This window comes from Rissa tridactyla, chromosome 3 (assembly GCF_028500815.1).
Source record: "Rissa tridactyla isolate bRisTri1 chromosome 3, bRisTri1.patW.cur.20221130, whole genome shotgun sequence".
Taxonomy (NCBI): domain Eukaryota; kingdom Metazoa; phylum Chordata; class Aves; order Charadriiformes; family Laridae; genus Rissa; species Rissa tridactyla.
In genome coordinates, this window is record NC_071468.1 from 100,354,497 (window position 1) to 100,426,585 (window position 72,089).

A 72,089-nucleotide genomic window follows, 5' to 3' on the forward strand; every position below is an offset into this window, starting at 1 on the left:
TGAAAATAAATACAGCTGGATGGTATTTCGAATGCATCCAAAAATTTGGATCTTTCTGGAGTAAAAGGCCCTAGTACTGGCAAAAACCCCACCACTACTTTACACAGGTAGTCAACAGGTTTTTAAATGCCTGTGAAGTTTTTCTGATGAAATGGTCCCCGAAAACTTAACTCAGCTAAAGAAGAAAATATCTAGGTATTTCTCAAATTTTGTAAAAATGAAGAAATAAATATATATGAATATTTGCATCAAAATATTAAAAAATTTTTTTGAATGAAAAATCTTTTATTTCCAGATAACCAAATCTTTATATTGATAACCATATTTAACTAACCTGCAGCTTGATTACCATACTCTCTGGCAAGAATTAGTTAACACTTTCTACCTATCCTTAGAATTTCAAGTCTTAGATAAGCTCTGATTGTATCATTTGTGTCTGAAAAATATGCTATTTACTCAACAAAGATCTGGCCAGAGAAAAACCCATTCATTTGTCTACGAATGTCTCATATTTTATTTATATTCTCCACACAAAAAGTACTATTAAGTTAAAGTTATGCCTAAAAAAGAAATTCCTAGGAACAGTAGACTATTTTAATTTTGGAGATCTAAATGAAAATAAGAAGAACAAAGAGAACAGCAGAGACCTTTCCTCTTACAAAAGAGAAAATTAAGACCAGAACCTCCATGTCTAACATGACACAGGAGACCTGCAGGAGCCAAAAACTGCCAATGACCTTTAGTGCTGTTCTTATCTCAGATTAGGTAACACAATTTATCCCACTGGCATTAAGGTAGCAGCAAAAGGAAGACAATTTGTGTTGGCAGGTGGTATTTAACCCCCCTTTGGAAAGATGCTACTTATGTTTTTTCCATGAGCATCACTAACATTGCTATTTTAGTTCTTTATTAGCTGTCCTAAGTTAGAAATACTGTATTCTTTTCCTCCCCGTTCATCTCACAGGGATCTGGGCAATACACCAGACAAGGCATGATAATTTTACTGGTCTTCCGCAGTCACCTGGGACCTTTTATGTTTGAAAAGTACACATACTCCCCTTTTATATTGACAACGTTTTCTTAGGTAACCATTTACTTTCTACATTCTTGCTCTCTCTTCAAGGAAAAGCTAAAAATACATTTTCTGAAATGAAAGTATAGGTTTGCAAAATTTTGACATAATTGACATTTTTCAGTGATGGGTTGAGGCAGAATTTTATGGCACAACTAAATGGTTACTGATAATTATTTTGCAGCTAGATTACTATACTAGTTTTTATTTTTTTTACTTTTTATTTACTTAGAATTGTCTAGGCTGGAAGGGACCTTTAAATCATTGAGGCCAACCATTAACCTAACACTGCCAAAACCACCACTGAACCATGTCCCGAAGCATCACGTCTACCTGTCTTTTAAATACCTCCAGGGATGCTGACTCCACCACTTCCCTGGGCAGCCTGTTCCAATGCTTGATAACCCTTTCCGAGAAGAAATTTTTCCTAATATCCATCCTAAACCTCCTCTGGCAGAACTTGAGGCCATTTCCTCTTGTCCTATCGCCTGTTGCTTGGGAGAAGAAACCAACATCTACCTCTCTACAACCTCCTTTCAGGTAGTTGTAGAGACCGACAACGTCTCCCCTCAGCCTCCTTTTATCACGACACAAGAAAAAATTAGAAGACTTTTTGAATTCTGTTCTCCCATTTCTGCAATGTTTTAATTCATCAGCTGTTGGTCCAATCATTTCAAATGATATAGAAAAATTATCTCTTGTTCCACACAGTTTAAGAATGCTATATTTTCCGTGGTTGCAGAGCAAAAATAGCCTGCTAATGGCAAACGAATTGCAATAGCTATGAAATCAAATCCTGCTGTACTTTCCAAAATTATTTGAGTTTTCTTTTCTTAGAAGAGACACAGTAAAATAATTTCTTGAAATAACAATGACATAATAGCTATACTAAAAAATTAAGCTTACACATAGGAATATAGGAATTCCTATGATTTTATTTGATATTTAAACATTCTTTCCATTTAAGTATTTCTCTTTATTCTTTTTTAATAGAAAAAGAATATTCTCCTTTTTTTCTTTTAATAGAAAAAGTAAACTTTAATATACAAACAAATGCATTTTTTTTCTCTCACTTTACATCAGTGTAAACTAGGAGTAATTGCGACAATGTCAAGTAAAACAGCTGTTGGGGAAGGCTAAAGCATAAAGTGATTAAGCACTTTGCACTTCATTAAACTATAGCTGTCACGATAGACAGTACATTGTGTGATATTGGGTCAAAGTAAAACCTAGAAAACATATTTACATGACTTAATCAAGTAACACCTTGTCTATGTATAATTGGTATTTCAGAAATATTTGAATATGTGAGAATGCCTTCTTTCTATGTCAAATGCCTTTTCTTCCCTCCCATCTTACCCTTCCTTTTGAAAAATCTGAACTGAAATGCAAAAATAACACCACGGGGAGATTGTAGCTCAGGGTCTTGTAGATTAGCTTCTTTCTAACCAATAGGCCACATTCCCCTAGTAGACTAAGTCTCCAGTGATGCACCATCTTCATTCTTTAAGAAGAAAAGTTACAATGCATGGTAGGAAGCCCCAGGCCAGGGAGCTTGTCCCATAAACTGGAAGTGGATAAGTGAGTAATTGATCTACCGATCCAATGAGATATCCCTTCTATAATTTCTAGAGAGAAACATTTTAATTGTTGAAAAGTCAACATTTTCTTGGCATATAAATCTGTTAATTGTTTGTATTAAATGGCATCTGAGAGAGAAATCATGAAAGCAAGATAACCAATGTTTTCTATTTTAAAGATCCTCACAGATCTTCTGGAGCAACACTTGCAGACATTATGGACTAAAATGAGCTACCAAAGTTAAAATGTCCTGTCCTTCAGGGGTGCTGACACTTGTTATTCCTATTGGCCTGAGTAGGAATTTTGAGCTTATAGCACCTTTGAGCGTCACATAAGTTTTATTTAAGTAGTTACTTTTTAGGCACTCGAGTCTGAAGCAAAAAAATAATTGGCTATTTAGTGTAATCTTATGAAAACATATGTGACTTGCAGCACTCTGTGTTCACGTCTTAGAAGCATGTCTGTGCTTAGAAAAGTAACCCGGAATCTCCCCAAATCAATCTGAAGTGAAAGTTCCATAATGAATGTAGAATTTACTACAAGTGAATTAGCAGAAAAAGAAGCGAAAATGAATTCCAGAATATCACTAGTGCATAAGTAAACATTCCTTGTAAATAAGTCACTCATTTATAGAAACAAGATATAAATAAATGATGGTTGAGACTTCTTTCAAATACTTAGAATTCTTTATATGATACATTTTAGAACATTCCACAGCATCTAAAATATATAAAAATAAATATCTACAGTATTTACAAAGTATGATACAATCCAATCTTTAAAAAGACTTGTAAAGACATGTTCTTTAGCTCATACTGAGGTAAGTAGGTTTCTGTAAGACTGAGAAGATATAGAAGAGGCAGTTGTTTTGAAGGAATCCCTTTGTCCAGTTGTAGTCTGTAACACAGCTCAACGCATGTGCCATTCTCTAGTGGTCTTACATGTATTGAGCCAAAGTCATCCTTGCTGTAACTCCATCGAGGTAAGTTTAGTTATGCTAGGGATGAATTTGTCCCACTCTGCATTCTCTGTGTTGCCAGTGTCTTCTTCAGAAACCCTCACAGCTTCATCTAAGTTTGAAGTCATGTTCATCCCTGGTATGTGGCGATGCAGTTCCACTGATTTCAATGGGCTGAGTGTAGCTGGGATACCTGTAAGATAGAATAAGGATTTTAAGATGATTTTACCGTTTGTATCAGGTAGCTGACTGGCTCACCCTGTAATTGCCACTCTCTGAACACTATGCAGGTGACGATCTATTAACAAAATGGTCTGCCAGAAAAAAAATCCAAATTGCGCTTGCAAATTTTAAGTGAAGACTTCCTGGGGGAAGTCTAAGGGGATTTCTGATGCATAAATCTTGATTTACTTACTGTTAAACATTTTTAATATGATCTACTACTTATTTAATATGCATTATCTGGCAAATTGCCCTTTGGTTCCTTATCCAGATGCCACTGTGACCAGCAGAGCACTACAGCTTCCTGTGTACAAGTCAATCATAGAATCATAGAACGGTTTGGGTTGGAAGAGACCTTTAAAGATCATTTAGAGCAACCCCCTTGCCATGAGAGAAGGACAGGCAGGGAGAAGAGAATGATGACAAATAATTGATATAGAGTTGAACATCATCTACAGCCACACTGTCATCTGGGTCTCACGGCTGTAACCTTGCTTGTGCCATACATACAAGAATGGCAACGTTACTGGAGAAGATCAAGCTGAATTCAGGAAAAAACCCAACATTCCTTCTATAGTAAGTGAAAAGGACAGACTTCTTCAGAATTTATTTATTTCATTTTAGATATATATTTTAGGAACAGATTATCTGTCCTTGCAGTTAGCAGTTTCTCTGTTATCAATACATGGCTTATCTAGTCCTACCCTATAGTGTCTGAGATAGATAACTTCTAGACAACCAACGTTCACATCCCTAGGACAGGAGGAATGAATCCTGTACTTGCAGTCCCTTGCAAAGTCCTGCTGGGATATAACATACAATGTAATGAGAAATATCAAATAATAAATTATATGTCATTTTCCATCTATTCACAAAGCTAGGGAATTACACAATCATTTCAGTGTTTACCTAGAACTGGGAAAGCTTGAATAACTTCTGCCTTTCATTTCAGACTGTGTTTATTTATTTATGAACCTGTTTTGGAGAAAAATCAAGAGTGGCTTCCCAGCTTCTCCTGACTACACGCAGTAAATCACCCAAGAGCAAAAAGAACAGAAAATGCGAGGAAAGAAATTTCATCGGCCCAACTCACACCAGAATGCATGGTAAGTAGATAATTTGAAATAGTCAAGGACATTCACGTACCTAGAATCATAGAATCATTTAGGTTGGAAAAGACCCTTGGGATCATCGAGTCCAACCATCAACCCCACTCTACAAAGTTCTCCCCTACACCGTATCCCTTAACACCACATCTAAATGAGTCTTAAACACATTCAGGGATTGTGACTCCACCACCTCCCTGGGCAGCCTATTCCAGTGTCTAACCACTCTTTCTGTGAAGCATTTTTTCCTAATGTCTAGCCTAAACCTACCCTGCTGCAGCTTGAACCCATTCCCTCTTGTTCTATCACTAATTACCTGTGAGAAGAGACCAGCACCAACCTCTCAACAACTTCAATCTGTACACCCAATTTTGGTTATTATATTTGTTATAAAATAGACCACAACTTCAGAGAATTAGCTTTGAGTAGAATGTAGATGTTTATAAACACATTGCAACTCCAGGGAAAATTATTTTCATACTTTCAGGTACCTGTTCCTTAATTACTTAGGAGTCTAAAGGAAGCAGGGATCCAAAGAAAATATTTATATAAAATATACCTTACACCCTCCCCAACTGCAACCGAACTTTTGAAATAAATACTCGTTTCATCAATATATAACCAAAGTTGCAGCATATTCTATAAAATATTTCTTTTAAGTTACTTTTCTTACAGTCAGTTCTTAACTGTAAACCACCTTCTCTCATTGCATTGTGCTCAGATTCAAATATTGTTGTATGCACAATTGAATTTTACTTCCACAGCATCAAAAGACATAGGGACAAGTATACTACCAGTGGGTAACAGGAGCAGTACCATTTGCTGGAATTGTGTTTATGTTGGTCAATACAACATGTTCTGAAAGTTTTGAAACATTATCAAAATTGCTGATCTGGGTGGTCAAGGATTTCCGACTCTCTGTACTGGCACGACCTCTGGTGAGCCGTTCATCATGCTGACTGTGAATGCCAAAGATGCAACAAGAAAATGCTGCTTTAAATTCTTCTCTAAATTTCCCTGTCAACCACAAAAAAAAGACTAATGAAAAAAATTGCACTATAAACCATGTTTCAACAAACTTTATAGATTAGAAAAAAAGCATCTATCTAAAGCAAAATTAACCCGAAACACCCAGATGTTCTTCTAATGCAGAAGCAGGAAATCACAATTTCAACATCTTGGAGAAAGATAGAAAAAATATAACCTTTGTAAGAAGATATGTGAGGTATGGTATGAAACCTAAATTATTCTTGGCTAGACAGAATGGACAACATAGAATGATTTATGAAATCATGTCATGGATAGTCTATTGATTAATAACCTATCCAATAAAAATAAGTAGTTGACCAATTGTAGGCTTAAATGACTGAATCGTTACTTGACGTGTGAAATGAGAGGGCATGGGTAATTCGTATTTCATCTTGAATACATTTTAAAAGATTCAAAGTGTTCAACAGCCCATTAGTCCGCTTTTGGGGCTCTGAGTAAATTGTTCAAATCATCCTCACGCTACACACCACCAAAGAACTACAGCAGGGAAATGTATAGTGAGGATCAATAGACTTTTGCTTTCCCAAATTTAGCTGTCATACCACCAGTTTAGGTCCTGATTCTGCTGTTCACAACCAAATAAGACAAATACAAACTAAGACAGATCTGTACTAGGAATTGAACAGCATCCTGGCTGGTTCTTTGGCCTTGAACCTAGTTGGCACTGTCTGGTCATGTAAGTATTATTAAAGACTCACAGCCTCCAAAGCCCAATACCTACATATAAAATGCCAACTGGGGACAGCGCCTGACCTGTGCTACCTCCCAGACAGTATCCGGGGAGTGTTTAGGGGAATGGTAATGTTTCAGATCAAAGTCATGCCAGGGACGTCTCTACCAAATTAATGGTATGGACAAATGCAAGCATTTGGACTCGGGCCCTGGCACTCTTTAGTTTAGTTACAGGTAGATAGCCTGAAGGTAATGGGATACATCAGGCATCTTGTTCCAAGAAGAGGATCTAGCTCCCACTGGAGGAGCTGGGCTGATGTTAGACAGTCATTAATCTTATTTGCTATGGCTCATTACATTCAAACTATACATTAAACTTGAATTCTAGGTAACTGTAACTTACCACTGAGGAAGTTATAAATAATAGGATTGGCTGCACTGTTTGCATATACAAGCCAATGTGAGAATGTGAACCAGGCGTATACAGTTTCTCTGTCATCAGCATGATTAAACATTCCAAAAACCCTACGGAGAAAGAGAAGCAAACCTGAAAGATGGCAAAATTAGAAATCATATAAAAAGATTTAGCAACTTCCAGCCTAATTTTATCTCTGATGACCTATTTGCAGTATCACAGAAAAGCTGATTCAACAGTGCTTGCTTTCTTGGGCAAATAAAGTCTTCTCCCCATCCCTCATTCTCCTGTCTTGGTCGTTTAGCACAGCAGAGACCATCAGTACTTTACTTTGCAATGGTGCAGATGCATAACTTTTCTCTAAGTAACTGAAGTCAGCTGGCGTCAGATAAGACAAAAAAAGATGGGAAAAGCTGCTTTTGATCTATTCAAGACATTGAGGTTCCCAGCTCTAGGCTCACTCTTCAATAAACAGGGGGTTTGGAGTTAGAAAGGCACGGACCTGGCTGAAAACCTGAGGCCACAGTAGCAGCTTCTGTCCTCCAGAGAAATCTGCTTTGCCCAGATTCCTTACACCTAACTTGTGCCATTTAAATGAAAATCTAACTACAGGCCTACTCTGCTACTGTAGCTGAGGCAGCCTGTGTAGTTCCTCTGTGGTTCAGACCATAGGTGGCCTGAACTGCCTTCTGGAAATATTATTTTCTCTCCTCATTGCCTACCAAGGGACCTGAAGATGGAAAATACTTAAATTAGGCCTCAGCAAAGTGCCAGAATTGAGTGGGATGTATTTGAGCCTTCATATTCAACTTGAAAACATTCCTTACAACCTGACATGTTCCTCAAGCACCAATAAAAGTCTGTTTATTTTTTGAGGATATTCAAATCTTCTGTAATATGTCATTATTTATTGATTTTTCCAGAGGTCTCATGAGAAAAGACTGTATCAAAGCCTTAGCCTGTCAGGCATCATGTGAACAATTATGTCTCAAATGAAGAGGAGAGAAAAGGGTAGAAAAGCAAAACAGAGCTTCATAAGCAAACCAAAGGGTTAGCCTAAGGTCTCAAAATGGGGCTGGGGTTTGAACCCACCATTTCACAGTCCTGGGGAACAAGCCACAACACGACACTGTCCAACTAGCCTTCAGCTGCTGCTTTACGTAAATGCACTTCCATGGGTGCATCTACAGCAAACTGTAATCCTATGTAATTGTCAGGTTTTAATGAGGGGACAGGCTAGATAATTTTCATGAGGAAGAGCTTGCTAATAAGGGTTCTACAATCTGGCCTTCATTTTCAGTACGAAGGATAGATTAGATATATTTTTTCTTGCAACCTTATTCTTATTTTCCATTTCTTTATCACAAAATAAGTAAGCTTATCCTTCAAAAGTATTTGCCAGAATAAGAGGAATCTCGTAACAGAGGATCGTTTTTAGACAGAAAGCTTTATCAAGTGTTTATGTTTTGGGATAAACTTTACCTTTTCAAGACATTGAGGATGCTAATTGGTAGATAGCAAAGTGCAAAAACCAGGAGGACGACCATTAGCATACGTGCTGTTTTCCTTCTTGCACGAATCTGTTTTATTTCAGCTGCCACAGCACTAATCTTTGACTTTGTTGATTGTCCCAGCCCTCGGGGCTGTGCTGAGGACTGCAGAGGCTTCCAGTTTTTCTGAACAACAGAAGAAGTTCCTGGGATCTAAAATAGACAAAATAAGGGGTACTTTGAAAAACTAGCACTGTGGGTAGCTATAACAAGAAAAATAGACATGTTGACATACACAATGTAAGCTTGCAAGGAGAAGAAGGTTTTTTTATTAAATTAATTGATGTAGCAGCAAGAAACAAACCCGATTTCAGGCACACTTGAAGCACTGCATAAAAATTTGTCTTTTATCCAAATATATCAACCGATGTATTACAATTGTCTTTACTTCCCATATATCTTGCCTTGCTTGTCTCTTCAGACTATCACGCTTACCAACCCTACTACTGCAATAGTAGTTTTTCACTATAAAAGTTCTACATTAGATGTTTTATTGCATGGCAGAGTAGTTTATCCCATTCATATGCTGCTAATTTAAGATACTAAAGAGCTTTTCAGCATTGGAAAACAAGGATTTAAAGCCTACATACTTTTAAATGCCATAAATCTTCCAAATATGCAATCTAGATGACAATAAAGCAGCTAAAGAAATCACAGCTGAAGTGTGGATCTCCCTGCAAAGCTCTTCAAAACTGAATCACACCTTGATGAATGGAGGGGAATCAGGGAAGAGTGCCAAGACAAAGGAAGAGTTAGGTTAGGCAAAGACACTTTGCAATAGATAGATGTAGCACCATGCTATTAAAAAAAAACAATCTCGGTTTTCGTTTTCTGTGCCCTCACATAAGCCAAGCCAAATAAAGCAATTTTGCTTCAGTTCTTCAAAATTATTTCCTGCCTGCAGACAAAAGTGAAAGACTACGGATAGAACGGACTTTCTCAGAGAACTCCATTACAATGACATTTATAATATTTTCAGTGTTATACATCGTGAAAACCTTTCGGGTAGAATTATAGTTTTATTCATGCATAGTGCAATTGTCTGCAGGGTGACTAGTCTCATGAGTGCAAAATAAATCATGATTAAAAGTATCTGCAAAATTCAGATTGTCTATTGTAACATTTTAAAAATTAGGGCTTACCCACACAAACTGAGAAGAAGAGAATGAAATTTTGGATATTGATTTCAGAAAAAAGTAAGATAAAATGGAAACACTTGTTCTAAAATAAAAGCATGCACATGCAGAATTGTTCTAGAATAGCTATTATGTATTTTTTTATGAATAGCTTTCTTGCACAGAGAAGCCCTTAGTTTAGTATTTATGTGCACCATCAAACCTGATTTACAACTATTGGAACATTTTGGCAAAGTTGTGTTGTAATGAACAGGAAATCAACGAAGCAAAACAGGGGATATGTTATAACATTTATTTTTTTACTCACGTCTCTATGGACATGAAGCAAAAAAACCAACCCAACCCTTGCATTTACTTCTACTGAGGATTCCAGCTCATTCAGCTGAAATCGGCAGTATCAGTTTCATACCTGGATGCACCTGTCCTATTGCAAGGGCTTTACCTGACTTAGCTGTGGGGTGTAGCACTGCAATGTGTCTTTGCCATTCACTACTGAGATAATGCACTATCTAAGATTCTGACTTTGGTTTATTTGGTGTACTTTCATGTTCTGTTCTCCTAACTTTGAAATAGAAGCTTTTCCTTCCTTTTCGGTCGTCCTGAGTTACCATATTTGTAGCAAGAACTGATCAGAAAACGGAGATGGAAGCAGAGAAACTCGGCCAAACCTCTCGCTCCTGATCGTGCCAAAGATTCACTTGAAGAATTCTTTGACCAGGTTTCTTGGTAGCTAGATGTAACTCAGAGGAAGAGAAACACTGCCTGGGCTCGAAATTTGAATGGCTACTCTACAGAAATGTTAGACATGACTGGTTTTGTACATGGTTTGTACCCGTCCGTGCAGGTAGAAGAGTCTTTTCTGGTATTTAAGCAGTCTTTAATAGTAAGAGATGATAAAAGGTAGGGACTGTATACAATGTACAGTCTCACTGTACTGTATATTAAATTGTTAAATCTTCAGAAGTTTGTATTGAGAAACTTTCTACAGAGCCCTGTTTTCCTCAGTCTCTACCTGGCATACACATGGGTTTGGCTACTGTTACACCAATAAGTACAGCAAAAATTTTATCAGAAAAAAAAAAAAGAAGAGCTATATACCCACAGAGGCGTTGCTGAACCAGTACCATCTAAGGAGCATAACACTTCAGAAGTGTGGGTGTATATACAGAAACATTTACAAATATACGTAAGCACACATGTGTATCGTGTATGGACAAGTACACACATGCCAGCATAATGCACATTTTTGCTTTTCAGTAACAAATCTGTTGTAGAGATAATTGTGGAGAATTTGTGTAACTCCAATAATAATTCACTAAAAGCCCACTAACTGTGTCCAAAGAGGTACTACACGTTGCATAGTTGTTTTCTTACGCGCTTTTCTTCTATGCCCTCAAATTATTATCAAGGGGTTTATAACCAGAGAAAATATCTCCAAATATAATAATAACTTGCAAAGATTGGAAGGGTGTATTTCAGCTGCCAAAATAAAAATGGATAGTGTTCCTAGTTACTAATATGAGTAGCTTTTAGTGTCAATGCATTTGGATGTCAGTAAATCTGAGCATATAGTATGGAACTTCATAATACAAATTACGTACCAACACTTTAATCATAAATCCATTCAGTCCTATTTATTTGTTCAGAAGTTACTTTTAATCTACTTAAAATCCACAAGAGAACATAGCCTTCTTAGTCACTGTTTCCTTGCTAATAATTAAAATTAATTACTCAAAATCCTTGGTATTTGTGGCATGATTGTTCTTGTCGTTACAAAGATGAATCACTAATTCAAAGATTGCAAAGCTTATATTCAAAGATCTACTTGAAAGACACAATCAGTAATTTTAAGAGCTATCACACAAAGTATGGTAAGGATAGCTTGTAAATCTGTCTTACCTGTAGTGATCTGAAAACTTGCACGTACAACACGCTCCATTTTAAAAAAGAACCTTTAGAAAAAGTGTAAGGCATAGAAAGCATCTACTGTTTGCCGTGTTTTTTCTATCACGTACATCTGGAAGTCCCATTGTACCTTGCAATAGGATCACTATATTAAACTGAAGTTCTGGTAAACAGCATGATTTCTTAATCAAAACTATTACCGAATAATACAGTTAAGAACACTGCATTAATTTGCTCTACATGACTGATTATGGCACACCTGCTGCACTTAGAAAAATGCATGATGTCTGCAGCCAAGTCACAGTTGATAATAGATGTGCAGTGGTTTTAATTTCACTTTGTGCAGCCTCTTATACATAGTACTATCATCTATGCTAGGAAGAGACATCTGTGATTTCACATCATTGATAGCACTAAGCCTGTAGCAGTACTGCCTTTTTGCCACTGAAAAAAAAAGGATCATCCTAACCTCATCAGCATGCAAGATGTACAGGGAGAAGAAACACTGTGGAGAAGAAACAGGCCAGCTAATACAATTCAGGGAAAAAAACCCAACAAAACAGTTAGTTTCCAGTCATTCGACTTCTGCTCTGAATTTGAACAAGTGTTTTCAAGCTACGTACAGATTAAGAACAATTTTTTTGCATTAACTTAATTAATGGACAGTTTGAGAGATTAGGTAGATTGTAAAGAAAGTACAGAAGAGAAGGTTAAGAAGGAATATGATGATAAGGTCATTGGGTGCTACAGGACAGATAACTATTCAGCAATACAGAGTGTCTTAGAGCTATGTTAGACTGAACTTAATTTCAAAACTAATTGAGCAAAGCCTTTGTGCTGGTGAAGAGTCCCCTCAAATTCTAAAGATTAAATTTTGCCTTCAAACTATTTTGTTATTTAATCTTATAAATGTAAGAAATTAAAAGCAAAAATAATAATTTAAAGATAAACGGCAAGACAAACAGTAACTCTGGTTTAACCTAATATGATTAGACATTTAGAATAATTGGTATTATGATGGATGGATGATAACAAAATGCCTTACAGCAGGTTTTTTTTTCTATATTTTAACAAGAGATTAAGTTTTGTCAGTGTAAGATTTGATTTTTACGTTGAACATATATATATGTTCAGAAATCTAAAGTCTACTTGTGATTTCTCTGATGGATCAATTTGAACTGCATGGAAAATGCTCCTGATGTGGCAGATATTATGCCCTGGCCAGCACAGCCTCAAATTTGGATGGTATCAAACACAATGTGGAGAGAGAAATGATTCATGCCCATGTCTTGATGTAAATGTCAGCCATTGTGAGAGCCATTGAGAGGACAGGAGAGGGAAAATCTTGCATTATGTCTTCAACAGGATGAGTTTATTTTCCTTCACAGAATGAGAGGGCAGGGGGTGGCAGGGAACTACAGCCACAGATAAATTCTAGACAAGGCAGAAGACAACAGAGGGAACCACAGACTGATGTATGACAGATTACAGCTCACATCCAGAATATGATTCTCAAGCTGACACCACTCCAAATTGTTGGAGGGGGAAAAAATGTTCCTGAAAGAATTCACATCATTTTTGCCACTTCAGTTCAAGTGTTCTTTGTCTTCTTGCTTGCTTGTGTTTTTTTTTATTTTTAGTATTTTTCTTTTCTTTTTGAAGCTTGAAAATAGATGTTCACGTTAGAAATTGTGGCAATTATTTGCCGATAATTCACATCAAATGTTGCTGATAACAGCCAGCTTCACATCAGGCAATTCCAGTCTCAGAGTTCTGATAGCTGGACTTTCTAGTCTAACTTTTGTTCAGATTGGACCTGCTATGAACCTCAGACTTTGTAAAATGAAAAATAAAAATAAAAAATTGTACAGACTACTAAAAAACCGAGACAGTCAATCCTAACTCTTAACTGCTACAGGAGGTTTTAGCACTAGAAACCAGGTCACCTACGGTGTTTTGGTAAGCACTTCAGATTCAATGGGAGAGATCTTTCTTCTGCCGATAATCAATCTTTCTGTTGCCTTTTCCTCTCTCTCTCTCAAAGCCCTTCATAGACATGAGCGAGAAGGGGGTTGCATTCAGCCTGACTGCCTTCATTTTTTACTGCATCTCTGTGCCTATCCGAGGTGGCTGTAAGCCAGCAGTGCCACTGAACCTGTGACTGGATGCAGAGATCCAAGTCTCAGGTGACAACAGGGAGCACCTAGAGAAGAAGGCTGTACGTAGGAATCTGCGCGCAGTCACAACAGCAAGCAAATAGAGCTAGTCTAAGCGACTCACCTGGCGGCACCAGAGCTTTCGAAATATTTGCAAATAGGCCAACACCATAAGACACAGTGGTGCCATGTATGTCACCAGAAAAAAGCACGTGTGGTACATTTTGGGGTAAACTTCAGCTGGAAAGAGAATTCAAATAGGAAAAGTGCATTTAAATATACATACATTTCAAAATCACTTTAAGCCAAATTATTTATATAGATACGCATGTGTTTTTCAAACATAATAGGTTATAATGGAAGAGTTATCCAATAATATCATGATCAGGAGGGATTCTTTGATCACCTGTATATACATTCTGTTTCTATTATAAACATGCTTTTACTTCAAACATCTTTTATCTCATATCACATTTTTGCTTTCATATCACACTATTGCTTTAGGTACAAAGTCTTAAGAAGTTTTTCTTTTATTAAATCAGTGAAAGGTAGGAAACTTCACTATCTAACAATAGCGAACCAATTATTCATCCTACTTCATCTTTGATGTATTTAACAGGTTGTTTAACTGTCTTTAGTTTTAATTCTGCAAAGGCTACTATCTGTCCCTGAGTAAATTGCACAGTCTCTCACTGATAATCAAAGAATGTAGACTACAGCCCACAGGATGCTAATGGGAGAAGACAGCATTTCTCAAATAACTTTTTGGTGGTAGAATAAATGTGTCTTACAGGTATACTCAGTGATTTATTATTATGATTACAGTAAAAAAAACAGGATTAATTCAGTCAAGTTCTCTGAACTTAGGAAATTTCCAAGGTTGTTTTTGATTTAGCTCTAACAACGAGTTTGCTACTATTGTGTTCTAGTTTCCTGTGTATCTCTTTTCAAAAGACAATTTATGAATGTTATTTGCTTAGAGACAACTGTCTTACAAGTGTTGTGAGTGTACTGTGTTTTTAAGAATGTGGTGTCATAAACTGAGTTGTTAGATTATAGCACCATGTGCAGTGAGTGCCTTGAAAACTTGCTTTCACTTCTGTAACATCAAATGTAGTTTAGTAATACCAAATGTTGATATCAATTACAGCTTAACATTTACGGATGGCCTCATAAAAGGAATGAACATTACGTAGAGTGACGATATGTAGCAGAAGAGAAACTGTGCACTACATGAGCAGTTAGATTGCACGTTAATCCTAAACATTGCATTTTGGGTTAAAGAAGGAATTTTTACATTAATTTCCCGAATTTTCCAGGGTTTCAGGATGATGAGATCTGCAACTATAATTCTGTATTTAGCTTTAATTAAAAGAAGAAAGAAAAAAAAGAGTTGCATGAGATCAAAACTTCAGTGAGTCAAACTTACTTTCTGCCTCTTAAAGTGACTGAGATTGCGGAGCCTATCAAACAAGAGGTCCCTTTGCATCCAGGAGGATCCCCTGGGGTTTGATTAGACAAGGATAGACAGGCTTGGCCCATAACTCTCACAGCAGGGAGGAGCACACCATCATCTTAACTCCAGGCTCGCCCTCTAACCCAGACTCCTGTAATGTCACACTCAGTGTTGGGCCTCAAAGAGCCAGACGGTTCACCAGTCAGAAAAACTTCAATATCAGTGAAACAGAAACTTCCTATAGCAAAATCTAGCCCAGGATCACTGCTAGCAAAGGTAATAGAGACATTGCCATTGATATTTGACAGCTTTGATGGAACAGACTTCAAAAAATTTAGATGAGCAGCATCTGACTCCTTACTTGCTCTAAGATCCTGTAGCAAATTAATTTACCAACTCTTAATTAGCAGCTGTAGCTACTAGCTCTTGTCAGTGTCCCTGGGGGAGGCGGATCATTTGGGGCAAGTTTTTTTATAAATGCTGATAATCTGGGTTTGTATATTTACTGATGATCTCAGAATCGGTTTTGCATTTCAGAAAACGCAGCCTCACAGTGGTCCTGTCAGACAGGGAAATACCGACATGCATGACTCACAGGTGGAGAGATTAAGGAGAAACCGGAGTAATGCGACTTACTGGGATCACAGGAGGTCAGAGCAGAAAGTACATTCTTTCTGCTCAGAAGGAGGTGCCACCTGCCTCATCAACGCTCTGCAGGCAGCCAGGCCCCTTTCAGGTAGAAAGACAGTACATATTTAAAAGGCCATCTGGAGTTTATGGCTTCCAATTTAGCATTCCAAGTAAAGTGAAACATTAAATGAGCCTAGCTATCTACAAAGAACTGACGGACCAGGTTGGAGGAAGATCCTAACACTTGCCTTTGAAGTTTAGCCACCTGGAAACTGCCAGCTGCTAAACATCAAAGGAAACCTGTCCCTCCTCCACCCAGGGCAAAGCCCTTTGTAGAACTTCTTGCTAAGAAGCACGACTCTGTTTAGCTTCTCAAGCTAAAGAAAAGCTTTAAAGCTGTTTGACAATCACGGCAGCAAGAAGGAAGAAGGGCTGGTTTGGGACATTGTTCATTTATCAAGCGGGTGAGTTCCAGGCTCCTTGAATGAGAACATCAATCAGTTTATGGTCCTGGTGATATATCAGCTGCCTGCCTAGGACTGCTGCGCCTCTCACTGCCAAGCAGAAGAGAAGAAAAATGTCTTTGCCTTCCATGGTCACTTAATGGGCTTTGGGATAGGGGGAGATAGCTGGAGTAATCGTCTCTTTAAGAATAAATTAATCATTCTCACGCCACTGGCCACTGTTTCACTGAAAAGAGGGAAAGGGACAGGTGGTCACGGGGATTGGACAGGGGTGGGATCAGTGTTCCTACTCAGTGCCAGTCATACAGTACAATTGCTCCACCTCATAAAATATCAGTATGCTAAAACAAGCCTTCTTCTGCCTGCTGCATGAAACAAGTGTTAAACTTTTCTAAAGCTTCCTTCTCTGCACTGTGTTCCAGTCCCAGACTGCTGCTCAATGAAGCAAGGAGGTAGAAGATTGAAACTACAGCTTCTGAATTTTTGCCAGAATTTTACTGTATTTGTGTAAATACATATATACATGCATGTATACATACACATATGTATACGAACTGAAGACAGCCCAGACTCAAAAAGTTTTGATATGTTTAGCAAATGAAATACTCCCTGAAGCCATCGGTGCATAATGAAATTGGTAGTCTTGAGAGCTTCCCGAAGAAAAAGGAAAAACAAGAAGACTATCAAGTCTGTTGAGTATCAGTAGAGAGTTCCTAGGTTCCCTGGTCTCAGGAAGATACCTATGAGGTTTTGGAGTTACCAATATGAAGAAGCAATGCAGGTGAAAGAGTATACTTTTAGAATACAGCTTAATACACAGGGATGTTAGGAAGCGGGTGTCCATAGCAGAGAAAATTCAACCACACAACACAGACCTTTCCAAACTGTGTTACTATGTCAGAGTACTTGCAGTTAGCTAATACTAAAATTACGTTTTCAAACCTGACATATTATGCTTGAGTTCTCAATTCACGATGACACCAAGCATAATTTTAGTATTAGCAATATTCTGACTGCTTTCTGCATCAAAATGTCCCACAATTTTTTCCTTAAATTCTGAACACTTTGATAAACAGGATGTATAAACCATCATGTAATAATGCAATTTCCAGCTATTTGTTTTCCAGAATTAAGACAATATGTTTTTGTACTATTTTATGAGTAGTCTAAGAGGAAATGGAACACAAAGTCCTCCCTTTGTTTTCATTCAACCATGTAGTTTTGGGAAAGGATTATCTCCATATTCTTTTTATCATTTGCAAAGGGGTTGGCTAATGCACTTTGGCTAACACTCTTTTTGCAAACAGCTCTAAGAGAATGTATTTAGCTGACTTGGACACATGGTGAACTCATTTTAACATATATTTCTTTTATTTTGGCACTTTATCATCAAATTCAGCACATAGCAATTACAGACTATTATAGAACTCTGGCCAACACTGGCTCCTTAAGTGAGTCTGCATAGGTCACATGTTGGATCCTTCTGCATTCCCAAATAAAATATTGTTATTAGACAGTACTCGAAATGAAAAACCCTTAGCCTAGAATTGGCAATGAATTTTATATTCAGGAATGCCAGAAGCAATTAAAAAGAAATTGAGCCCTGTTTTAGGCTGAACTATTGCTCCATTTGCAGTCACTGGCAGCTCTCCAACAGCATGCTTGAAATCTTATTAGTCAGGGTGGCCACTGTTTGTTCACCATTAAGGAGCCCAAGTGTTACAGTGTTGATCAGACTTGCATGGATTTCATCAGCTGGACCTAAGTCTGGGGAGGGTACAGTGCCGTCTCCCGCTTTGGCATCTCTGATACTTCCCTGGACACGGCTTCCCATTAGTCTTCCATATCACCTCATGTTTCAGTGACCCCGAATTCCCAGAATTAGAATTGACTTCCAAAATACTTTGGAAAGTGTCATTAAGCACCCCCTTTTTGCAGTCCCAACCTTGACAATTCACAGTTTAATATCCTTGGGGCATACAGCGTATGTGATGCTCTGCAAAGATTTCATAAGACATACCATAATTTTAGATAGCATAAATTATATGTGGTTCTAAACAAAGCAGTAAACACCCAAATATAATCCCTTTCCTCTAAACTGGCTCCTATAGGATTTGCTCAGGGTGTCTTGAGTGTGTGCAGTATCTACATCTCCACTTCATCCTTGCAAATATAGCTTATTTGTAGGAACATGAATTTCTTTCTCCTTCAACCTCCTCCTGGTTAGCTTTCTTTGACCCTCAATATTCCCATAATCAAAAAAGGCAAAACAAAATCCAACAAAAATGCAACTATTTTCTTTGAAAATATTAGCTCTTTATTCCTTCTTTTGGCCTTAAGGCTCACCAGTCTTTTCAAACTGCTGCCCTGTTATCCATGGTCTTCTGTTTGGGGGCCTTTGTGATTTCAAACCCTGTTTTTCAGAAGAAAAACTGCATTTTCTATGCCTTGGCGCAACTCATTGTCCTTAGACATTTTCAATTGAATAGAAATTACTCGTAGCTAATGACACTTTATTTTCCATAGTCTGAAAGGCATGTTAAAGTATATACATTATATTTTATCCTCATTGATAATATATGGTTAACTCTACATTTACTAAGTAATTCCATGATTTGAGCAACCTACTTCTAACTTAACGCTTACAAAGCTTCTTCTCTCAAGTTAATATAAGCTGTTATTAGAAAGCAGAGAGGATTATTTTTTATGGATAACTGAAATGCACAAGCAGAATAACTAGCAATGATAGTGCATTATCATTAGAAGAATACTTCTTTAAAAAGACAACAGGATAAAAATAGGATTGTTATCTTTCAGTGGAATGAAAAGCTTCCCATTTCAGAAAACTTTAATGTATTTTTAATGTAAAAATATTTTCATTTCATTCTCAATATAAATAAAAAAAGCCCAGCAACCAAAATAATTTTGGATTGTTTGCACTTCATTTCTGAAGCCGCACACGGAAAGAATTTAATTCTAAGCATAAGTACTTGCTTTTTTTTCTACCCCTTTCTACCTCTCCAAACATCCAAGTGAAGGCTCACAGCACAACCCGAAGATCAACAGATTTCATTTTGGACAAATACACTCCATAGGAGTGGAGTCTTGCAAACACGTGGGAGGTTGTTTTTTTTTTTCTTTGGTATAATGGGTGCTTCGGCTCAGGCATATCTGAGGGCTGCAACTACTTCAGCACAGCACTGAATGACAGACACTCTTCAAAATAGTTCCAAGGCCACTGTGGATTCTGTAGTTCAAAAGCAACACTTTTCTGTTGGGAATCAACAAGTGGCCAATGCAGATCTGGAAATTTTGAGATTGCGTTCCCTGATGAAATGCTCTCCTGACTCCCCAATTCATTAACTACATCGTTTTCATTTCCTAGGTTGATTAAAAGAATCTTTGCTGCAGATCTGACCTTGAAGTGATGAAGGCATGGATAATTAGTTCTGCAGCCAAAATGAGTGGACAGAAATTGTACTTGGAGTGAATGCGGTGAAAGAAAATAGTCACACAAAAATTTTGTATCTCCCAGACTCCAGCAGCAGGCCAGGAGATAGAAAATTGTTCACAGATGAAGAAAGAACACTAGAACTAAAGAGCTAATGTGTTCTCTCCAGTGAAACAGCAAGTACAATACTCATAGCTTAACGGAGCCTTACTCTAACCTACAAACTTTCAGCAAATCTTTGTCTGCAATGAGTGCCAGTTGATGACCGTCTCTGTCCCGTTGCCTTGTCCCAGAGGACTAACTGGGATGAAGGAGATAAAGAACAGGGAATCTGATAGCCAATGTCTTCTCATTAATCCCCCAGTGGCCCTGCAGAGGCCGTTAGCAGGCAAGGGACTTCCAAATAGCACATGGAAGAGCCCTCAGCAGTTCAAGCTAACTAATTTATCATGATAATTAAGTACAGGTGATCCAGTTGTATTTTATCTTAATTGTTCACAGAACTGGAATCTTCTACAGAGGGAGCTCTGGGACAGAATCTGATTATGTTTTAGTCTGACTCCAGGCTATTAAACAGGCACCTTTTAGTTATGTGTTTTGGCAAACTTGGCTTTATTTTCCTGTGTGTGAATAATGGGATTACTGATGGTCATTATATCCAGTGTCAGAGTCACAGCATGTAACTCACACGCTCTATTAGCGTTGGAGTTATGCCAAAGCCCACCAGAGTTGAGCCTTAACCATTCGGGTGGGCGGCTAACACCACTAGCTGTGAACGGAGACAAAATACTAGTAGTTACTCCCTGGCAACCCTTACGGCTTCTTACAGCTGAATTCAAATACAGAACAAGTTAGATTCAAAGTTAATCCGGAAAGGCAGGATTACGCTCCTTGGATAGAATAATTTCTAACTGATTATGTTTAAAAAATTATTTAAATGGTCTTATCCATGATAAATTTAAAATTGTGGGCTAACTTGCTACCCTGTATTGATGATATCTCTATAAATTCTGTAATGACATGCAATTTGCATCGAAGTCCCAGGAGATATCTGTAAAGACTAGTCAACTTTCTGCCATTAGCAAAAGCAATACATCAGGTAAACAGAAATTCTGTTCTTGTGCAGTTATTTCTTAAGGCTAAATACTGAAGTCTTTGAAAACCTGCAATGTCTATCGATCACAGGATTATATAAGCATAAGCATTTGAGGGTGGGAACATTTCTACCCTCTGGGAAACATTAACACGGTCAAGACACAAGCCAGCCTCATTCATTTAAACTTGGTTTCAGATGTACTTTAAGTCTTAGCAATATAAAAGAAAAGGTGACTTCACAGTATTTGAAAAACGGTAGTTCTAGGAAAGCTTATATAATTAAGAACATTTTGTGATACATTTATACAACTCGACTGCATATTAATATGTCCTGATATTTTTATTACATAACAGCAGTATGAATTCAGTCTTTATGGTCAATGACACACTCACCTCCCCAGCGCTCATCACACACTGTGAACAAGGTGGTTTTATTGGCTAATCCTGGGAACACGCTGCTGCACTCCATAACAATAGCCTGAGGAATCATTATGATGCAGGACACAATCCAGATAATTACAATGCTGTTCCTTGCTCGCTTCGCTGTGCTTTTAAACATCAAAGGGTGACAAATTGCATACCATCGATCCAAAGCAATGCAGCTAAGTGTTAGTACAGACACAGAGACTGAAACTGTCTAAAGAAAAGGAAATATTATGTAAATATAATTTTTTCAGACCTTTAAAAATTATTTATTGTAAATTTTTTTTCCAGACTTCTAAAAATTCTTTCTATTTTCAACACAATTAGCTCTCTATCTGCAATAAATAAATAGAAATTATTCCCAGGAAAAGGCTCCTTTTTAAATCACTTCTTACAGAATTACAACAGATATCCTCATCTGCTAGAGTCCCCCTAGAATCAACAGGATGATTCACAGATTAGGGTGCTACCCAAACTCATTAGGTGTAGCAGGGTCAGAGTCTGAAAAAGCAAATTTATGGGACTTAGAATTTGCAAAACTTTATCTGAAGAATTACTTTAAAAGCATTAGACAACTAATTAGACAACTTCTTTTTTTTTTTGGTAGAATATTTTTGTTTGTTTGTTTGTTTGTTTTCTATGCTATATTTGGACACCAGTACCATCATTTTGCCCTTTCAGTTTTCACAGGAACAATGGAAATTCAGGGTCTCATAAAAAAACCCAGCCAATCAGCTTAAGGCAGATGAAGTCATTTTACCTTCTATTCAGCATAGGAAATAACGTATCACTTTGGTTTTATTCTTTCACTCTCTACACTAGGTGATCATTTCACTTTCTCTTTGGATTTCTTCCACGAGACAGTGTGGCTCTTCAGCCATACAGGTATCTGCTCAAAATATAACTTGTGCCAGAGGCACAGAGCTGATCACCTGCATACATTCAGAGTTCTGCTTAATTCTTTTGATTTATAATGACTGAAAGGCCAAGCACTTGCCATTCTAGTATGCCCAGTCAGTTCATTTAACAACCTATTCTTAGAAAAGGTATTTGTCAATCATTTTGATGCGAATGATCTCCTAACTAACCACTGGTCATGAGTGGTGGCAATTAATGCTCAAGGCAGACAACCTGATCAGCTCCCAGTGAACCATGATACTTTACTTCTAAAATATGCGAAGTCACTAAACATATATGAATGCCCAGACTCCCTTGAGAAATTCAGATTCTCTGTCCTGGACACTTGTGTAGCTGCTTAGGTCCACACACACAGAGTGTAAATGATTGTAATTAGAATCATAGAATCATGGAATCACAGAATGGTTTGGGTTGGAAGGGACCTTAAAGGTCATCTAGTTCCAACCCCCTGCCATGGGCAGGGACACCTCCCACTAGACCAGGCTGCTCAAAGCCCCATCCAGCCTGGCCTTGAACACTTCCAGGGATGGGGCATCCACAACTTCCCTGAGCAACCTATTCCAGTGTCTCATCACCAGTGTCTGTAAATTCTATTTACCGACATTTTTATTGCTTTACATCCCCTCTGGATTAGTAAAACAGACGGCAAAAAGTGAAGAGCATCAGACACATGTTCCAGAAAGTGTATCGCCCAAGTCTAACAATGAGATGGACCAAACGCAGTATTTATTAAGCATGAACATATTCACAAGTGGAGCAGTCTTTTAATCCTCAGCAGCCACCCTGAGACATCTACTTCAGTAGCAGAGATAGACTTCCACCAGATTATCACTATTAGGAAGATGCTATTGTTCTTTCTCTTTTTCGTAACACAGGTAATGTTTACACAAATGCAGTAGAATAATACCTGTAAGTAGGGAATCGCTTTGCAGAGGGGCTGCCCAAAGAACCACGTTTCTGTGATGTCCACTACTAAAGTTGCTGGAAGACAAGTAATTGTGACCAGAATGTCAGCCAGAGAGAGATTCACTATGAAATAGTTGGTAACTGTCCTCATGTGATGATTCTTCCACACTGCAATGCAAACTGAATTGGGAAAGGCAAGTTAGTGAGAAAGAACTGACTTAGGGAATGCTTCAACAGGAAAATTAAGGAATTTTGGCTTTTCAGAATTAAGGAAATGTTTGTGTCCTCTGTTTAATACAGAATATTTGAATATGCAGTTCAGTGTAAGAACCATGTGTTTTCCTTTAAGGTGGAAACAAGAGGGTACATGAAGAGAGAATCTTAGTCCACAAAGAGTAGTTTTCCACAGACCACAGCAAGGGAATTAATCTAATATATAAACCAGTTTATGTTACTGTAAGTACTGTTTTCACTAGCTATTCACACAACGTTCTTCATATCTGTTTTAATCCATTGGCTCTAGTGTACAGCAATACACATCCACATTTGTAGAATTTCATCTTTTTTTAATGACAGTGTGATGCTTAATTCAAATTGCTACCACATGGAATCTTGTAAACTGTATCAAGACTACAATCATTTGATAAAACATTTTGCTGGGCGTAATGTATCTATTGCATCTGCAGAGAATCTGTCACAGTTGTATGGGCAACTGTGGTTTGAGGTAAGAAAATAAAGGTAATTTTTGCAGTAGTAAGTGCTACCCATTTTAAATGTGGTATTTTTTTGATGACGATTACTGTGATCAAAAGCAGCACATAGCAAACGCTCTACAAGCTGTGCCTTTAAAGCTTGTTTTATGTCTTTTCCCTCTTTTTCAATTCAAAAGGCTTTTAGAAATGAGGCATATTAGTCCTTTAACATTAATATTCATAAGCAAATACATTAAAAATGCCAAAACTGAGTCTGAGAAACTAAAGTTTTTTAATAACTTTGTAAGTAAAACCCTGAGAGATTGTAGCAATCAATAGCTTTTGAATGTTTTAGATTCAGTCAACAAAAGCTGTTTAAAAACCGATGCACAAAATTTTCCGGAAACACCACAACACTTCTTGTAAGAAAACAGTACATCTCATTGTACATCAAAGGTTCTTCTGTAAACAATAATTCATTCATCATGCAAATCCAGATGAAGATTCGAAGTCTCCTTAATCTGTGCGGATACAGCACTAGGCTTAATTTAGATATATTAAACATATCGCAGAATGCTAAAGAATAGAGTTAGAAGGGTCCTCAAGAAGTTATCCAAATCTGAAATGGAATGAGCTAGAGTTAAGCTATTCTTTTATTAAACTAGCTAAAACAGCTGGAAAAAAATGACACAGACTTCAAGGCACATAAGCTCTTGAGATCAGATGCTTCTTTAGTTCCTAAGAAGGATGGTGTGCCTGAAAGCTTGGGCCCATCTTCAAGCTGCATCAGTTGATCTAATACAATGTATTACTTCATTCCACAAATCTCATCTTGCTCGTGTCTTTAGACCAACATAACTACAGCAAGACTACCACTAAGCCATTGCTGGCAAGTTTACATTTTAAAATCTGTTGTTTGAAGATGTCATGCCTCTCTCCAATTTGTTGCAGGGTTAAACTACCTTTCCTATTACAAAAAAAAAAAAAAAAAAGTAGTCCTCTAATGTCTAATCTGCTTTTCTTTTGCTGCTATTTATATCACTCTTTTTTCTTTTTTTTTTTTTTTCTGTACACAGGCAACAATGAAGAAGAGCTTTTCCCTGTGGCAAAGCTTTGCATATGTAAAGATGGTTGTTGCATCTTTCCTCTGTTTTCTTCTCAGACTGTACAGCTCCAGAACTCTTTACCTTTCACTGCTGGCCATTTTAGAACTTTGGCAGCCATCCTTGTTGCTGTTCTCTGGATGGGCTTCAGACTGGACTGCACCTTTGCTGTCGGAGTGCAGTGACCAAAATTGTCACAATACTCATTCAAGGCTAGAGCTTTAGCAGGAGCTGAGATTGGAGCACTTCTTCGTGAGGGCTATGTTTAGACATTTAGGGGTATTTTAGGACAAAGAGAGAGGGAGAGGCTAGGTGGCCTTCAGTTTCCCTAAGAGAAGGTGATTTTATCAGCTATCTTTTTAGGACATAGGCTTCCAAGTTTCATCTAAAATCCCTATTGTGCCACAGCGGATCTTCTTCATCTTTCAAGGTGTTGCAGACATGTTTCCAAATTCTATAGCTTGTATAAATTTAGTCTTTGATATACATCTATCATGCTCTTGTAAATGCAAGTCAAAACCCCTCCACAAAGCTCTTCACATCTCAATAAAATCTCCCACGGTCTCCATTTCTTCTACATTTTTCTTCCTGAATAAAATATTCCAGGTTCTCTTAGCTGTGGCCTCAGATATCTGAAAGGCAAGGCTTACAAATCAAAAGCTTAAAGGAAACATCATATTAATTGTATTTGCTTCCCATTTGGGTGATTTGAGTTACCTACCAATAGCATTGCATGATAATTACAATATAACTATCCAGGGCTTTATCATTATCACTTGGTGCATGGGATTATTACAGTTATAACGTACATTCTGACAATGCAGAGGCAGCATGTAGCAGGGAAGACGATACATTGCTGCCCCTCTGGAATGTTGTTCACAGTTGGAAATGCAATGTAGGGGAAAATAGCAAACACCACTTCACTTTCAATAGTGTTAACACTGTGGGCTTTTACTTAGGGCTTGTTCGTTGTCTTGAGTGCAATTCCTATTGAAAGTATGGTCCTGTCTTGTAATTAGGCAAAAGTTAATATTAGGTGGCAATGTTTTTCTGTACTTTTTATTTCTTTTATCAATAGGCAAAAGTTAAATAAAATGTTGTTTTATAAGTTCAGAGTTTGGCTACTTTGTTCTCATGCTATGGTTTCAATAGTCCTACATTCTACCAGACAAGTGCACTGTTTTCAGCAAAGATGTCAGTGCCTAAAGGTGCCAGGTTTAAGCAGATATGCACGCTCTCTGGCAAGGCCTATTCTCATTCCTGTGCTGACCTGTTTGGCGAAAGCACCTGCACATAAACGTTATTTCTGGTAAAACAAATCCATTAAGTTAACGAACGTGAGCTCAATCTCATTGGCAGCAAACTGTACCAGAAATCAATTCATAGCATTTTTCATGTTGTGTTCAAAGCTTTCTATCAGTATGAGAAAATAAAACCTTATGATACCCCAGAGAGCTAAGAAAATATTATAATTTTCATCTTTGATGCAAGAAAAGTGAAGTGCAGAACAGAAGTTGCTAAAGGCCCTACAGTAAATCAGACACAGAAAAAGAAACTTGGACTCCTTAATTCTCAGCTCTTTACTAAGCCTTCCAGATCACACTGGCTTAACACGGATGGAATTTAGATGAACTCCAGTACCTGCTATTCCTCAGAGAAATATAAAAGACTATGCTCCTTGCTTCTTAGGGAGTAGCAGTATGCAGGAAAGCCAATATACAGAAAGTGGCTCTGATTTCCTTTGAATTCTACTGCATGGGAGCAAGAGGCACTGGAAAGGTGGAAAAACCAATAAATTAGAAGCATAGAAATGCAAGATAACTTGTTAATATATATTTCTCTGTGGATGCTTATGTGTTTCCCCTTCTGACCTCATCCACTCTTTGCAGCATAGACCATTTTCCATTCTTTGTACAGCACGTAGCACAAAAGCATCTTAATGAGCATGCTTACATACTACCATAATAATTGAGTATCCCAGAAACTTATTCATGAATGTATACAAAAACTGAGTTTGTGTAAAAAAGCCTCTGAAGAGAAAGCATTTTAAAAATAAACCAGCTTTCCCCCCCCTCTTCCTTGCCCTCTGCTGGTTGCAGCATTGTTTTCAGCCTGCGCAAACACTGACCATGTTTTCTTTCAGTGCAAGGCTAAAGTGAGCTGTGAGGATTTGCTACAAGTTATTTGAATAGGACAGAAGGGTATAAATGACAGAAAGTTAGTTCAATATATTCTTTACAGACTAGATGTCTTTCTGAGTCTGCTACAGTACAAGGCTATTCCATAGTCCTGGGCAACAGCTTCACTGATATACCAGTGGTCTAGCAGATCATTGAGAAAGATGCTCTAGCTTGTGTTCAAAAATTATTATTTTATAGGCATGCAAAATAGTTTGAATAGGGCACTGAATATATTATAAGTAGTTATTTATCAGAACAAAAGAATTTTGTATACTCTCCACCCTCAGTCCTTTAAATATGCATTTTCCTCTCAGGTGGTTCTATAGAGAAGTGGAAGGACTCAGCTCCTACATAAACCCTGAAGAAACACGCTGGAGAAAGGAAGCTCCATGGAGTAGGAAACACCATCTGCCCACCGAGAGCAAAATAGCAGAGAGCAGTGGCTTTCGATTCAGCTTGGAGAGGAGAAGCAATGATGAGAAAGGTAGTAAGGATTCTCACCTGGGAGTGTATTTTACCAAAAAGTACTCCAAAATGATAAAATAGGGGATGAGGCCACCACCAGACTTCCTAAAAAACTTGGGAGACACCACAGAGTTAACAGGATCCCTGTTTAGCTAAGGCACAATGTAGTGGCCCGAACCTCTGCTGAAAATCTATGAGATGATAAAAACAGGTCTGAATAAAACCTCGATTTAACATTATATGCAAATCTTTAATGCAACCTTTGATGTTTCCAGCTATAAATGGGAGTGAGGAAGAAAGTGGGAAAAACAGTATTAACACAGACATTGAAGAAGAGGATCAGAATTTAAAAAAAAAAAAAGAAAGTGGAAAGGAAATGTGAGAGAAACGTAACTCGGAAATGTGCTCCTACTGTGCGTGGTTTTCCCGACTGCTAGAACTCTACTGGAACCTAGCTACCTGCCCAGTGCATTTTATTTTTTTCTGTATTTTTGCATTTATTTTATAAAAACGCTCAAAGTCATACCTAATAACTGCAAATGAAAACACGCAGGCCACCTTTCACGAAGAGCAGCTATTTTTTTCTGACGGTTATTAAGTAATCCGACTCTTCTAACTCCTTCAGCTCACCGCTGATGCTTTCATTTTCTTCCGCCAGAATCAAGAGCTTTAAGCAAAACCATTGCTATTCCTACCTCTGCCGCACAGTGTCAGTGAAGGCTTGGAAACTAGTTTGAGTTGCCAGGCTGACGGTGTTTGGAAAAACTCGTGGAGGCTTTCCCCAAGAGAGGACAGTTCTGCGATAATGAAGCTTGTTTCGGAACCCATCCTCCAAGCCTTCATGATCTCCCACCCCCCAAAAAAGTCTCACAGGCAAGTCCCAGGAAGGACTAAACATTATAAATTCAAATCAAAGATAATTTTTAAGACAGATGCTATCAGAAGTCCATCAAGAAAGCTTCATATACCTCGTTATATTTCCGAAGAAAAAAAGCCCCTCAAATATGATGGTACAGTGAGATTGGTATTTTTCACATACAGATTTAATCCCTGTTGGTTTAGTGTCCTGGGGCATTTTAATTAGAGGCTGTAATGCCATCTATTCAATTAGCATAGCTCATTGTATCTCAAGCTGAATATGAAAATAATACAAAGGCTCCAGCTGGTATAAAATGCAGCTGCTTGCCTCCTGGAAGATTTACGCTGTCTCAAGCATATTAAACATTGTGCTGCAAGCCTTCTGCTGGTGGACTGCTGGTTCAGCTGTCAAGTTTTTTTTACATGTCAACCCTAAATCATTTTCGCAACACTCCAGAAGTCTTGTCAACCTCTTATTCACTGGGTCATCTTCCAGTGCGACTTCTTGGCGAAAATAGAAATATAATTTCCATAACCAGGAACACCTTATATAAATGAATGACACTACCTCTTATCTCATTTTTGGTGAATAATAAATCCCAGATGGATGTAAACAAAGAATTATCATTTCCTTTCCCTTTATGCTAAACTGCAATGATTTTGTTTTGCTTTGGTAATTCAGTTTCACAATTATTTGACTAAAATATCATAACATGGCCTTGCAGCAGCCACTTGGGAGTAACGCAGTGATTATAAGCACTAGTCATCAACATCTCCAAATGCAGAAAGCTTCTACGGAGCTTCACTCCTTCACAATATTTTACAATCAAACAGCGATTAAAAAATGTGTTAAATAGATTTGAGTTACACTTTATTTATTCTCTACCCCCTACCCCCACAAAAAAAATTGTTTCCACCTGACAATGAAGTGGTTCTTCATATGGCATTCTCCTCCTCAGTCTTTTTTGGTGATGCCATTACGTGCTGTAAATCAAGGTCTGGGTGGTGGGGTGTCGAGCAACACCACCATGTTACAAGGAAGGCTGAGCAGACAGGCTACCAAATGAGATTCTGGAGAACTAGAGCCCCTGTAGAAGCACTGAATTGTGAATACTCTTGGAAGGAAAAACGCTGTCATTGAAACTACTTTCATTATGAACAATTCCTGATTGAAGATTCTTCTGCTTTAACTTAAGAATCTAAAAATTAGGTGCTTATTTTAGTTGTTTTAGGAAGGCTTTCCACGAGCCTTTCAATAACTTTATTGATGAACTTGATTAAGGGGTGAGAAGCACTTTAACTAAATTGCAGAGGATATTTAATTAGGGGTTTTTGAAACCAGCAGTGAGAACAAAAGATCTAAACCAAAGTGATCTCTTCTGTGAATAGGAAGATGATATCTACTTCCTAGGCTGTCCATTTCTACCCACTATTAAGCTCTAAACTCCCACATTACTTCATTTTTTACGTAACTAATCTTATCTGAAAAAATGAGTCCAACATAAGACCAGGTTTATGTTGAAAAAAGTAATAGAAAGAATGACACAAAGAAAAGATACTTTTTATACAATACTTATTATGAAGGAAATCTTGAAAAAATTCCTACAGCTGTCAATAATGCCCAGCAGATAAGAACTGTCCTTGAATATGTGATGCGACAGCTGAAAAGATGAGCAATATTCTGGGCTGCACACACAACGGAATTACATAGCCTGCCAGTGAAGTGATAGCTCCTCATCAACAGGACACTCCAGATGTGTCAACAAATTTGAACACTATCATGAAGCACGACAAAAGGAGTAGGCGGTTAGGTCATGCTCCCTCTGTACCGCACATAAACAAGTATATACGTGTAGGTTCCATCACTTTTTTCCTAGTAAAACTCTAGGAAAAATACTGAAACTGTAAGAAATATAGCTGCATAACACTGAACATATGAAATCTCATCTTGTTGAGTATCAGCTTCACTAAAATGTACTAATGGGGAACTGTCTCCCACAAAAGACAGTCTACATAAATAAAACAGATATACAGCAAGTTTGCTTGCAGCAATATATTTTCTGAGATGTTTTCTAGCCACCAAGTGCTCTATTGTACTCAGGCTTTTAAAGAGACTGATGAGTTGGGGGTTGTGGATACTCATGTTCTCCAGCCCACTTCTGTGGTTTTTGTACTGCCTTACTATTATGGTGCTAGAGCAGAATACAAGAACTAAATTCTGCTTGCTGGAAGCTTATCTCTCCAGATTACAATTGGGAGTAAGAGCACAACCATCTCATTGGCACAAGATACATTTCCTAACCCAGTCGCATTACATAATCTTAGATAATTAACAATCTTATGGAAATGGGAGTCATTACCAGAAGATCAGCTACGCTATAAAAACAGACTGTCAAAAATGCCAGGTTTGGTCACCTCTGGAGGAGGTGAAAGGTACCATCAAACAGTTTTCTGAGCTAACTGTAGTGATTAACACAGATTGGTTTTAAATTAATCCACCACACTCACATAGACACACAAATCATTACAAGCATTAATTGGCAACCCCAGTCTTCTCTGCAGAGCTGGCTATACTGAATGACCAGTTATGTCATATTCACATTTGATATACTTATTTTTCTATCCGTACTAACAATAAAAAGCCTACAAAATCCTTACACACACTTCACGTTAGAGATGGAAGGACCATAAATATAGCTGTCAAACTGCAAATGACACTACAGTAAAAAGATTTCACACTTCACTGTGATTCCATTTAAACCTGCATGACTCATTAAAACCAAGGAATGCTCCACAGCTGAAATGCTGTGCAACTTTGAAACCATATGCTTCAAAATGCATCTGTCGGTTGGTGTAGAGGGGAGTTGCACTAGGAATGGACCCATCTAACGTAGATGTAAGAATGCCTGTTCTTTAGACTACGCAAAGAAAACACAATTCACTATGCTAGGGAGATGCTACACCAAATATTTTGCATATATACAACTTCCGAATCTGTATCATGAATCCACATTGCCAATATAATATTCCCCGAACTGGGCTAAAATCCTTGCAGTCTTACTGCGCTGAGAACCAGGGAACAGAACACGGATCTGCCAGGGCTGAGAGCACCCCCAGGTTCTGCCCCCTCTGCCCCCTGCCCAGGGGTTGGTTCCCTGGGCTGGAGGCCAGCTCTGGTACAGAGTAGCATGTAAACCGGGATCAGGCTGCTGGGAACAGAGATGTCGGAGAAAGATGTGAGACACCTCTTTTAGACGTCACCTCCTTGCCCGGGAGCTGCATTTAAGTTCAGGCTCTCACACTTAGCTCAGATAAAGACCACATTGCAAATACGCATGTGCCTTCCTGATCTGGATTGTGATCCTCACCCACTGACTTGGCTTTCTGGCTTAACCTCAGACCTGCTTCATCGCTATGGATTTGTCTGGCGATTGCTGGGAGGTGACTGAAACCTGCTAAACATCACCAGACCTACCATGCCCTCAGGCACAGTGGGACTGTGTTGGTGAGTACACTGCCCTGTCAATCTTGCAGCTGCCCTCAGCTCCTGGCTCTCCTTCCCTTGGGGAATGGTCCATTCTAGCTCTTCTCTGACAAATTCCACTTCTGAGATGGTACAGTAAGTGAATCAGCTGCTAATATCCAAAAAAAAAAAAAGAAAAAAAAAAAAAGACATGCAACACAGAAAGTAAACAACACTTTAAAAACAAAGAATCATGCCAAAACCTTCCATCTTTTGGAAAGATGGTGAGTTAAAGCAGGAAGGGACAACACATTTCATTTGGTAATGCCCCAAAGACACTTCTGTCTGAAGAATACTTCACTGACCTAAGGGAAAGATGCGTTAATCTCTGTTCAGCTCCTGGCAGACAGGGATTTACTGTTCTTCGTGGTCTTCGAGTTGTGCAGTCGCCAAACAGCTCTGCTGAGTTACTATCCTTCTTCCATAAACAGATGATTCTTTTCAACTACCACCCACAGTATAAAATTAATGCTAGGCAGCATATCCTGCCACCATCAAGGCTGCACCTGTTTTGGGTCTAAATAGCAGAGCTGGTCTTCAGAACTATCACTCACACTTAAAAGTAAAGGGGATAAGTTCTTTAAAGTTTCACACGTTTATCAGGAGTACGCCTTGAAAGTAAAATGAAACAAACCCAAAACCATTCAAGACATCAAGCGTCTCTTACAGCTCACCTTCCTTCAGCCTCGGGCATTGCCCTTTTTCAGAGTTGGGTTCAACAGGACTGCACTATTCACACTAGGCAAGAGCTGCCTTTCGACATAACGAATGGTAAAGCAAAGTAGAGCTGTCCCCACTCCGGACTCTCTGGTCAGAAAGCATACAGAGTGGACCTAGGTATACATCTCGATATAAGAATCTAAAAAGAAAAGGGCATGATTTCAAATCAGCATCATCTTTTAATGCTTTTCTACTTTTTGTGTATCTCACAAGAACGTGCATCACTCTTTCTGGCCAGTAATCCCCATATTATGCAAATACCAATGTACTTCAGTTGATATTTGAACTCTTAACAGAAATTGAGCTCCTACATTCTATATCTTAGGTAGGTGAAATGTATAAATATTGTATCATTCCCCATGTGGAATCTTTTTAAAAATGATAAAGCGGCTTTAGTTATTTTTCATCCAACCGATAAAGGTGATTGTCATGCTGATATTATAAAAGTAAAGCCCTTTCAGTGCCAGATTCCCCAAGTAATCTGGACAAAATTAAATATAATAACTTAAAATGTGATTAAATGAAACACGGATCATCTATGGCCATCAAATAGGATTCATGAAGATCATGGCACCATTTAAGAGAACACATGACTTAATTCTACCAACGCATGTACGCATAGACCTCGCTATTTACCAGATACCTGAAAATGGTAACAGAGCACATTTGAGACAGTTGCCTATTGATAGGCATTGGACCAGGACTCTGGTGTTAGAACTAAACACAAACATTTTCTTCTCCAGCCCTAAAAAATCAAACTATAATGTGTAAAAATCAAATGAATGCTGTTGAGCTCTATGAGTCAGACTATGAACTCTAAGAGGAAAGGACCACAGTTGGATTCTGTACAGATCTCAGCATAACTAGCAGTTACTGTAAAATAATAGAGCGATCCAGAGGACAGTAATTCTCTGTCAATTAAATGCAGCTTCATTCTGAGTTGGAAAGAAAAACAAGTGTCACCAAACTGTGTGAGTAAAGAAAGTTTCTGACATCTCTCACTGATGTCCTGCATGGTCTCTTAGCCTTGGGAGCCAGCAGTGCTGAGGACTTTCAAGCTGGGCGCTGGCAGGCTGTGTGTGCTCAGGATCTCAGCTCCTGCCAGCTCTGGGGAGGGCTGCCAAGAGGCCCAGCAGCCCGGCTGGTGGGACACCAGAAGGCTGCTTGTTCTGCGTTCAGAGAGAAACCATTCCATTAGAAAAGTTCTGACCCACGCAGTGAATAACTTAAATGAGAACCATTCCCATTCTCTACCTGTATAAATGGAGTTAAATGTATGGAGCTGTACATTGTTGTGCACATCCCTGGTGGTCTTATTCCAGTTATTAACTGCTGCAGCTGGTTACTGTGGAATGACCATGTCAGTAACCAGAGACCTCCATACATCCTAAAAATATCTCTCCTTCTTTAATTATCCAGTTTTCTGGTTTTTACTAATGTTTTTAATGCGATGTTTTCAAATAAAGAAGAAACAGGTATTTACTCTACAGTCAACATACATTCTCCCTTAAGAAGTCCTATGTTTTGCACTAGCTGTACAAAGAAGGTTGCAAGAGTTTCATTGCTGTGCAGTGGTAAAGAAATCTTTTGGTCTTGTTTGCAAAACAGAAAGTCCTTATCCTCAACATCTATTCTGCTTCTAGTGATAAACAGTGACCACGTGAAGAAGAAAATAGGACAAAGCATACTGATGTTATCATCTGGCTTTCAGGTTCTCTGAATGTTCATGTAAATATGTCCTAAAAACATCTTCTGTTTCACCTCAGTGGCTTGCACTGAAATCTCCGGTAAGCAGCCAGAGCACATGGGCGCACATCAGAATCATTGACATGAAGCACATGAACGCAATAATGAAGCTTGCATTCAAATGCAGAGACTTGCTAACCGTTTTCATTTTAGCTAGTTTGTGCAGCAGCTCGGACAGTGTATGTCAATTCTCCTAATTAAACTGAAAGCTAAATAGCAATGCAGACCTTGTTATATGCTATTATAAGTAGAATTCCTGCAGTGCAGCTCACTCAAGAGCCCAGTAGATGTCAATCAAAGTTCAAGCTTCTGATTCTACCCTTGGTAGTTAATTAACTGCCAGAATGCTTCAGTCTAGTTTATTACTAATATCTGAGGGATGTGCTGTGCCTTCCACTTGCACAGGTGTTATTGCTGGACACAATGAGTCTCTTCATCCCACGTGAATGCACAAATCAAAATACGAGGCAGAAATATAATTTTTCAGTACCACACAGGGAAGGGAAGAGTCTTTCCTGGTTACTTAAGTGCTATCTGAATGGGACGTGGACAAAATGGCATCAAAGCATTGACTTCACGTGCTACACTAGTCCAGCAGCATTGGTCAAACGTAAGCAGAGGAACACACTGAATAATTAAGGATGATACCATAAAGCACTCTTAGCCACTAAAACTCTATTTAGAACCACTTCTGCTCTGTTTCAAGAAGGTCCATGACTAAATCACAGATTAACCTTGAATACGGATTTTCCAAGCAGGAAAAATTAACTTCTCACAAACTTCAGAATGTGTACTGCTTTATATCAGATTTTCAGTGGCAGCCAAATAAAGTTTCACAAAAATGTCTTTGGAAAGTGCATTAGACCCCATCCATTTCTCTCCTTAAAATCACGTGAGGCTGCAATCAGTGCAGGATGAGCTTTCTTGCATAAAGATGAGACAGTGTTCAGCTAACGAGCACCTGCACCTGCACCTCCCACAAACAACTTGCCCGTAAACAGGAGCAGCAGTTTGGGTGGGTGAGGTCCCTGTGATGCACAAAGGCAGCTGAAAGAGCAAACGGCTCGGAAAGCAGCAGTCCAGGCAGGGGAAAGGTGGGCGGACTGCCAAATGTCAGCTTCCATCCCAAGCAAAAAGATAATGGATGCAAATGTCAGGAAGAAGCAGCTCTGCCTCAGCACCGGTATGGTCTCTATTTGCAGGAGCACAAAGAAAGCTTTTCTCCTCGGGTCTTCGGGGGGAAAAAAGTGTATACAGGTGAGAGCTCCTAGGGCTGAAGATTTGACCTTGGAATCTTTAAAGGCAAGAGGACAGCCTGTTTACAGAACCGGTGGAGGGAAATAGGTAAGCACAGGTAGTCCTCCTAAAATGATCTTTGCTCAAGATTAGAACGAAGGACGCTTTTTTTTTTTTTTTTTTGTTCTTTTTCCTACTTTAAAGTACAGCGTCTTTGCGAGGGCTGTTATCTTCCCACTGCCTGTCAGGCTGGCTGCTGAGCAATGGACCAAGCAAAAACATGCTCAGGCTTCTGAACAGCTCTAAGGTAACCTCTTTTTGGCTGAAAACTCACTGGTTTCGCCAACGTGCATACTGGATGTTTGCAGGCGGTTAGCGCACCATTCCAGGAGGAAAAAAAAAAAAAAAAAAAAAAAAAAAGGAGAAGCATCATCAAGTCTGTTGAAAGGAAAAAAAAAAAAAAAAAAAAAAAAAAAGCCATGCAAAATTTTCCCTTTGGCTGCAGTCTTATTTGCATCTCGCCTCGGGGAGCCCTCGGAGCGCTTGCAGGCGACAGCCCCGCCACGCATAAATCCTTCGGGAAAAAAAAAACAACCGAAAAAAAACCCCCCACACCAAAAAAAACCAAAACCATGAATGGATGGAAGACCCGTATGGCGGGGCTGGGCGGGCTAGCGCGCCGCTCCGTTCATGAAAATGTCACCCATGGAAATAAATAAAGAAATAAATAAATAAATAAAAAGGGCAAACGACTCCAGCTAAGTGGGTTCTCACGGCGGTAAACCGGCTCCCCGTCACCACGCGTGGGTTGCCCGCACCCCCCCCCGCTCCCGCCGGAGGCAAAGCCTCCGGCGGGAGCGGGGGGGGGGTGCGGGCAACCCCCGCGTTTCCCCCCCGCCCCTGCCGCCTCCTTCACGGATGAATGGGAACGGGCCGGGCTGTGAGCTGGAGCAGCAGCCTCCCGGGCGGGCTGAGAGGCGGAGCCGCCGGCCGGGGCGGGCAGGGCGGCGGGGACGGACGGACGGACAGACGGATGTTCAACACCTCGACCCGGCGGTGAGGGATGGGAAAGCGGCCGGCAGCCCCCGGTTCTCCAATCCCCGCGTCCCCTCCGGTTGAGCTCCGCCGGCCCCTCGCCACCCGCGCAAGGGGAGCGCGGTTTTCACGCTGTCCGCGCAGCCTTAACTTTCCCCCGCGGTTGGGGACACCCGTGTTTTCAGCGGGGGAAGCGAACCCCACACCCTCCCCCCGCCCCCGCCTTGTTTTCCTGCCACCGTCCGTCCAAACCCCCACCTCGGGAAGGGGGGATCGGGAAGTTTTGGGGGAGCGCGACTCACCCAGGACGTTCCCGACGAGCGCCACGATGAAGACGACGATGTAGCCGGCGATCAGCGCCCATTCGTACTCCTTGGGGTGCAAATACTCCTTCCAGAGGTACCGCAGGAACTCTTCATCGTCGTAGTCGGAGGAAGGGGTTAAAAAAGCCCCCCGCGTTTCGTTTAGCTCCAACCCGCTCGTCCAGTTCCTGTACGGAGGGGAACCATCCTCGGGTTGAATCCCGGACATCCCTGGGGGTTGGTCCGGGGGCTGGGAAAAAAAAATAAAAGAAGTTAAAAAAAAAAAAAACCAAAACACAAAAAAACCCCAAAACACCACAACCAGATCCTCTCAGAGCATCCGAGCTTTCTCCCGCCCGTCCATCGAGGCTTGTGGTTGCCAGTGCGAAAAGCGGGGTGTGGGGAGAAAAATGACGCGGGAACTTACGGGAGCCAATGCGGGAACAGGCTGGGGATCCGCGTCGGTCCCCAACCCGCCCTGATCATCCTTTTCCCCGGCCGGGCTGGGGGGCGCGCAGCCTCCGCGGACGCGGAGGCTGCGCCCCCCCCAGCCCGGCCGGGGAAAAGGCTGGTCAGGGTGGGTTGCATGCACCTGCCCCCGCTGGAAAAGTCAAGTCCGTTTCGGACGACACCGATTTTCATTCCCCAAACCATGCACATGCACCCCAACACACTTCCCCCGCCTTCGCATCTTCCTCCTCCCCATCCCCATCCCCGCATCTCTCCCCCCGCCCCTCCTCCTGGCTGGTCCACCCCTCCTCCGACTCCCGTTCCCCTCGGTTTCCCACCCTCTCTCGCAAAGGCACTTCTTTTTTAGACCTTTCTACCTTAAATACCGTATATATTCAAGATATTTGCAGATTAAAGGCAGTGGGAGGCTGCTGTGTAAGGAAGCGCAGGGTAAAAGGAGCCATTACAAACGAGTGGCTAATGAGGCTGTCTCCTTTCTGTGCCCCCTTCGGAAGTCGGGCTGAGTGTGGGGCTACAACAGAGGGATTAACCCCAATGGGGAAATCCTCAAGAGCACTGATCAGACAAGCGCGGGGCTTCGTCGGATTTGAAGATCAGTGAGAGCTCACTGTAGGCTTGAGTCTAGCACGCAGGTTCTCTGCGCTGAGGTTGTTTCAAACATCCAGCTTGGGATCTCAAGACAGCAACTGTCCCTTAGCTATTCTGAATTGAGCTGATCCGGCAGAAGGCAATTGAAGAGAGCCCAGAAGTGCTAGTTAAACAGTGTGATAGGATTCCTGGCTTCTGGTCATTGCTTCTTGAATTATTTTCAGTGTATGTTTCCCGAAAGAGAAGGGATAGGTCCGGACTTGACCCTCCCTGACCGAAAAAACCCAACCCTTTTATTCAGGTAATCTGCTCAGTTCCTAGCAGACTTATTTAATGAGTCTGACATAAGCACCCCTTCCGTTGTGAAATGCCACAGCTCCCTCAGTTAAGCATTTCAGTGCAGAGTCTGCACCTCCCTAGGAATGCAGGAACTATGATGGTGCGACTCTACTTCCAACACAGAAGTGTAATAGAGAGGCAGATATTCATAAACACTGTAGTGCTTAGCTCTAGACAGTACTTTAGGCTCCTGAATTATTCTTTACAGGTATGCAGCCTTCTCTATTGCCTCCAAAGTCCAATGCAGTATATCTACACCCGGTGCTGCCTTTGGGCACCTATTTCTATAGATCTGCTCTCTTTGCTTTAGTTCCCTGTCAAATAAACAAAAATCCCTTTCCTATTGCACAGGGAAGTTAAGTGGACTTTTTAGGCTGACTACGTTAAAGAGTGAGACATACTTGGACGTACAGGTAGGATCAGCACCTATCTTACATAAATTAGAAAGGTAGACATTGCAAGCATCATAAAGAGTCAGCACTCTGCAACTAATGAAAACTCCTAAAGTAATGTTAGTTGAGGTCTGAGTTTCAAGAAGTGATTTAAACTCTCCTGAGAATGTGGGAATGCAGGTCTACTTGGTACACAAACCCAGGCATATTTAAGGAGCTTGTGTTGGTCTTTGCTAGTGATTAAAAGAATTAGAGCACGACCATTTGGTGATCAGTGACAACCACACTCATGCTCCAGCTTGTTTCATATGTTAAAATATTAGTCCATAATTACAATATTTGCTTCCAATTTGCCATAAAGTCTGAAACAAGTAATGCCTTTTTTTGACATAGAGTGCTTTTCTTTTCTTCCTCCCTCACCAGTAGTAAGGACTTGTATTAAAAAGGTGTAAATATTAAGAAACAACACGGTTTTGTGAAAAATACATCTTAGGGATCATTATTTTTTCAACAAGATTACAAGTTTGATCGGTAAAGACATAAATAAATGATTATGCAGATTGATAATCTACATAAATTTTGTATTCCTAGAGTACTGTAAGACATTTGCTTTGATTGATAGAGCACATTCTGATTAGGAAGACAGGATAGTAAAAAAATCATTATGGCACACATTATAAAGATTAAAAATGGTCTAACTAACGGAATGGTAGACAAAGGATCATCGCTGAGCCTGTGTGTTTCTACTGTCAGTTCTTGGTTCTGTTACACTCATTGTTCAATGACCCTGAAGAAGTTGGCAGGGGACCCAAAGATCAGGGGTAATCAGCTAAACACACACTCTTATGGCGAATCTATAGCCAGAAAACTTCTTGTCACCCTTGATGATATAAATAAGTATACTTGTGAAAACAGATTAAGGTATATAGAAGCATACACCATATATAGAGTGAAACTTGACTAAGCGAAAATACTCACCATGCACAAAACCCTGCTACTGAGGAAATATTTTTCAAACTGGTTCATTTTAGCTGTGCATTTTAAAATCAAGATCGAATGCCTTTCTAAAAGATAAGTGCTAGCTGAAATGGGAATTAATTCAGAAAAGTCACATGACCTGTAGCATGCCAGAGGTCCCCTCTAGCTTTCTAATTTGTGAAAGTGAATTAGCAACATAGATTCACCTGATGTATATTAGTGCTGATTTATATTTTAATTATATTATTTGCCTCAAGACTAGTGCCACAGTTCACATCTGTTCCTTTCGTATGCACGTGAACAGCAAACGCTCAAAAGTATGTAATTCTTATTTTGTTAACTGTTTTTTTTCAGTTCAAAACCTGTTCAACATGTGGTTTTACAAACTTCTACAAGCAAAGAATATACCAGGTACCCAGCATTTAAAAGAAGCATAAATTCAAGGTTATATCTATGAATCTTCTTATCTCAGGAAAGTACTGTCTGGTACTTTATTTAGCTACAAGTTTCGCATACATTGGTATCTCTTCTAATCCATAACTTTCCATCACTAATCTAAAAATACTGAAATGACATTATTAGCCCTAGAAGATATGCCTTGTGGCTTTCAGTGCCAGTTATTATATGATATTAGACCATGTGAATATAAGTCAAACACAATTTTATGCTTTATTGCATCTTATAGCTCACAGGAACTGACATTCGCAGAGAACAAACGAACCCTATTTCAGCATCCAAGTTTATTGCTTTGTCAAACGCATTTTCCCCCTCCATAATAATAATTCTATTGCAGACTTACATTTTTATTAATCACACAAATAGGCAGCATTTTTTCATATCTTAGAGACTAGCTCTTTCTTTTGAAAATCTATTTGATTCAGAGGATTAGTCCCATACTAGTCTAATAGCATATTAAATTAGGAGCCTTTTATTGAAGCAGAATGAAATTTAAAGTTTTTGCAAACTGGGGTTAAGAGGCAGCTGGGCTGAAGGGTTTCTGTTCAGCCTTTGCTGAACATTTTAACAGGTGCTTTCATTCTTGGGAAGCAAACCACATAAGCACGGCTGCTGAAGAGAAATAGACTGCTGTATTGGCAGTAGCGATGGATTGTGTGAATATGTCCTTCCTTCCCGTCTTCCTTTCACTGTTCCCATTTAACAGCTGTTGTCTGTCCCCTTTCTCTCTCTTATGGAATATGCCACATGACAGTTCAATAGAAAACCACCAGCCTTCCTGTTTATTTACTGGAGCAATTGGCTCAGTTATGTTCCAGGTTTTGTCTGTGAAGCCCCTCTGGTATCTTTCCTCCTATAATGGTATTTCAAGGTGGAAGCGCTGCTTCCCCAGCAGCAGCACTAAGCAGTTCCAGAGAAGCAGATGGGCTATCATCAACTAAAGAGCAAAGAAGGGAAGACAGTAAATGAGCAAGTGGAGAGAAGCTGAGAGCAAGAGAGAAAGACTGATAGAAAAAGCAAGGTTTGGAAATCTAAACGGACATAAAATTCAGTGGGGTAGTAAGGGTAGCAACTACCAGGCCGTAAGGTGTAAGGAGGCACAAAAGAAAAATGGATACTGTATTTTTGTGAAAAGAATGAATTAATCAGAAGATCTTACAAATGAAGATAACGATGCTCCATCACACAATGCATTTGCAGCACCCCAATTCCTTTAGCCCCTTTCTTGTCTTAGCATTAATTCAGTAATGAATTACAGGTTAAAGAAGTAAACCTAGTTTTAACATGAGAGATATTATTCAAAACTGCTGTCGAATTTTTGGAACCACTGGTGATATAAGAAGCATCCAGCAATTAACCTTGTTTAACCAACCTCAGGCATTTTTCTCTTTGCGTGTAGAAAGCAGAATCCTGTTCAGCAGGATCCTGTTTCAAACAATCCGATAGCTTGCTAAGGTACCGTTACTCAAATATAGCAAGAATATTAGCTATGGTCTATTGATTTATTAGCTCACTAGCACCATTAAAATGAGGCAAAGCTAAGAGAACTTGCTCTGTCTTTAGCAGTGATTACGAACAGTGTGGTGAGTAGGACTAAGGAAGTGATCGCCCCCTGTACTCAGCACTGGTGAGGCCCCACCTCAAGTACCATGTTCAGTTTTGGGCCTCTCACCACAAGAAAAACATTGAGGTACTGGAGTTGGTTCAGAGAAAGTCAACGAAGCTGGTGAGGGGTCTGGAGAATAAGTCCTTACGAGGAGCGGCTGAGGGAGCTGGGGTTGTTTAGCCTGGAGAAAAGGAGGCTGAGGGGGGACCTTATCACTCTCTACAGCTACCTGAAAGGAGGTTGTAGAGAGGTGGGGGTCGGTCTCTTCTCCCAAGTAACAGGAGATAGGACAAGAGGAAATGGCCTCAAGTTGCACCAGGGGAGGTTTAGACTGGATATTTGGAAAAGTTTTTACACTTTAAGGGTTATTAAACACTGGAACAGGCTGCCCAGGGAAGTGGTTGAGGCACCATCCCTGGAGGTATTTAAAAGATGGGTAGATGCAGTGCTTAGAATTAGGTTGATGGTTGGACTAGAGGATCTGAAAGGTCCCTTCCAACCTAGGCAATTCTATGCTTCTGTGAGTCTATGATCGGTAATTGGTTAGATCATGCCATCTTCATTACTAATATCCACCAATGCAGAACATATCTGAAGTGAAAAATTCTGATTCTAGTCTCATTCGCACTACTGTAAATTAGAAGTAGCTTCATTTGTGTCAGTGGAGTTATGCTGCTGTAATACAAATTAAAATAATACACTGCGTAGTTGTGTAAATTCAGATAAATGGAAAGCAATATGAGAATCTGAGTCTCACTGAAAATTCTGCTGCGCAACCTGCAATAGAATTGCCTAGCATCTTATCGTTCCTGTATGTTACAGGTATAATTTCTAAGGTGGTACAATTATAAAAAAAAATAACACTGCTCCTCCATGCTTTTCTTGGGCCATTTGCTTATTAACAGCCAAGTACTAAAAGGGGTTAAGAAAAAAAATTGGCTTTGATTAGGAAAATGAATATGTTCCATCTGCAGTATTCACTCCTTCACCAAGTCTACAAATATTTAAAAGCAAACGCATTTAATAATCAGGGCACAGATCCAACCTCGACAGAACAAATTACAATGCACCTTTCCCAAAAAGGCCTCTGAATTGTGTACGGAAGCCGAAAGAGGGATGTCTGTTTACTCATTTTTTATAAGACAAGGCACGCCCAATGATAAATCCGGTCAACAAGTTTATATAAGTAAAAAAGAAAAAGCTCTTCTTAACTTCATGTTTATGTGAATACGGGAACTCGTTGTAGAAGCCAAGGCAAATTTATTGCAAGTCCATCAAAGCTGTTAAATGAAGCAGTTTGGATGCAACATTGCACTCGAGAGCTCTGAAGCCAGAGAAAACATAACTCCAAATGTAAACTGTTTTTTAAAATTAATTTCCCTAGCATCTGCTCCTGACCCTTTTGGAAACAGCACAGGATCTTTGGTGCGATCTGAGTCAAGATGGATGCTTTCATATGAAGTATTTTGAGGAAAAGAAAGAAAAGGCACAAAGCTTTTTTTTTTTTTTTTAAATAAAGAATGTGGTTATTTTAAAAGCCTTTCAGATTAATTTAGCACAAACATCCAGTGCTGTAGAAAACATCCTGTTATTTATAGTAGAGGTTTTCATGGGAATTAGAGCTCTGGATCTACCCTTTGCAACACGCGGCAAGGAACAATCTCTCTTCTGCAGAATGTGCATTTTAAGTAGAGAAGTTAGCTGAAGAGTGGGAAGCAAAACAGGGACAGAGATGGTTTTCAGTGATGTATCACTTCCCGTATATGAAAGCTAAATGACACCGACCCGTGTTACAGGCTGTGACCTGTATTTTCTGTATTCAGGTTCACTGACCTACTGACATAAGATCAGACCAAAAGTACTATATCGTCCTGTTGCTTTCATCAGACTCGTGCTTACTTTGTCATATATTACAGGTCATATTGCAAGAGGTCAAAGATCCCTCTAATCAGTGTTACGTCTCTGAGAGTGACCGGGGATAGATGTGTAGAGGAGAATATAAGGGTAAAGCAAGTTTGCAGTGATACTTTCCATCATTACAACTTCTCATCTTTGAGCAATCTGCAAGTTAGCAGCTTCCTGAGGCGAACCATTACGTCTGGTTAATAAATAGGTCTTTATGGTTTTTTTCCCCAACAATTTTGCTTAATTGTTTTCTGAACCCATCTGTTTCCACCATAACTAGAAGCGATGATTTCTGCAGTTGGTTACAGTGTTCCTCCTTTGCTACCTTTAAAACTGTTACTGGATAATTTTATTTGGTTTGTTGCTCGTATATTGTAAAAATTAGAATATTTCCTTTTCAACTTTTTCCATAGTATTTGTTATGCTCTTTTCTTCAGCCAAGTCCTTCTTGAAAGGATCTCTACTTCAGCAATCATTTTATTTTTGTTACTCAAATTAGCATCATCAGAAAACTTTGTTACCTTTTATATTCATGCCCTTTCCTAAATCATCCACCAATGTGGTGACTAACACAAGTCCAGGGTAGGTGTCTGGATCTAGTAATAAATTTCTATTGGGAACTTTTTCCATTTTCATAACTAATTATTTCTACTCTTTTTCTTCTCCGCTTGAACCTGTTATTAACCACAAGAGGACTTACAAGATGATAATTTAGCTTCACAAAGATTCTTTTTTATTATGTGTATTCATGTGTCTAGTACCTCTATTACACCAAATTGCAAAGCATACGAAATGGACTTATGAGGCCAGTGTTCCAAAACCCTCTGTAGGCCCTATAAAAGCCTGGCTACAGATTTGACACTTGTGTCTCCTGTACTGTTTTCATCTTGAAGTTACATATTTTAGTTATTAGGCTATCAATTTAGTATTTGAATTCCTATAGTACATGTTGTGAGTATCACCTTGCCTTGGAAAACTTTTTGGACTGTTTTCTCTAAATGGCAAACACTGGTATACTCCTTCCTATATCATTTGTACTTAGGAACTACTTGGTACTAGATGAGACAGGTATGGCCAGGTTTATGTCCCAAGTTTTAACCCTTTGCCTTCCTTTCTGCAGAATATCATGGTTGTGTGCTGGCTGCTAAAGCCATCTCCAGCTTTTGCAAGCCCCTGAATTCTTCCAGGGAACTGTCTGAAAGAGAGTTAGAGCCTGTGCCAGTGTCGAGTATAATGTAGGCATAACTTCTACATCCTACTGAGTATGTTCATTCCTTTTGAAAGCCTACCTGCCAACATCCTCATTTAAAACAACAATTACAGGTTACCTACCTTCTCTTTCAGGTTTCAAGCCTTTGCATAGAAGTATTCATACATATGATCTCTTTTTTTTTTTTTTTTTTTGTGGCCTGTTTAAATAAGACCCTACGCATTCAGTCTTTTTTTTTTTTTTTTTTTTGCTGTCACTTCTTTGAATTTGCTTTGGTTTGGCCTATATACCATGCTTCATTTGAGTACAGGGTTCTGTAACTTCACTACCAGATGAATCATCTCAAATGGTGTACTTTTCAGCACACTGGCTTTCAGATCATTAGTTTAAAAACTTCCCCATTGCTATTTTTATTTTAAATTTCATCAATAGAATTAATTTTCCTTGGGTAGACTACCTCCCTCGTGTCAGTTCCACTTTTTCTTGAAGTTTCCCCGGTTCCTAATTAACTGACTCTGCTCTTCTTTATGCCACTTCTCAGACACATATTGACACTCTGCACTCTCTCTAGCCCTGAGTATGGTACCGAGAACATTACTCAGTACATCCTTTCTCAAAGATTTTATATCATCTCTTTTCTCAAAGATTTTGAATCATCTGTTGCTTCTATTCTATAGTATGATCTCTTGAGATATCCATTTTTATGTTAAGTCATCAGAAAACAAGACAGAAGTATTTTGTAATGAGAATAGTTCACAAAGCTTCAAAATCACTTGTATCCATGCCTTTGTTCATTCTTTGCTATTTTGTTTTTTAAGGTGTGAATTCATATGCTGTTTATGCACTCATTTTCATGTGGCATTTAAAAACCTTACTGCTGCCTAGATAGTTTATTCCACACCTACTTTATATTTTTTTCTAGCTTAACAAAATATTTCAGTTAGGTAACAGGGAAGTTCGTACTTCACTCCTGGTTTTGATGAACTGCTGCATGAACATTTTTCTCAATCAATCATTCAATGAAATGCCAACAAGAGCTTTTAGGTGGCTATCCACTACTTTGCACTGCAACGTGCAGAACTTTGCAGTAATTTCCCTAATTGTTCTAAGGCTTCTTGGGATAGAAAAACACGCTTTCTGCATCAGAAATTGAAGATAGAATGGCACACAATTTCTGAAGAAAACAAAGATTTTTCTTACACATTTTGATCTGACCCTTCTTGGATAGGATTCTATCTTTCAATCTATGGGTGAAACTGCACTGTTGTGCCACCATAGACTGCACTGATTTGTTTTTATTCTGCAGTTTCCTACTGCATCTTTAAAATGTATATTTACTAAGGAGATATTGTTAGCGAGAAGTCTGAACACCAAATCAGTGAAAAGCTTCCTTGTTCAGGCTCTACCATGAAGCCGGGCCAAAAATAAATACATAGCAGAGTTGACTCTGCTACAGAATCACTGAAGCTAGAACTTTTAGTGGTCTTCTCCAGCTCCCCAAGTAGTGAGTGTTGTATTCTGTATTCATCTATCTCTTACTGTTAGTTGCACATTTCAAGAAGTCTTCCCTTGCCTGGCTGTGCATTAAAGAATATTATCAGTACTATTCATTACCCAATGTCCTATTAGACAGTGTCTGGCTCCGATATTTACTCTGTTAAACACTGTAAACCAATAATTCAACTTGCAAAAAGAAGAAAAGATAATAAAAGAATCCTGAAAATGCCAAAAAGGAAAGGAAATGTTAAAAAGTCTAGATACAGATCAACTTTCTATTGCAGCAATTTGCCTAGTCTGAATACCAGATGAGTCTTTTAGTGAATTAAGCCCATATTTTTGTACCTCAGTCAAGTCAACTCGCATTTTATGAGTCAAATCTAGCTTCTGTTCTCATGCCTGAGAATACCAGTCCTTATGATTAAGGACAGATTTTTCTCGACCCTTTGCCACTTCATAGCTTTTGAGCCTCAGATAATTATATATCTGTCTACTATGAAAATCTTTTTGTATCTGTGATTTAAAACAAAGACGCGTGTGTACTTTGCAGGATGAGCCTTTTATCTGTGGAGGGGAGGAGGAAGAAATCATTTAAGGACCATCTCTGCTCCTGGGAAAGGCAATTGTGGAAGGATCAGACCGGTGACCAGGAATTACGCAGATTTACCCACCTACTGTGCAGCACCCCGGTGGGGTTGGCAGGACCCTGAATGGGCTCAGACACGTGCCAATGCAGACGTGACTGTTGATTTGGACCAACGGACTGGAAACCCATCAGCACAGGTGCCTTCCTTGCCTTTTCCTGTGTTTATCAGCAAGCTGCAAGCTGTCAGAGTTGTGTGTGTAAACAAATTATTGTAATCTCTGACATTACTGTTACATTTGGGGGCACCAGCACTGAAAAGGAAAAACAGTTATTTTTCTGTAAGTTGAAAGTGTGAAGCAGTGCTCAATATGCATTGAGTGATAAGTATGAACCTGGAGACTGTAGCAGACCTGCAACCTTAGGACTCTTTCGGTAACACTTTTGGGGGCATGTCTGAGTCTGTGCAATTCTTCCAGTGATTTGTGAAGATAAATAATCCATTTCTTCAAGCTATAAGCAAGACTTTCACTCTATGATACTATTAATTCTTTCCTCTTCTAAAACGTAATTATATTGGCTGCACATTTTTCATTTACTGTTATAGAACAGCTTGCAAACAAGGCAACCTTGTCTCAGTTTCAGTTCAGCTGGATCATGATTAGCCAAGATCTTCAACTAAAGATCTAAAGATCTCATTGTAAAGCAGGAGCGGAGCTTGGGAAAGTATTATTTGAAAAAGCATTATTCACTTTTTTCCTTTCAAGTTTCTTGCCTCTCTAAATGCTTAAGCCTCTTCAGATGTCCCTCACTGTTTCTTCAGCAGCTTTTTCTTCTGGATTTCAAAACTCTAGGTGTAAAAGCCACATATTGTGAAGCACAGCTGAGCTCTTAGCATTTTCACCGCAAGCAGGATTATATTTAATGAACTTTGTGAGGATTCTGTACGTTTATCCACATTATAGTGGGTGGCTTGCAACCACTTATAGAAAACTCCGTCATCACTTAACCCCAGCTTCTAGTTACTCATCTGCAAGCTGAGTTTACAGAACTTCCTTACTATGAATGTCTGTAAAAACATAAGTTCAAGGTAGGATAAGTGAAGGAGGTGAAGGATGGCAAGTTGAGCACCTAAATTTATATGACCTGCATAAATTCTGGCAGTGGTGCACTCATGGAAGTCCAGACTAAGTCCACTAAGCCCAAACTAAATGTTAGAACTTGAAATATCTGTCCCTTTAGCTGTTGTGTCCTTTCTATAAATTTACTTACTCGTTCATTTTATGTAAAAATAACTGCAAATGATTCTGGCTTTGGAATATCTACTCACATCTACAAGTACCTGAGTAGGGTTGCTTCATAACCTCTGTAAAGATATGTGCATTTTGTTACAGGACTTAGAAATTGCTTCTTAATTTTCCATTCTCCTTCCCAGAGAATAAGAATGAGCTGGACCATGAGATGGAGAATCTAAACTGAATAGAGCTGTGCACCACAAATCATTAGTTACATTGTTGTTAAAGTTCATTGAAGGTCGCTAATTAATATGCATGTGCAGGGAGAAGGGACAGTTTGGAGAATTGTACAAGAGTATAGTATCATTAGATAGATCAGTGGTGGTGTCTCATCAGTAATACTGTTGGATATCTCAGTCGATCTGTCATTCAAAGAGCACGCTGCAAGTTTTGAAGATCTTTGTAAGAGGATGGTGAGAATGATAAAGGCAATGAGAATGTCTTTGAAAAGAAGTTGAAAAATGGGAGTGTTTTGCCACAGGAAACAAATCAGAAAGGGTATCAGTCAAAGTGTGCCAAAAAATGAACAGCAAGGGGAAAGCAAACTACGTATTTCTGTTCTGTCTAATTCGTGGCACAAGAAGGAATCACTGAATGAAATTAGTAGTGGGAAATACAGAATAGATCCAACAGCTTTTCTTCCAACAAGGTAAAAATAGACTGTAGAACTCATTAAGGTAAAAAAATTAGCTACGTTTTAGAAGGTCTCATAATTGATACAGATAACAAGAATACCCGGGACTGTGACTGTTACTTCTAGCAACAGGTTTGTCTTAGCTTTCCTGTGCTAGAAATTAGGTGAGAATTCTGAAGTTTCCCATGGAAAATTAAACTACCTGGTATCCTATTGCTCATAAGTTAACACATTGTGAAATCTGTTTAATAAATGTAATAAGCCACACCTTAAAAAGGGCTGAATTTCTTTTCTCTGCAAATCCAGCTTACTGTAAGTGAACAAATTGTCCCCAAATAAACTATACATTTACTGTTGTCAGAAAGTAACAGCAAATGTGGATGATTACAGTCGAACTGAATGTTTTCCAAGTTACATTAGCAGCTGCAAATAAGAAAAAAGTTTAAAAGAAACCAATTTAAGAAAAGTAGATTCCTTCTTGAATCTAACATTGTAACCTTCTCTGTGGATAATTAAAAAAACAGGTTTCGCCCTCTGTTGAAGCATCAGTGCAAATTCTGTGTAAACGTACACCTCAGAACACAGAAATTCCAACTCAGATATGTAGATTAAGGCCCCCAAAATCGTGCCTGTGGGGTGTACGTAGGCAAGATAACCTCACAGATTTCTAGTAATAAATACATTCTTAAAGTCTGTACTTGCGTCTTATTCAACTCTCCTTCTACAGAGAATATAAGAGGCTAGCATAAGTAACCTGGAAACTGTCCTAAATTACTCTTCAGTAATTCAAGACATTTGCACAGGAACAGGTTTCCTATTCCCAGACCCATTAACAGAGCATAACAGTGTAGGTTGCGAGCGCACTGGATAGCAAGCGATGCTCCAGAGAAGAGGACTGACACTGCCTCCTGTGCATCAAGCCATCTCCTAGGAAACTAGTATTTAATTCATTATCCAAAAACTATTCCCTCACTTTCCTAGAGGCAGGTTAGCCGCATCATATTTTTCCTCTCTGTGAGGAGGAATACAATTAAGAGGGAATACACTTTACCTAGCAGCCAAATGCCTCCTTTTGCTATTAATACCATTGCTAGCAGCATTACAGTGTCGTGTTGATAGTACCCTGGATCGTGCTGTACTGTATTGCTGTAATACTGTACTGTAATGTCTTGTGACTTTCAATACTTTTTCTTTCAGCCTGCTGTGCATTTTCTACACAAATGGTTTGTTGATCATTTCTTTTCTTCAAATATTGCCATTCTCCATGCCCAAAGAAACACAGCTTCTTTGCTGTTCTATAAGCTGCAGCATTTTCTGTTATTATATATGAAATTACTACTCTACTAGTCACTCTCCTACTGACCAGTTTTTGAACCTAAATTTTAGATTTGCTCTGTGAATATTGTTTTGCAGTTTTTTCAAAAAAGAATAATGACATTATTCCCATTTAAGCAACAGTACTGAACTTCAATGCTGAGGAAGTTTCACTTTGTACCAGAATGTGTATTATTTTTGGAAACGTACAATTACCTCTATTGAATTTTGTGTGTATTTTTATTGTAAGACCAAAATTTATTAAATAACAGTAATAAATAAAATGAATAAACAAAACAAGTTATTAAAGTCAAAACTGCAGTACTCAAAAATTTTATTTTTTAGAATACATTGCTGTCTAAACAGTTCTGGAAAGTATATCACACATGTAGGGATGTAACACAGAGCAACGAGTAGCATCCTTTCGTGTTCTGCTAAATAGTCTTTGACCAGTTTCAGAAAAGTTCTGCTGTTCAGAGTGGAACTTGACTTCAGATGAGCAAAACATTTACCATCTGCTTGTCTACGTGCTTGTCCCCAGAGTGCCTATGCATGTGTTAAACTGATATGTGAAGTAATGGATTTACATCTGTAATTTTAATTAAACAGGGCCAGGGCCTGTTCTCTGTTCCTGAGTTAACATGCACAGGCCAGCTACATCAACACTGCTTTGCACATGGCTTTGTATCTCCTTGACTACATCTCTACTGGTACTGGTTATATCTATACAGTAAACTAAAGAAAACCTAAGCAGTGCCTGAGTGTGGTCTGGAAGTTAAAATGGGGCAGGAATCATTTCCAACACACTGTTTTCAGGACTCCACCCATTTTCCATGAAAAGAGTTTATCTGTGCTGACATGAGCCATGCCATGTCAACTGATGTCATCAGAGGAAGGTTCCTGGCTTGTTTGTTTGTTCCCAGATCCTCCTTCTTGCCCTTCTTGAAGATGGATGTGACATTTTCATGTTTGCTGTCAGCAGAGGTCTTCCCTGATTGCCATGCCGTGTTAAAGAAGACAGAGAAAGGCCTGTCAATGAAATTAGCCCATTCCTTCTGCGTCACTGGATTCATCCCATCCCATGGAGCTGAATTTGCTTCAGAATTCCTTCACTGTATCTTCCTCTGCTATGAGTAGTGGTCATTCTCCCACCCTCTGCTACTAGACCCAAGGACCCTGAGAGTAGACCTTACCAGTAAGGACTGAGAGAAAAATGTTATTGAACACTTTTGCCTTTTCTGTGTCCTTTGCCACTAGGCGAGCACATTGAGCAGTAAGCCCACGTTTTCCTTAGCGTTCCTTCTGCTGCTGCTGCTGTACACTAAAAAACTCTTGTTTTCATTCACAGAACTCACTAGTTTCAGCTCCAGCTAACCTCTGGCTTTCTGAACTCCATCCCTACATGCTTAGACAATGTCTCTACATTCCCTCGTGTAATCCATCCCCATTCCCACCTTTTCTGTATTTTGTTTTCATTTGGCTCAAGACGATGGCAGATCTGCTTTCAGGACTGGATAAGATAAAAATGGTCATAGTTACCTGATGTGAAATGTTTAACCGGTACGAACACTCCTAGTACAAATGTGTTCACCCTTTTTTGAAGAGTTTTTAAGCTAGGTCAGGAATCATCAATTCTCCACAGCTAGCATGAAACTTTAATAAATAAACCATTATATGTTCTTTTTGAATCATCAGAACTACAATAATGTCCTTATTTTTCATCTGGGTACAGCTGGTACTACCAGGTGACCCAGTAATGTCCAGATCTTGGGTTGATGATGGTTGAACCGTGGCCTACATGTTGCTGATGGAGCTGAAGGGTAAGCAGGGAGCTGTCGGTTACCTCTCCTGTGGATTCCAGATGCAGGTCCTGCAGCGTTCAATATTTATTTCCTGCGGGAACACACTTTATTTACTTAGTTAGGATGGATTTTCCTAGGAAGAGGAGAAGTGCCTTTGATGTTTTCTGTGACAAGTGTTATGCGCATTATGTTTGGATTGAGTTTTTAGTTAAATGAAATCAGGCAGTGCAGGTTATAAATCATAGCAGTTATAAATCATAGCAGTTATAAATCAATAAAAGCCGTGAAAGTTAGAACAAACTGCCTTGTTCTTATTCCAAAACATGGAGTTTAAAAGAAAACCACAGTAGCCTAGAAAACATAAAGAAAGGGAGTTAAAAAAATGACCAACTTTGAAGAGCTTATTGTGGGAACAGACAAGAAAGAAAAACGTGGGAGGGCAAACAGGAAAAAGAGATGTGCAAACCTTTCTAATGACCCAAAGAAAATCAGTCACGCTGCTGGAAATCAAACTCACGTCTCCTAATTCCAAACCTCGTGTTTTACACACTGGACTTATGCACCTCAGAACTGCAGGACTGTGACCAATGTGACAATGTGGCCTGGTAAAAAAAGAGGCATCCACAAACCCGAGCATTTTAATATATTCTTTACATCTGAAAGTATATTCTTCCTGTGAAGCAGTGGATCGCAGCAGAGCTATGACTGTGTGCCCTGTTATTTCAGCTGTTAATCAAAGCCTCTGTTCCCTGTACCGGATACCTATCGAGGGTTGCACACAAGGGAGGCTGCTGGAAAGGCTTGAACAGACGCTGCTCTTAATCAGCACCTATTAAGGCTTCTCCCAAGCTCAGTTTGGCTCCTTGGAACATGGGGGAGTCACTTAGCTAGGTCCAGGTCAGGTGCTCGTAGGGATGACGTTTAAACGTAACACATCATAAGTGCTGGTACAGAAACCCACTGTGCTTCAAGGCAGGCAGCCAACTACCATTGCCAACAGCTCACAGCCCCTCGTGGGAGCTTGCATCTGAGTAAATAAGTGGTATTTATCATGAAAGTGAGGTTATGTCTATACTAATAAATTAGTATTCCAAGCACAATTCTCTAGCAATTGCATCAATATTACTTAACTCTTTTACTCTTCAAATCCAGGCACCCGTGTCCAAGCTGTATTTCGATTCACTAGTATAAACCCAGGCATAGTCTGAATGTGTACAACTCCTGTCCATTAGTGGTCCCTGGAAGTTTGATGTAATTTTCAATGAAACCCAAAGAATTATTTGTGTTTGAAGAAAAGCATGTGGTGCAGCATCACATGAATATTTCCTTGGATGCATGAATAAGACTAGACAGATAGACTACTGTAACACAAGGATTTCTGTTATGGAGTACTCCAGTGATGCTCTTAGAGCAAGAGATAGCTTCAGGCCATTCTAAATTATTCTACTTGCTCACAGCCTCAAGGCCTGTTCAAAGCCAGAAAACAGAACTGCAGATATGTGCCAGTGCGTCTAGTTAGGTACAAGGAATTGCCTTTTTCTCCTAGCAGTGCCCATAAAATGCTTCTTTAAAAATCAGGAAAACTTTTAAATGTCTTGAATTAAAGCCATTTGGTTTTGGATCCTATCCAACCATTCCAGAAATTTTTCTTAGGTGACACAAGAGAAGGCATTAAGTTTCTAAGGAGTCACTTGAAAAAATGAGTTTGGCAGTAGTTTCAACTATGAGGAGTACTGTAATCTGTGCTATAATCCACACATTTCTTGCACTTAAATTGCTCCCAGGAAATGAAGGACTGTTATCAAATTAGTTGAACGATTCTAGTTTACCTCTTACAAAGTTGTGAGCCAAATTCACCAGCCATGGGAGGTCTCACCTTGTCAAGCGCTGGCACAGATGGAGATGGTGCTGATTTCAGTCGTGTGATTACTTCTGGTAAGTCCTTCTTATAAGGACTATAAGACTTCTTATAAGTCTTTAGCTGATAAAATTTCTAGGGAATATCTTAAGAAGAAAAAAAAAAAGAAAGCGTCAGCAAAGAAAAAATAGCTCAATTTTAGAGTTAGTTAAACCATTTTAAAAATGGGTTTTTTTTGCCCCTGATTCTTCATTTCCAGAAAGACCCCAGCGTTGTGTTAACAGTCCCATCTTCAATATAAAACAGCTCTAGGCAGTAGAAGGGTATGCATGCTACATTTAGCACACTGAGATTTACTTTCCCTCACTTCACCTTCCCTAAAGCAACGGCCTAGAGAGCCTGAAAAATGAGCATACTTGCATGGATGCAAGTGAAAGGCTTATGTTATGTGGAATGAATACAAAAATAAACCTCTATTTTTCTTTTTTTTTTTTTTTTTTTTTTTTGGCGAATGATCATTTATAAGAGACAACAGAGGTTAAAAAAAAAAACCAACAAAACAGGAAAGGAACTCAAAGTGATTATATTTAAGGCTGACAGCAAAAATTCACAACCCACAGTGTTTCTATGTGAGACAATAACATCTCTCCCAAGATTATCGATGCTTAGATAGACCACAGACCAAGATTTAAGGAAGTACCATCGTCTCATGGGAAACTTAAAAAGTGTTTCTCTTTGAGAAGAGTTTGAAAGGTTTCCAACATCCTGATGGCAGGCACATCTCAGACACAACACTACTCCATTTCATTTGAAAAAAATGCACAATTCTATACATTAGGATATAGGCTCAAACCAGCAAACTATTGGTTAAAAATCAAAGCAAGATCTCACTTAATGTCTCCACGACAGAAACTATTCAAACTGTCTTCAGTGCCAATGTGTGAGTCCAGGCACTGGAACTTGAGTGTCCACAATACAAAGTTGTTAAAATCGTTCTTGACCTGGTTTTCAACCACACTCAATAATTCTTCTGCAAAGCAATTCCTGGGAATAGTTCAGGAGGTAGCATAGACAAGGGAATATTCCCAACAGAGTTTATGAATAATAAAACCTCCAGTCTTGGAGACAGTTTAGAACTGTGCCAGGTCTCCTCAGGACTGGAAAATGAACCTGGACATTGTTGCTTTGCTAACACTGATGTAAAGTGACAACATTTTGAGCGTACCACCAATGTAGATTTGTTTTCAAGTATTCTGTCTAGGAACTGGCCTTATCTTCCAGTTGTACTGACATAGAGAAAAATTAGCTTTCAGATCCCCGTGAATACGTAAGCAGCATCTGAGAATAGCAGCTAAAGTAGCTGATAGTTGAGACGCTAGTGTTGGAGGAAAAAAGATCACCTGATCTCGGGGGATATAACTTCATCATTAAGCTAATGTCATTTAACTATGACAAAAAACAACCCTTGTAATTCTCCCACCTGCAGCAGGATTGTATTTCAAAAAGAAGAATCCAGCAGTAGCACATCTGTTAGCATGTAGTAAATAATTTGCTTTCTCCACTGAGTGACAATTACATATTTTTACAGAACTGATTTCCTAGTCAGCCTAGTGAGAGTTCTGTGATTTCCATTATTCATTACTTTTTTGAGCTGTTAGTCAGCAGACAGGAACTCCCATGACTGCCTCCATTTTGAGAAGAAACGAATGATAAAAATGAGATTCTTCATCCTACACACAAAGGCTGTTTTCCCTGAGCACAAGAGGAACAGGACCTTGCTTTTAGTTTCCTCCAGTCATCTTCTCAGCCAGTTTTGCACCCACAGAGTTCCCTTAGAACGAGGTGCATGACTTCTTTTCATCCTGCTTTTTTCTCCTCATAGGTATACATTCTTTCAAATAGTCTGCATGTCTCTTCAGTTGCAACCAGTCAAAGGGAAACCTCTCACAAACTGTAGCTCATCTCTGCCCTGGCTCCGATAAGTTCTTTGGGCTAAGGGGAGTTGTCTTCTTAATTTCTATAGCTGTCAATCTGTGAAAGAGTTTTACCTGGCACATGTGTTTAAGACAGAAGAAGGCTGAACTATACGTTGTTTTGTTTAAACTGAGTTTGTTATTGTCTGTTGATCAAAGACCCATTCACAGCAACCAATAAACACCTTCTAGTACAAGAAATATTTATGTGCCATTCATTATTTCCTATGTCATGACGCAAGAAAGCCATTGCAAATTTGATGATAGTTCAATTCAATCAATTTTTCACTTCCTGATGGTTAGAAATTCTTCTGAGGAGCGATGTTTTCCTGGAGGACCAGCAATTACCACTTTTAAAGGACTTGATGATGACCCAGCTCTAGACAGCTTGAATTGTATCCTCAGTAACTCAACAAGAGTTGAACCCACAAGTGACATCAACTAAAAAATCATCTGCGAAATTGAACTTCTCCCTGGGAGCGGATCATTCACACGGTAGCCACATTAGCTACGAACTAGCTTCACAAGCTGGCAGCAGACAAACCCTTGGAAACATGTCTGACCCTGAAAGCCATGCAGGAATCTGCCAGTGTGAGATTAAGAATATGAATAATGTCTGGAGCATGGGGACTAGGAAGACCTGAAACTCTCCTGATTTGTGTCTGTCTTAAAAGTTAATAATACTAGCGTTCCCAGTAATCAGAAATTGAATGCAACACAAAACCCATCTCATTGCTTTCATGGTCCTAACTTTGTAGCAATTAGCAAGAAATCCTCTGGGCAGGTAAGTCAGCAAGTCCTTTGGCTCCACAGCGAATGCAGGATACCTGCAGAATGGTGCTGGATGTGTGGCAGAATTGTTTAACCTATATGCCTCTAAAGATAGAACACAGATGCTAGATCCTATTTAATAAATGGTCTCCTCTTGCCATATGCTTTATTATCTATGGCATAATGGACACATTTAACCAAAATAATTTAGATGCTGAACTGAGACACCCAAGTCAGGACTGTCATCGTCCCAGGGTCAGAGTGGAGAGAGAGAGCAAGGCAGAAAAGTCACTAGAGAACCAAAATTTTAGATAGGCTTGTCGGGAAGCCTTCCCTGACCACAGGAGGAACTGGAACAACCTGTGTTTGGAACTTAAGTGTCTTTGTTAATTGCTTAAAGATGGGCAGAAAGAAAGTTTTACCCTAGCATGAGGCTTGAATGGGTGCCCAATAAATAGAAAGGGTTGTTGTATGTTAAGTCACTTAACTTTGTGAACTGTAATGACTATATCTCGACCTGGACTCGACACACACAACTCAGATCCTCCTCGAAAATAAAGGTGGAACTTACTAGTGTCACTGCCCCAATCTTTGTTTAGGGACATTTACTAAGATATTATATTTCCTATGAGAGTACTGAAGAGAATGTACCTCTGAATTCACTTTAGAAATTTCTGGTTTTCCATCCCGTGCATGAGAGCTGTATTCTCTTCAGTTTAAGCCACAGATACCAATGTAGGATTTTTCTTTTTTTTAAATTCTTTATACCTATGTTTAAAAAATTACGTGTTATCTAAGTCTCTTTTTGCATCTTCTGAGATTTAGAACTTTGAGTTAAAGAGCTACAGGCTGCACCTTAAATGCAATTGAATACAAATGTCATCTTTGAAATTAGGTCTAATTTTACTTTTGTATTTTTAAACTAAGATTCTAAACTGCTACAGGCAAACATCTTTTTCACCTAACTTTTTGATTCTACTACTGCTCACATTTTGAAATTGGCCAGTTACAGTTGACTGTATTAGACATACTTGTTTATTGCAAACATATTCTGTTTTTGAAATGTAGCTGAAGTCTACTACTTCAGACTATTATAATTAGCATACAGGACAAAATAAAAAGGTAAGTGTATGTCTTATCATTAATAAACAAACTTAAGGATTGTGATTATATTATGTGTATTAATTCTTTAAAATGTAAAATAATGTATAAGGAATGCCTCTAGCTGGTAACTTGTTCCTCAACTTTATGTTGCTAATACATGGAGGCTAAAAGCTGTTTTGATAGACTATGAGATGTTGCATGTTCTTAATTCCTGATTAGTTTACTGCTATTTTTAATATCAAGGTAAGAATTTGCAATCTGTTCTTCTCAATATTTTGTCTAGGCTTTATTTAGAAAACATTTCTGATAAGAAATTTAATTGCTAGAAAAGAAATGGCAGCTGAGCAAAAATAAGTGCAGAATTACTCAGAACAAACACATAAGAAAATGGAAGCGGGTATCTACATGCCTGGGAGGTTTTCATCTTTCTTTTTGTCAGCTAGTCAACTTGTACTACTCCTCAACCATGAAATAATTCTTACCGTAAGCAGGTGGAGAAAGTGGTCAATAATTTGAGTGCTTTGCACAAATTTAAACATATTCATGGCTGATAATGCATTTGAAAGGATCTGTGATCTGCCAGTTCCCTGGAGGTAAAGCACTACCTACAATGAAAAACTTGTTCTTAAAAAAAAAAAAAAAAAGTGCAAGGAAATAAAAATAAAATACGTGCAAACTGAACATTTGGGAAAATAGAAATATGTCCAATATGCCTGCAAACCTGTGATTATTTGTATTCTTTAGATTCCTGCTTGGTTTATCAGCAGAGACAATGCTTTGCACTTAGCCATGCAAATTTTCATATCAAGAAACGGCTGCTGTTCGGATGAAGTACTGGAGGAAAAATAATCCGTTCTGTGCCAACTGCAATGTTTGTTTTGGAGTGTACTTCCCAAAAAGCATGTCATTAGCACAGTGAATTAAAGGTGACACTGAGAGGTAGCTGGCAGGGAATTATGCCCTTTTTTTGTAAAAAAAAAAAAAAAAAAATCAACAATAGATATATATATTTACTTCCTTTGATGATTTCAGAAGAATGGTATACAATATAAAGTTAGTAAATAACTGACCTTTTTTGAGAAATAACCAATTTTTTCTGACATGTATTATGCTATTTGACTCTCTTAAATTGGCAAAGTGGCTAAGTGTAGGCTTAATAACACCAAAAGAGAAAGGTTATAATTTTCTTTCTTTCCATTTTCCTGTCCCTTTTTCATATTTAAAATGTATTTTTATGCAAATGCTTCTATTTTGTTCAACTGTAGCTTGGCAAGTCTTGTCCAGGCTAGTAATACATCATCCCTCCTTAGGGAAAAATCTATTTCTGTGGTTTGAAATAGCTCTCACATACGTAGAACTTGGACCTTGTTCTTTCTTTTATGGTATAATATCTTTAAGAGCACAGATGTGGAACTTGACTCACAACATGAAACCAAGAATCAAATTCTGCTTTCTTTTACATCCAGACATCCCAGGAAAGGCAATAGAATGAATTCCATGAGTGAAAGCAAATTTTATCAGGAGCAACTTGTTTTAGGATGGCATTCTGACCTCGCTGGATTATAGCTGGTCCCTCCTCAGATACAGCTAGCACTTGATGGATCATCTAACTCAGTTGACAGAGGCTCATGTATTTTGGGAAGTTCCAGAGCTGACCCCTGCAGCTAGCATACTACTGCATTGCCCGTAATTAAGTGGGAAGACAAGAATGGCAATAAGTGGCACTATTCAAGTTGTAGTCCATTACCACAGTAAGATGCACACACCCCAGTCTCTGGGAAGGAGGTTCTGCTCTAGCTGTCCATGACTAGACGTATGTGCAATATACTGCAGGCTTTCTTGTACAACTTGAACATAACTACCAACAAGCATTGTTACGTGTCCACTCTCACAGGCACAGCTGCGTGTATGGCTACCATTAGTAAGCGTTCTTGCTTTGAACAGTGATTTCAACAGTCAGTTGCTTACGTTACATGTCATTAAAGGCCACAAAGATGATGCGAGGGCTGGAGCACCTCTCCTATGAAGACAGACTGAGAGAGCTGGGATTGTTCAGCCTGGAGAAGAGAAGGCTCCGGGAAGACCTTATAGCGGCCTTCCAGTACCTGAAGGGGGCCTAAAGGAGTGATGGGGAGGGACTCTTTATCAGGGAGTGGAGTGACAGGACAGGGGGTAACAGTTTTAAACTGAAAGAGGGGAGATTTAGATTAGATATTAGGAAGAAACTCTTTACTGTAACGGTGGTGAGACACTGGAATGAGACACTGGAACAGGTTGCTCAGAGAAGTTGTAGATGCCCCATCTCTGGCAGTGTTCAAGACAAGGCTTTGAGCAAGCTGGTCTAGTGGAAGGTGTCCCTGCCCATGGCAGGGGGGTTGGAACAAGATGATCTTTAAGGTCCCTTCCAATCCAAACTATTCTATGATTCTATGATTACATTACTTATGTGTCTCTAAATGCCACACCCAGGGTTTATAGAGTACGGTGGGAGCAAAACGACAATGCCGAGGCAAGCTAAAGGTCCATCAGATGTGGTATTCTTCTTCAGCTGCTGGCCAGGAAGCAGATAATGCCCAGGAAGAAGATAAGCATACAAGCAGGATATAATGATACTTCCCACAAGTAATCTCCCAGATTCTAGCGATTCTTGAGCTAGAGTATTTGTACTCAATAGCACACTGGGTTTTGTTCCATCATTTTGTTGTTTAATCCTATGTATATCTTCACCGTGCACTGCCTGCTCTGAGAAGGATTTCCAAAATTTGACTACTTTTTTTTGTCATGAGGACAATTAATGAACAAAACGCTGGTATTAATTCAGCAATTGCCACTTGGCCACGATAATAATCTGAAAGAGAAAATTTATGCTTTGAATAATGACACCATGGCATGACTGTGTTTGTGTTTGTGTGACTTACTAATGCTTGCAAAAATAAATCAAGTTTATTTCAGCAGTTATCATATTTAGTATAAAAAAGGGAATACATTTCTAACCAGAAGGATTCTTCCAGACGAGCAAAATGGACTACATTTAGTGGCATTCCTTAGTCACTAAAAAGTTCAAATGAACCTGAATTACAAAACTAGGAAGAATCAGTATTCTAGCTAAAAGACCATCTTCATTTAATGAGCCATATATCCAAACCATATGAACTTAACAGTGTGGAAAGAGAGCAATCCCTTTGACGGGGACATCCTGCTCCACCTCAGAGGGGAATGGTAGAATGATATCCTTCCACATAATTACAAAAATTTTGAAGCTACTCTGAGAATGGTTGTGTGTAAATGCCCTGTTTATGTCCCATTTATGTCTATCAGATGACCACATGTGGTACGGAGCTGTAGGTGGGAACAGAGAAGCTGTGTCTATAAAGTTCCTGTCAGTGTTTCTTTGTAGAAAGGCTGTCAATATTTCCTTATAGAAGAAATACAGTATCGCTGCTAAAGATTTTACCGTCTCTATGTCAGTAATAGCTATTACTAAAGGATGACATTGGCTAAACCTTGAAAGTATGTGGAAAAGTATTATCTGGATATTTTCAACTAATTTCTTTAATATTTATCTCGTATCTCCTTAATGGAATACATTACTGGAGTTAACATCATAAAAACAGGAATTAGAAACAGCAAACCAACAGTCCGTGCACAAAACAGCGATCTGCAATATGTGAAAGGATGTTTCTAAATAATAATTTTTCCTAAAGAAATTGAAAAGCTGCCATTTCTGATATTGAGCATACTTTTAGTTTTAAAAAGACTATTTTAGAAAATAAAGGGATGGAAGATCAGCGTAACTGGCATATGTAGGAGATAAAAATGGAATTTTGACTAGCAGATAATTTCATAGAACAACTTTTAACTTTATTTAAACTAGACTACTTTTAGCAAGCTTTTTCCCTTCGTTAACGAAACAGCTAGAGAGGAAGAGCAGTTAGGGGTCCATTGGACCTTGAGTATTCAGTACTGGCACAATATTAGACACAAATCATTACAGTTTAGCACATCTTTAAACTATCATTATTGCTAGGGACCTCTTTTGAATTATGCTGGGAAAGACAAAATATGGTCAGCTATCATTAGATAAAAAGAAGTTGACATAGCTACTGCTTCAAAGTCCCTTTCTGACATCTAAGTGTTGCCAAACTAGCTGAAATGAATGGTCTGCGGGATTATAGGAGTTCCTGGGGAGTTTAAATTTTGAACAAAGAGACAGAAATGTATTCAACATCTAAAAACATTGATATTACTCTACCTTTTGCTTATCTCAATATAAGTTCTGAGGTTTTTGCTACATATCCTGATCAGCTCACAGTGAGCATTTGATGCTTGCTATTTCAAAAGCAAACTCTATGTTTAACACTACACTTGACATTTTACGTCCTTGCCGTGTAACTTTAATGAAGAATGTAGACGTTCATATCCAAAAAAGCAACTTGGAAATTAGGCAGTTCGGAGTTTCCCAGCTTCACTAGGCACGTTCCCAGTCAGTCAGGGCGTTTCCTACAGGATCCAAATCAGGCACCGCGTGTGCTGAGAAGTACCGTGGTATAGAGAGCTAGTTACTCATCTCATCTCTAACCTCTTCTGTGACCTAGTTGGAGAGTGTTCAGAAAAAGGCTTAATAGCTCCAGGAACCTCACGTAAACTCTAAAATATTGAAAAACTAACCAAGAGGCATAAACAAAAACTCAGAATGTTTTAGAAAGTGTTTTATGACTTCAAACAAATACAAGGTAATGGGCTCTAAAACATTGTCCCAGAGGACACTAATCGTAGCCAACATGTTCTTAACCTTTGAAATATTGTTTAGCTGTGCCCATTTAAAAGATTCTCTTTTACTTAAGATTGCTTTTACTAAGATTGCTTCTGTCTTCGCCGTGGTCACACTGCCTCCTTTCTCTACTGAGCAGTTTTTGGTTTGTGAGCATTTTATATTTATTGATTTATTGCTTCATACTCCTTAGGTAGCCACACTGGCCTTACTTGCCCCCTTCCTTCTTAAAACCTTGTTGAGATCAATTTCAATTAAAGATGGGTTTGTGACATAGAATTGTGATCAGGATCTTGATTAGGCAAAGCTTAGACTGTTTGTGTTCAGGTTTCTGGCTTAGGGACTTGTTTAACTCTAACCACATCCACTGAAGCCTGTGTCTTCCACTTAAACCTTGTTCTAAAAACTTGATGCTAGATGAATGGGCATTATCATGCAGCATAAACTCCAGATGGAGGGATTTACTGAAAATCATAATTATCAGAGTACTTATTTCACTTGCTGCTTCTTTCAGGGTAGAGAGATTACAGAATGCAATGCCCTTGTGTTTGTTCCTTAAATGCAATGCTCTTGTGTTTGTTCCTTAAATTCAGTATTTCTATTTCTGTAGCCTTATTCCCAGTAACAGTCCAATATGTTAAAAAAAGTGCTGCTGAGACCCAAAACATAATATTCCTTTGTTTGGGTGTCATACGTAGGTTATCTTCCTCATCATGGTATAGGACCAGTTCTACTTCTTTGCTGTTTCGCTTGTTTTTCATGGCTTTTGAAGGAACACTTTGTTGTTCATTGCAGTTTACAAGATGTAGCTCAGCTTTTTTCATTACACTGTATTTTCTCCCTGGTTCTTTTAGGCTCTTACTTATTTCTAATATTCTGTATGAAATGGCTTTTCATTGGTGGAGACACGGAGCCTCAATGTGTTTTCCTCTTGATGTGAGCTGCAAGCATCACAAAGTTTTGTATTCGGCTTGAAAGAAATTCCATATTCCATGTTACAGCTAAGCCTCTGAGGAACCTAACCCCAGCTGACTTTAGCAAGTCTTCTAACAACAGCAAAATGATATTTTTTTTCTAATAGTGTCATTTTACAGATCCAGTTTTGAGCAAAGTAAATTACCAGCTTAAAGCTCACAAGTAACGATATCTCCAACTTCTATGAAGAGGTGAAGAGGCAAGGGATAAGAATCTGTGACTGGCGGTAGGTAAAAGAAGGATGGAACTTAAAGCACTTTTTGTCAGTTCTGAAAGGTTTGTAACACGGACTCAAACCCTTAGCTACAGATTCCTTCTTGTAAAAAAAGCTTTAGCTTTATTTATTTTCCAATCAATTGAATCAGCTTGTGATTACTCTATTTAAGTTTAGTGTCTATCACCAAGTCTTCACTGAAGCTTTCACTACTTCCCAGAACTAAGGCTGAAAGAGGATCAGTTCTCATGACTACATTTTAACATCATGAATAACTGATGTTCTCCATATTCTTCAAAGTCAAAAGTCCCATAAAGAGTACAAATACTACAGGAATTACCTCTTTAACGAGATTGTAGAGGTGGCTACGCTTTGAAACTTTCTTTTCACTTGAAACTGATCGTATAATAGAATCCAAGCATTTCCTTATAAAATGTGCTTTACTTTTCCAGACTGATTTGAGCCAAACGGATTCTACCTTCCACATTTCATTATTTTTATTCCTTTATAGTTTATCACATTACTAATGCATAGTTTTATACTGTCATCTTTGCTCTCATTTCTGTTTTTCCCAAACGGTGCTTTGGAACACATTATAACAAGACTTTACTGCTGTAGTGTTGGATTGCTTCAAGGTAATCTTAACATGTATTTACCGTCCTTGATGGCATTTTAATCCCTCCAGCATTCCCCTGTGACAAACTGCAAAGAGCAAAGGAAGTTTCCAGATGGTTAGGAGTTTGGTTTCTGTTACTCCATCTTTGATCCATCTTTGATTTAGGGGAAAGGCACTGGCAATGGCTGCAGGGAATATTGAAACGAGACTAAGGCTGGACATTGAGGTTTTGAGGCCTAAATTAAATTTAAGGACTGAGTGTGACTTTCAGCATTATGTAAGTTGTGGGGTGTTCCCGGGACAGGTTCTCAGACCTGGAGCTCCTGTACATTGCATAGGAATTGTCATGAAGTGTTATGTGTCTAAGAGTCAGATTCACAAGAGAACACAAGCTGAGCAGGGGTAATGCATAAGCTACACAACAAAAAATGTTGAGATGATGTCATGGTTTAACCCCAGACGGCAACTAAGCACCACGCAGCTACTTGCTCACCCCACCTCCACCTCCAGTTGGGATGGGGAAGAGAATTGGAAGAGTAAAAGTAAGAAAACTTGTGGGTTGCGATAAAGACAGTTTGATAGGCAAAACAAAAGCTGCACATACAGGCAAAGCAAAATAAGGAATTCATTCATTACTTCCGATCAGCAGGCAGGTGTTCATCCATCTCCAGGAAAGCAGGAATTCATCACATGTAATGGTAACTTGGGAAGACACAACTCTGAACATCACCCCCCCCCCCTTCTTTCTTCTTCTCCCAGCTTTATATTGCTGAAGCACGAAGTCGTATGGTGTGGAATTTTACTTTTGGTCAGTTGGGGTCAGCTGTCACAGCTCCATCCCCTCCCAAGCCCTTGTGCAGCCCCAGCCCTCACTGGTGGGGTAGTGTGAGAAGCAGAAAAGGCCTTGGCTCTGTGTAAGCACTGCTCAGCAGTAACTAAAACATCCCTGTATTATCAACACTGTTTTCAGCACAAATCCAAAAATAGCCCCATACCAGCTACTATGAAGAAAATTAACTCTAACCCAGCCAAAACCATCACAGATGTGCTTCTGAAATTTGTTTCCCCTTGGGGTTAATTACCTCCCTGGAGCTCTGAGATATGTGTTTAAGTGAAACAGAAATTTAGAGATCAAGTCTTCTTCTGATTCCAGGTGCCTTTAAGTAAAGAAAAACTCATTCTTTGAAAAGGAGGTGAGAGTAGAGCCAACCTTCTTAAATAATGGCCTCAATCATTGTTTCATGGTAAAGTTGCACTGTAGGCCTCCCTCTGTCTGGAGAGGTTTCCATTAGGATTTCTTAACTCCCAGGAGAGAGACATGATCAGTAGGCTAATAAGCTTGACAGATTAGGAGACCGTCCCTGTTGACGCTGCTGTCCTGTGGGGCTAAAGGGAGAATGCAAGATTCTTAAGATGGAGGAGGCAAAGGAGAGGCCTCTCATTTCAGTTGTTGACATTTCCGAATTTTATATTGAAGAATCTCTAGAAAAATTATGGTAACAGGACTAGACCTCAGATTCCTACATACCTCCCAGCTAACTGCTGGGTTACACAGTCAGGTTCCTTCTTTTGGTACCCACTCTAGTGCCAATGCTCTTGGCTGCTTGTTAACCCGATTGCACTAGGGTGCAGGCAGCAGATGATTTAGGAACTCCCTGGGCGTGGATTTGTGTTCAAATGTGCAGATTTGAACCTCCTTGGGGCACATAGAAACTGGAAGCAAGTTTCTCACTTCAGAGGTATTTCAGTCATCACACTTAACTGGATCAGTGGGATCTACCTCTACTCTTCTGCTACCTTACAAAAAAGTGAGCACTGCTCAGCAGGCAATCACCTTCAGCTAGGTAATTAGTGTTCTGACCTCCATTTAGCGCTTCCCATTGCCTTTATGGAGATCTGAAATGTTAAATTTAGCAGCTCTGAATCATCCTGCTAGGTAATCTGGAAAAGATATTCTGAACATGGTCCTAAGTCCTATATTTGCACTGTGTTCTAAGAGCTACAACACATTAAATGTGTTTTGCATAATTTTAAATGGATAAATAAATAATCAAATATTGTATGAAAAACACTGGGAAAATAGTTTTGCATCACACTTGACAAAAATATAATCTTTTGAAAAGACTTATTTGTTGATTCAGTCAATCATCCTTGAGTTTCCTAGGTAATAGTCTATTGATAATATCAAGAATGCAAACTTGCATTCCTTTTACAAAAAACCCTGTAAAATGATAATTAGGTAAAAATTAGTTTAATAGTTACTGATTATCATTTATGGCCAATAAATACATACAATTGGCACATTTGCCTCCAGTGGAGAACTTACTTCTTGCTTAAGCATTTTCCAAACCCTGAACAATAACTGTACTGTCCCAAATGTTCACATTTCACATTCAGGTGCAATCTCTTTCTCAAAATGTGGACTACACAATCACTTACCGAACTAATCCCAGCTCTAGAAACCCTGGTGGAGCAGCAGGGATGGTCAGAATATAACCAAATTCAAATCTCATGAAAACATTCACATTTATTCTCACATTTGTATTCCTCAGACAGCTTATTTTTCTGTTTGACCATCCTATATTAGATGTGAGGGGAAACATAGTGACAAAGGATGAGGAAAAGTCTGAGGTACTTAATACCTTCTTTGCCTCAGTCTTTAATAGCAAGACCAGTTGCTCTCCGGGTACCCTGCCCCCTGAGCTGGAAGACAGGGACAGGGAGAAGTATTAACTCCCCATAACCCAAGGGTAAACCACCCTTACAGAGAGAAGCCATAACGTTAGCCCAGTTTTACAAACACAAGTGACATACAAAATAATCCACTTCTTTCACTCATTATTGGCAAGACGCCAACTGGAGAAATGCACCCAGTCCTTGGGCATCACCGTTTAAGAGACCGTGGATCAATCTGGGAAGAGTCAAAGAAGAACCAGAAAATAATTGAAAGTTCTAGAAAATGTGGCCTCTGAAGGAAGATTGAATAAGTTGTTTTGGCTGAGTAAAGCAGATTAGAGGAGACTTTATAACAGCATTCAAGTACACAAAAAGCTACTGCAAAGAAAAGAAGTGAAACATCTATTCCTATTCTTTCTTACTCAGGACAGAACAAGAAACAAGGGCTTTAAGCTATAGCAAGGAAGATTTAGATATTAGGGAAATGTTCTTACAGTAAGGCTAGAGAAGCATTGGAATAGGTATTTTAATAGGGTATGAAATCTCCATCTCTGAATGCTTGTAAAAACAGATTACATTAATAATCTTATCTGAGCAGCGTGGGGGATAACTGATCATGGGTGGTATTGGCCTAGACAACCTCTCAAGATCCCTTACAGCCCTATTTTATGTTCTTGTTTGTACATCAAATTTTATCAATTAGAAGTATGCATTTAAACCTGAACAATAAGGCATCCCATCTGATAACAACACTTATTCAACGGAGGGACACTTGCGTAGCACTAGGTTGTGCTCCCGCTTACAAACTAAATCCACAGCAATTCAGGTCACACTCGGGATCACAGTCTGTGTAAATGCCATTCTGGGATACCTTGTTTAATTGGGCTGAACAAAAATCAATTCCCTCTCATCTAGTAATATAATAAAAAATATGAGTGAATGACAAAGAAGATAAATGCAACGTGGTATTTCCACTAATTTTTGGCTGACCAATCATAAGATGTGCATTTCCATTGCACGAAGTTCAAAAATCCATTGTAACATAACTGACAAAACTACAGAGAAAGTACACAACTTTCTTCCATGTACCTTTCTCTTTCCTTCATCTTGTGACAAGGTAATCTGGTAAGGACAGCTTTAGATCTGATATTCGTATTTACATTTTCTAGGTAGTGTACTTATTCAAGACTTGCCTAGAATAATAAGGATCCGTACTGCTCCTTGACATGCTAACTGTATTGTCTCTTGGTAGGTAAGCAGACAGTTCGACAGACCAATGTGAAAATACACTGAAGAAAATGTATATTGTGGAGGAGTAAACATGCATCCTTGTGATAGAGTGGAAGAGCAAACGTGTATCCTTGTGATAGACACCCTGAACATTGGCAACATTGCCTAATACTCTACAGTACAGGCAGGGTGTTTGTGGATGCAGTATTTGGGAAGACTTTGGCTTCATTGTTAGCTTAGCTTTCAGAACATCTTCCACCTCCTACCCCCAACTCCTCAAGCTCACCATTGGCACAGGGAAGTTTTATAAACCACGTGATAGCTGTGTTTTATTGACCAAAACACTGATCCCACGATATTGATCAATTAGTACACCTCAGTATTCTTAGACTGTTGTGGAACAACTCTGTCTTTCAGAGATAGGACGGGATAAATACTTTCTGTCATAACTTTTTCTCCAAATTAATTAAGAATTAGAATTATATTTCCAAATTAGATGAGAATTCTCCATTCACAAACAACAGAAAGTGTCTCTCTTGTTGCATAAATTGACACTTAAACTACTATGCCTTTATGAGTTCAGGGGATTTAAATAATAGTCCCTACATCCCCATTAAAAAAAAAAAAAAAAAAATGGGAAGAGATCTCCTTCCTCCACAGAGGACACTGCTGTCTTTTTAAAACTCCTGGCAAAATATTGAGGTGCCCTTGTATTGGTTGTTTCACTAGGACTATAAGTGTCATGGCAGGGAACTGGGAAGGCGATTTGTTTTAGGACTCCATAGTAAGTGTTTCTGTCCTTGTGGGTTCCAGGGCAGGTACTTTGTGGACTTCAATGTCTTTTAGACTGGGACTCGGCAGTGGCATGTCCTCACTTCTGCACTGGCAATAGGCAAAGGTGGGTGAGGAAAAGGGAAATCTAGGGTAAGATGAGGCTTAAACCAAGTTCAAGGAAGACAGAAGATGGTACACAGAAGTCAATGGCACAAGAGTGCACAAGAAGGTATGAGATGTGTCAAGCTATCTCCTCTATACAGGCCTTCAAATGAATTTCATGCTGAAGCAAGTGCAAATTCTACTTGAATTAAAACCTTAAATTTATCATATTTATGCATTGCATATGCACTTAGAATATTAAATCTGCATGATTTTTCCCTGATGTTAGAAGGAGGCTCCACCTTTTCCCAAGTAAGGGTGGGCAAGAGACCTCCTCCTCTGAAAGAAGCATCAAAAGAGGGAAGATCCCAGGTTTTCTCCCAAGAGTAGGAACTGAGTTTGGAAAGCCTTGGATCTCTTATTTGGGCTTGGATCTGCAGGCAGAGCACACAAAGCTTAAGCCAGCAGCTGAGTAACAGGGGTCAGTGGGATGATCTTTATTCCCCTTAGACTACTACAGGAAATGAAGGAACGACTGTGGTAGAGGTGGCGGCGATTGGAAAAGGGTGTCAAATAGTCAAATGCACTTGGAAAGGAATAATCACATGCACCAGTACAGGCTTGCAGCTGACCAGCTGGAAAGCAGTTTGTCAGAAAAACACTCTGTGGTACCTGGCAGACAGCAAAGTGACCATGAGGCAGCTGACCATAACGCTTCCTTGTGGCAAAGAAAGCCAATGGCATCCTGAGCTACATTAGGATGAGCATTGCCCTTAGGTCTAGGGAGATGATCCTTCCCCTCTGCTTAGCTCTGGTGAGACACATCTGGAGTGCTGTGCCCAGTCCTAAGCTACACAGTACAGGAGAGATGTGGGTATACTGCTGTGGGTCCAGTGAGAGCCACAGAGATGACTACGGGACCAGAGCATCTGCTATCCAAGGAAAGGCTGAGAAAGCTGGGATTGTTAAGCAAGGAGAAGATGTATACACATATATCAATGTGTACATCAGGGTAATAAAGAAGATGGAGCCACACACTTTTCAGTGGTATCAAGGGAAAAAACAAGAGGCAATGGGCATAAATTTGAATATAGGAAATTCCACTTAAACATAGAAAAAACCCTTTTTTACTGGGAGTGCCATCAAACACTGGAGCAGGTTGCCCAGAGACGCTTTGGAGTCTCCATCCTTGGAGATATTCAAAGCCTGATTGGACATGGTCCTGGGTGACCTGTTCTAGCTGACCCTGCTTTGAGCAGAGGGTGGGACTGGGTGAACTCTAGAGGACCCCTCCACCCTCAGCAATGGTGTGATTCTGTGCTTCTGTGAATTGCACTCCCTGCCACAAGGGTAATGGCTGCATCTTACGTCTTCATTGTCCAGAATTATCCTTGTAGTTAAGCCAATTTGGAAGGCTGACAGTATGAATTTTCCTCTATTTCTTTGTCTACACAATTTAAAATGTGATGTTTCTTCAGTGAAAATACAGAGAATCGAGGGTTGTGTTCACATGGAGCTTAAAATCTGTGAAGAATCTACTTCAGTTCTCATGACTGCAAGGCATCAGTGCAAGGCATCTTCTTGTCCTGCATTCACAGGCAACTTCCATCTAAGACATTCTGGTTTTTAAGTGTTTTGTCTGAGTATGGACTGCTTTTAAACTGGGAGAATGTGACCTCTCACATTTTCCTTTGTGCAGAATTTTCATTTCTTTTAGATCTTATCCATGTTCAGAAGGTAAAATAAACAAGAAGTAGCTGAGGTGACAGAATTTAGTTCTGGCCCAGTGGAATCACTTTTGCAGTGTGTCCTTGCAAAAAGCAAATTACAGAGGCACTATTGCTGTTGATATTTGCTCTAAATCCTGCAGGCAGGGAGTTGGTTTCTTAGGTGACTTAGTCGTTTGCTGATCCTCTATCCACGTGTTTCCTAAATTTCAGTAAATTAATTGGGAATAGGTTTCTTGGCAGACCTGGAAAAGGTACTTTATTGTAGAATCTTACAGGCACTATCAGATTGTATAGTTTAGATTTTGCTCATGTCTTTGAACTAGTGTTACCAGATAGATTTTACCAGACCTTTAAAATGTGTCTCATCTCAACATTTAGTTTAATTGCAAGATATTTGTCTTCTTCCCTTCTTTAATAATTGTATGTTTTCATACACCACCTTAAATAGCTTAGTAGTATGATAGTTTTAAAATTTATATAGTTTTAAAATTTATATTCTTAGGAATATCTATCTTTAGGGTGTTTTAGTAGCTTTCTTTCATTGCTGTGGGCCAATAACCTGTGTCTCTTTCATTGCAGAGCTGTTTTTAACTTATCGTTATGCACTAATAATTTAAAAACTAGCTGTTACATACTAATGAATAGGTCATACACAATTTTTCTACAAAAATTGTGATATCTGTTATTCGGCAGCCCACATGCTATGCAAGCTTGTGCACGGGGTTGGACCTTAACTCAGACCACACTCCTACGAGTACCGTTGACTCAAATCCATGCTGAGCTATGGCTAACAGAGATCATATGGATATGGCTACAGTGCCTTGCTTGCTCCTGGAAGGAGATCATACTAAAGTAAGGATCTCCTGTTAAATGTCAGTGATTTATCTAAAGAGGTCAGGGGGTTACCAGGGCAGTCGCTGCCACCAGGAAGGCCTTAGGACATGGAGTTCTTCAGCCTTGAGACTCTCCTAACTTATCTGAGCAGGTAAGCAGCAGGTGGGGAGGCAAAATTCACATTTACAGATTATTTATGTAGATCGGAACAAGAGCTGCTGTGCTCAGACAAAGCCAAATTTATGAGGTTTTCTGTTTTGCTATCACTACAAAACTTGCTTATGTACAAGTTGTAGGAAAGTTGTGTTAATTTGTGGAAATTCAATCAGCAACATATAATGCTTTTCCCATTTCTTACCAACATT

The 72,089-nt window shown here is 39.2% G+C and overlaps 1 protein-coding gene across 3 annotated transcripts; it reads right to left on the minus strand.

Moving 5' to 3' along the window:
* Nucleotides 1-3,574: 3,574 nt before the first annotated feature.
* HCRTR2 (hypocretin receptor 2) lies at nt 3,575-37,614 on the minus strand. Of its 3 annotated transcripts, XM_054196350.1 has the most exons (9): nt 37,454-37,614; nt 37,027-37,214; nt 23,168-23,346; nt 21,313-21,556; nt 13,948-14,063; nt 8,559-8,779; nt 7,065-7,186; nt 5,756-5,956; nt 3,575-3,804 (listed from the first exon to the last, which is right to left on the minus strand). In XM_054196350.1, exons 1-9 carry the CDS (start codon nt 37,612-37,614, stop codon nt 3,611-3,613), a joined length of 1,626 nt encoding a protein of 541 aa, XP_054052325.1. In that variant the 3' UTR covers nt 3,575-3,610. The 3 variants fall into 3 exon arrangements, with proteins under 3 accessions (XP_054052325.1, XP_054052326.1, XP_054052327.1); XM_054196351.1 differs by lacking the exon at nt 37,454-37,614 and having other exon boundaries at nt 37,027-37,255; XM_054196352.1 differs by lacking the exons at nt 3,575-3,804; nt 37,454-37,614 and having other exon boundaries at nt 5,730-5,956; nt 13,948-14,057; nt 21,307-21,556; nt 37,027-37,255.
* Between the last annotated feature and the right edge of the window lie 34,475 nt (nt 37,615-72,089).

Excerpts from the sequence above, each read along its gene's own strand:
- HCRTR2 (XM_054196350.1), bottom strand. The coding sequence starts at position 37,614 with ATGCAACCCACCCTGACCAGCCTTTTCCCCGGCCGGGCTGGGGGGGGC. Across the intron at positions 23,347-37,026 it reads GCTCGTCGGGAACGTCCTGG|TTTGCATTGCAGTGTGGAAG; the intron begins GTGAGTCGCGCT and ends TTCCCAATTCAG. Across the intron at positions 21,557-23,167 it reads AAGCGATTCCCTACTTACAG|ACAGTTTCAGTCTCTGTGTC; the intron begins GTATTATTCTAC and ends CCTTTTCTTTAG.